Below are 72089 nucleotides of genomic sequence, written 5' to 3'. Positions count from 1 at the left end.
GGCGGTGCTGGTACGGGGGTGGTGGCTGTACCTGTAGTTGGGCTGGACAGAGAGGTGTGCGCCACTGCCAGGGAGCTTCCATCGGAGGAGATGTCGCTGTCAGAACTGTCCCCCTCCTGTCTTTGTCGTGGTGCTCCCCTCGCCCTCCGTCCCAATGGTGCCCTCACCATCTGTGGATTCAGCCTCCAGGCCCATGTGGGATGCAGCTCCCTCCGTCGCTGGTGCCTCTGCTCCTCCGCCAGATGATGCTAATGCACACAAGGACAGGGTGAAAAAACAAAAGGGGGGGGAGAGACAGAGGATACACTTTGTCAGTGCCAGCAACAACACTAGCATTGGCATACACAACTCACAGGGAATAGCCCTATGCACTAGGCCATGCACTACCAGTTACAATGCTAGTCACCAGGGCATGGGGTACAATACCTAACGCCATTAGTTGCACACCTGGAATCCACAGGACCCTGCCCAGTAGTATTATTGGGGTTGGAGTGCATCTGAGCTTGCCCATCATGGAACTTACCCTGCCTTGTTCACCCTGGCTTAGGGGCACCCACAGACCCACATCCCCCACTCACGTAACACCTTAACGCACGCAAAGTCATGATTCTGTACTCACCCCCTTGTGGCTGCTGTGATGCCTTCAAGCACCCATCCAACTCCTGATAGGCCACCGCCAGGATGCGAACATCAGGGGGGTCAGGGTACGATGGGCACCCCTTCCTCGTTGGGAGGCCAGCCCCAGCTGGTCCTCCACCGTCTTCCTTGCCCAGCGGCGCAGGTCCTCCAACCGTTTGCGACAGTGGGTGCTCTGCCGGTCAAAGACCCCCAGGGTCCGCACCTCCTTGGTGATGGCACACCATATACCCTTTTTCTGATGGGCACTGACCTGCAGAAAAAGATACAACAGGAAAGGTATTATTCATACCGTCCGGACTGTTATACTCATGGCCCACCATATCCCTCCCATTCCCTTACACACAGACATTGCCCACTGGACATGCAGCACTCTGCCCAGGACCCATTAGCCCCCCCCCCCCCCACATGAGGCTTACACACACAGCACTCCATACATTCATGCCCCATGCATCGTGCTCACAGTGTACTCCCTGTTTGTCTGGAAGAGCATAAAGTAATTGGGACTGGGGTAGGACCCCATCCACTAGTCTCTCCAACTCCTCGGAAGTGAAGGCAGGGCCCTTTCCCCAGACACTCGAGCCATGGTCAGTTCCAGACACAGGTCACAGCAGCACTTGCAGTGTAGGTCCTCTCCTGTTGAAGGTCAGGTATCGAGTGATTGAACAGATAGAAAATGGCAGTCATGTCCGCGGCGGTGCGTTCCGTCACCGCAGGCGTACATCACCATTGGCTCCTGGAACCCGTAGGCCCCAATGAATAACCAATGATGTGTTGCACGGCGGTCGTCGCCTGCCTCCCGCAATGGCGTACAACGCCAGCGGAATTACCTCATTTCCACTTGCCCTCCTCACAGGTCAGGCGGCCGCCATTTCAGGGGGGCACAGGCCATGGCACCTAACTACGTCACAGCAGACATAGGCACATCAACGGACCTACATGTTCACATACTGTTTCTGTAAAAAAAGAAAGGCATATTAATCAGAGTATATGTTTGAAAATGACCATCTGCTCACCGTTATTCACCCTAGAGTTCAACCGCTGAGGGTGAATAGGCGATGGAGACATACCCCGTGTACAGACCCCTGGTGGACCTGGCGACAATGGAGGACAGGCACATTATCCTAACCTACAGACTTGATAGGGCCACAATCCAAGAGCTGTGTGCCCAGTTGGAGCCAGACCTGATTTCAGCTATCCGCCACCCCACAGGTATCCCCCCCTTTAGTGCAGGTCTTGTCAGTGCTGCGTTTCTTGGAAAGTGGTTCCTTCCAAGCGCCAGTGGCCTAGCCTTCAGGGATGTCACAGCCTATGTTCTCAAAAGGGCTGACCAGAGTGTTGTCTGCCCTGATGAAACACATGCGCAGCTACATCGTATTCCCCCAGGTGGAGGATTTGGCCACAGTGAAGGCTGACTTCTATGCAATGGGACATATCCCCAACATCATTGGTTCTATTGATTGTACTCATATTGCCTTTGTCCCACCCCGGAGAAATGAATAGGTGTTCAGAAATCGAAAGAGCTTTCACTGTCTGAATGTGCAGATGCTGTGTTTGGCGGGCAATGTCAATGCCAGAGTATCCTGGCTCTGTGCATGATGTCTTTATCTTAAGGAATAGCAGCATCCCATATGTGATGTCTAAACTTGTGGCTAATAGGTGAGCCCATGGTCCCCACCCAGTTGATGTAGGTATATGGGTGTGGGGTTGTCTCTAAGGGTGAGTTTCTGGCTAACAGGTATCCCTTGATATTTTCAGGTGACTCTGGTTACTCCAACCTCTCATGGCTACTGACCCCAGTGAGGAATCCCAGGACAATAGCAGAGAAACGTTACAATGAGGCACATGGGCGTACAAGGAGGATCATTGAGCGCATCTTTGGCCTCCTGTAGGCAGATTCCGGTCCCTCCATCTGACAGGTGGATCCCTGTACTACTCACCCAAGAAGGTGTGCCAGATCATCGTTGCATGTTGCACAACCTGGCCTTGAGACGTCAGGTGCCTTTTCTGCAGGAGGATGAGGCTGGAGATGGTCGTGTGGCAGCGGTGGAGCCTGTGGACAGTGACGAAGAGGATGTGGACAACAGAACTACTATAATTCAACAGTACTTCCAGTGACACACAGGTAAGACAATGTAACTTCAACTTCCTTTGCAGTTTTGTGTTGGACATTGTACATGGCAGCCTGATTTTCCTATTTCTATGGCCACTTACTTTACCTTTTGGCATCTCTATTTTCAGATATCTGTGCCCCACTGTGGCTCCTGATGTGTTTACTGCTGCCCACTACAGGTCATACCTATGTATATATGACTGTACATTTGAATTTCAATGTTTACAGCTTGTTAAACTAATGCATATTTCAATCAATTGACAGACTCCATACTTGTATTTGTTCCAAGGGTGTTTATTTCTGTGATAATAAGTGTAGGGGGTATTGCAATGGTCTGGGCTGATGGTGGAGGAATGTCCAGGATAGAGTCCAGTCTATTGGTATCACAGATGCATTGTCCAAGGGGGCATAGGGAGTGGGGCAATGGCAGTTCAAGGTGGACAGGGTGACAGAGTGGGACACAAGGGTGACATTCAGGGGAGTCTTATTTCCTGGCGGGGTCTTGGAAATGTTCTCTGGCTTCTTCCTGGATCGCAGGGACCGTTTGTGTGGTGGTTCTCTTTCTGCAGGGGGAGGAGTGCTGGTGGCCTGTAGTTCCAGTGGCGGGGCCTCCTGTCCACTAGCGTCAGCAGAGGTTGGCGGCTGTCCATCGGTGTGGCTAGTGTCAGGGGCCCATTGGTGTGCCACTGCCTCCCTCATGGTGTTGGCCATGTCTGCCAGCACCCCTGCAATGGTGACCAGGGTGGTGTGGATGTCTCTCAGGTCCTCCCTGATCCCCAGGTACTGTCCTTCCTGCAGCCGCTGGGTCTCCTGCAGCTTGGCCAGTATCTGGCCCATGGTCTCCTGGGAATGGTGGTATGCTCCCAGGATGTTGGTGAGTGCCTCGTGGAGAGTCGGTTCCCTTGGCCTGCCCTCCCCCTGTCGCACAGCCGTCCTCCCAGCATCCTTGTTGTCCTGTGCCTCTGTCCCCTGAACCGTGTGCCCACTGCTACTGACCCCAGGTCCCTGATCGTCCTGTGTTTGTGGGGTTGCCTGGGGTCCCTGTAGTGGTGGACACACTGCTGATTGATGTGTCCTGGAGACAGAGGGATGGGCTCGCTGGGTGGGTGCTGTGGTGGTGTTTCCTGAGGGGGAGGCTCTGTGGTGGTTTGGGACTGTGGCTGGGTCACTGACTGTCCAGAGGTCCCTGATGGGCCAGGTTGGTCATCCTGATCCAGGCGTGCAGAGCTGCTGTCATCACTGTGGGCCTCTTCTGGGGGGGTGGGGACTGGATGTTGCTGGCACCTCCTCTCCGGTGATGTTGTGTGGGGGTCCTGTGGGGATGTAAATGCAGTGTTATTGTTAGTGCCTGTGACATCTTGTGCATGGGTATGTTCCCCTCTATAATTGTTATTACCAAGGCAGCTTTGGCTTGTGTGAGTTGTGATATGGTTGGCTAAGTGATTGCCACTAGTGTGCATGCTGTGGTGATGGGGGTCCTTGCATTGGTGTTGCATGCAGGGATTGGTATTGGGATGGGTGGGTTGTGATGGTGGGGTATACGTGAGGTGGTGGAGTGAAGGGGGTGAGGGTAGGGGTAGGAGTTTGTGATGGCATGCAGGTGGGGGGGGGTGAAAGTAGTAAAGATTTGACTTACCAGAGTCCAGTCCTCCTTCTACTCCTGCCAGGCCCTCAGGATGCATGATCGCCAAGACTTGCTCCTCCCATGTTGTTAGTTGTGGGGGAGGAGGTGGGAGTATACCGCCAGTCCTCTGTACAGCTATCTGGTGTCTTGCTACCATGGAATGCACCTTCCACCGTAGGTCGTTCCACCTCTTCCTGATGTCATCCCTTGTTCTGGGATGCTGTCCCACGGCATTGACCCTGTCCACAACTCTCCGCCATAGCTCCATCTTCCTAGCAATGGAAGTCTGCTGCACCTGTGATCCGAATAGCTGTGGCTCTACCCGGATGATTTCTTCCACCATGACCCTTAGCTCCTCCTCTGAGAACCTGGGGTGTCTTCGTGGTGCCATGGGTGTAGTGTGTGTGGTGTGTGTGAGTGTGTGTGGGATGATGTGTTGGGGTGTGTGCTGTGAGGTGCGTGGATGTTGTATGGGTGATGGTGTTCTGTGGCTCTGATTCAGTGGGTGCTCCTGGCGTGTCTCTCTCAGTTGTCAATTTATTTTTTCATAAAGGGTTGTGGGTAGTGTGTGTGTTTTATAGTGATGTGGGTGTGTGGGTGTGGTGTGTGTATGTGTGTCAGGTGTATGTAGATTGAATTGTCCAATGTGGTGTTATTTTGTATGTGTGTGTGTATTTTGAGCGCCAATGGTTTACCGCTGTTGAATGACCGCCGCGGTGATTCGTGGGTCATAATGCTGTGGGCATATTTCTGTTGGCGTAACGGTGTGTTTATCACTGACCTTTGGGCTGGCGGACTTGTGTGTGTCTGTATAGTGGCAGATTTCTAATTTTGGGTCATAATACGCATAGAGGTATACTGCCGCGGTCGCTGTATGTTGGCGGCAGTCAGCTTGGCGGTAAGAGGCACTTACCACCAATGTCATAATGAGGGCCTAAATCTAGTATAGCTCTTAGAAATACAATAGATCCAACTGGGGCTATTAAAACGGCTTGATGGAGTTGTTTCCAACAGTCCGGGACCACCTACGAGGGAGTTCTGCCGGCCACGGAGTCGTGTAGACCCCGGTTATAGTACCTTGGAAAACAATGAGGAAGTGCACGGAGTCGGGAGGTGAGGCGTTGCAGGAGCTGGTGCAGCATTGATTCCTTACTGCCACCAGAGAGGTGAGGCGCCAGTTCCTTACTGTTGCAAAGGTGGTGTCAATGTCAGTTTAAAACCGGACACACAGAAACTGCAGTGGCAGGTCCGAGATCTGTTTAGAGGGCTAATGGTGTGGGTGGCACCATCAGTTCCGCAGACCCACTAGTAGCATTTGATTTACAGGCCCGGGGCACATATAGTGCACTTTACTAGGAACTTACTAGTAAATCAAATATGCTAATCATGGATAAACCAATCACCAATACAATTTAGACTGGGAGCACTTGCTCTTTTGCACTGGTCAGCAGTGGTAAAGTGCCCGGAGTCCTAAGGCAAGCAAAAATGAAATTCAGCACAGGATCAAAAATAGGAGGTTAGAAGCAAAAAGACAGGGGAAACCATGCCAAGAGCTGACAGATCTAATACACACACACATAATGCTCTAATAAAAGACACTTTGGTGGTCATTACAACCCTGGCGGACGGTGTTAAAGCGGCGGTAAGACCGCCAACAGGACGGCGGTAAATAAATTTGAATTACGACCGTGGCGGAAACCGCCAGCAAAGACAGCCACTTTAACACTCCGACCGCCACGGCGGTACAGACAAACAGCTTGGCGGTCACCGCCAACAGACAGGCGGAAGACAAAGTACCGCCCACAGTATCACAACCTACCAATCCGCCACATTTTCCAGGGTGGATTCACCGCAGACAAAAACACGGCGGAAACAGGATCTCGAAGGGAAAACGCTCACCTCTACACACCCCACGAGGAATCCGGACACAATGAAACCAGAGCTGCACATCCTGCCAGCCCTTATCTTCTTGCTCCTCTACCAGGAGCACGAACGCCGGCGGCGAAGACAACAGTGAGTACTGCACCTACGACACAGGGGAGGGGGGAGGGAAAAAACAGGGACACACACACGCAACACCCCCACCCTCACCCACGACAACACACACACAAATACAGCATGATACATTACAGTTACACCCACCAACCCCACGGAAGAATGCAAAGACAAAAGGAAATGAGTGTAACCATTGTAATATATTAAAATCAAGTACGCAAAAAAATATATATACACCATAAACAAAATATACACCAAGCTTAGTAGTCCAGGTAGTGCTCCAATGAAGTACGTGGAACACTGAGCCCACACGGTATGGGCGAGGCCCACACAAGATCCCCGACCCTGACGGAGAGAACACTGCAGGGGCATCAGAGAGCAAGAAAACAGGCACCTCAGGGAGAGGGAAAGGGGGGGCACCTCAGCCGGTTGAGAGCATGATGCCAAATCCACGAGAGAGCCACATGCCCACTGTTCAATCCTGGGGAGTGCAAAGCCACAGTCTCTCAAGTCTATACAGTGGGTGGGTTGCCCACTGTTCCATCCTGGGGAGTGCAAAACCATAGTCTCTCAAGTCTATACAGTGGGTGGGTTGCCCACTGTTCAATCCTGGGGAGTGCAAAGCCACAGTCTCTCAAGTGGATAACAGTCTCCACTGGTTCTGGAGGGGGCATGGTGCCCAGAGTGCTTCATCCTGCAAAGGACAGAGGTAGTGAATGACAGTCTCCACTGGTTCTGGAGGGGGCATGGTGCCCAGAGTGCTTCATCCTGCTAAGGACAGAGGTAGTGGATGACAGTCTCCACTGGTTCTGGAGGGGGCATGGTGCCCAGAGTGCTTCATCCTGCTAAGGACAGAGGTAGTGGATGGCAGTCTCCGCTGGTTCTGGAGGGGGCTCTGTGCCCAGAGTGCTTCATCCTGCTCGTGACGGACTCATGGGCCAGCGGTGCTTGTAGCGGCGGTGCCCTGTTCAGCGGTGCCCTGTTCAGCGGTGCTTGAGGCGGCGGTGCCCTGTTCAGCGGTGCTTGTGGCGGCAGTGCCCTGTTCAGCGGTGCTTGTAGTGGTGGTGCCCTGTTCAGCGGTGCTTGTAGTGGTGGTGCCCTGTTCAGCGGTGCTTGAGGCAGCGGTGCTCTGTTCAGCGGTGCTTGAGGCGACGGTGCCCTGTTCAGTGGTGCTTGTAGCGGCGGTGCCCTGTTCAGCGGTGCTTGAGGCGGCGGTGCCCTGTTCAGCGGTGCTTGTAGCGGCCTTGTAGCGGCGGTGCCCTGTTCAGCGGTGCTTGTAGCGTCGGTGCCCTGTTCAGCGGTGCTTGAGGCAGCGGTGTCCTGTTCAGCGGTGCTTGAGGCTGTGCTTGAGGCTGCGGTGCCCTGTTCAGCGGTGCTTGAGGCGGTGGTGCCCTGTTCAGTGGTGCTTGAGGCGGCGGTGCCCTGTTCAGCGGTGCTTGAGGCGGCGGTGCCCTGTTCAGCGGTGCTTGTAGCGGCGGTGCCCTGTTCAGCGGTGCTTGAGGCGGCGGGCTCCTGGGCAGCAGGGATGATGGCGGTGGCCTCCTGGGCAGCGGGGATGATGGCGGTGGCCTCTTGGGCAGCAGGGCAGGTGCTGGCGGTGGCCTCCTGGGCAGCGGGGATGATGGCGGTGGCCTCCTGGGCAGCAGGGCAGGTGCTGGCGGTGGCCTCTTGGGCAGCAGGGCAGGTGCTGGCGGTGGCCTCCTGGGCAGCGGGGATGATGGCGGTGGCCTCCTGGGCAGCAGGGCAGGTGCTGGCGGTGGCCTCCTGGGCAGCGGGGATGACGGTGGTGGCCTCCTGGGCAGCAGGGCAGGTGCTGGCGGTGGTCTCTTGGGCAGCAGGGCAGGTGCTGGCGGTGGCCTCTTGGGCAGCAGGGCAGGTGCTGGCGGTGGCTTCCTGGGCAGCGGGGATGATGGCTGTCTTCTCCGCCGTGCTGCTCTGCCCAGACGTGCCGGGTTTCTTGTGGCCCTTCCCCACCTTGGAAGGGCCACACTCCCACCGGGACCCCTGGGAGCGGCTTTGGTGGCTGGAATCTTCCCCTCTCCCGCTGGGCACTGGCCAACTTTTGATGCTTGACAGGTGGGGGACTGTCCGTGCTGTGGCTCCGTGACACACTGGCTGCCCTGGTGGCCGGTGCACTCCAGATTCCGGTGACTACAGGCACCACTGGTCCCGGAGATGTTGTGGCTGAGGTGCTAGGTTAGGACCTGGAGAGTCGGGCCCTAGGAGACGGACGGGGTGGGGGAGGTGTGGGAAAGAGGTCAAGGGTGGACAGGAAAGGTTTTTGGGAGACACTGGGACGGGTAGCTGGAGGGGGTTTGGGAGTGGAGGAAGAGGTTGTGGTTGCAGGAGGTGTTCGTTTGGTGACTTTGGGTGAAGGTGCATGCGCTGGAGGCTGTCGTGAGGTGGATGGCTGTTGGGTGGGTTTGTGCCTGCATTTGTGTATCTTGGGAGGTGGCATCACAGACACACTGGGAGAGGACACAGGGGACGTGTGAATGGTAGTGGGGGTGGTGACTGCACGTGAGCGGGGTGTGGTGGTGTGTGTGCTGGTGATGGCAGTAGTGGCTGTAGATGTAATGCATGCAGGTGTGAGTGTAGATGAGACTGGGAGGGAGGAGGGAGATGATGAGGAGGGGGACACAGTGGAGGCAGTGGATGTTGGTGTGTCTGCATGTGTGTGATGTTTGCATGAGTGCCTGTGGGATGTGTGGTGCTTATGTTTGCCTGAGCTTCCCTTGTGTGTTGACGTGTGAGCATGCTGGTCTGAAGGTGTGCTTGGGATAGGCTGGGGTACAGGGGATTGGGTCTGGGTGGAGGAAGTTGGAGGGGGAGGCTAGAAACGGGGACAATGGCTGCCATCAGTGCTGAGGCCAGAGTCTGAAAAGCTTGCTGAATGGCCGCCTGACCAGAATGAATGCCCTCCAGGAATGCATTTGTTTGTTGCAACTGCCTTTCTACACCCTGGATGGCATTCAAAATGGTAGACTGCCCCACAGTGAGGGACCTGAGGAGGTCAATGGCCTCCTCACTGAGGGCAGCAGGGGTGACTGGGGCAGGGCCTGAGGTGCCTGGGGCGAAGGTGATGCCCACCCTCCTGGGTGAGCGGGCACGGGGCAAAGGCTGAGGGGCTGCTGGTAGGGGGCATGGTGGCTGTACCTGTAGATGCGGGGGGCACAGATGTTGCCACCACCACAAGGGAGCTCCCATCAGAGGACGAGTCCGTGTCGCTGGTGTCAGCTCCTGTGCCCCGTGGAGCTCCCCTCGCCCTCCGTCCCACTGGTGAACTCCGAGTCCGTAATGTCGCCCTCCAGGGCCATGTGGGATGCAGCTCCCTCGTGCTCCGGTGCCACTGCTCCTCCACCTGATGATGCTAATGCACACAAGAACAGGGAGACCACAAGAAGGGGGGGACGGGACGACAGAAGAAAGACATGTTGAGTGCATGCATTACCGCTACGGTTGGCGGACACGACAGACACAGAAGCCCCCTGCACTACGCCGCGCTCTTGGGCTCCACTGTTCAATCCCTGGGAAATGGCCTACAAGGCTATGGACGACATCTGCACACATGAATGACACAGGGGCATGACTAGGTGTACTTGGCACAGAGGTGGGGTGGGGTGCCACATGGCCTGCCTTACGGAGGGACCTTGCCTACTAAACTCGCCCTGGCCTAGGGAAACCCACAGCCCACCTCCCCCACCCAGACACCTCCACTGCGCGCAAAATCAGCAGGATTAAAGTGTACTCACCCCCTTGTGGCTGCTGTGATGCCCTCAAGCGCCCATCCAACTCCAGGTACGCCACGGCCAGGATCCTGAACAACAGGGGGGTCATGGTGCGACAGGCACTCCTCCCACGTTGGGAGGCCATCCCCAGCTGAGCCTCCGCTGTCTTCTTGCTCCAGCGGCGAATGTCCTCCCATCTTTTCCGGCAGTGGGTGCTCCGTCTGTGGTAGACCCCCAGGGTCCGGACTTCCTTGGCGATGGCACGCCAAATATATTTTTTCTGGTGGGTGCTGACCTACATGAATTGTACAGGGGGAAGAGAAACTTTATTACCAACTGCACCGTCACAGTCATTGGCCCCCATCCCTACCCTTGCCATGTGGCACATGCATTCATCGTCGTTTCATGCACGCCTCAATCTCCCCCCCCCATCTTTCATCCACCCCACTCCACTCAGGTATAGCCTATACAGCATGCTCCCAGGGTACTTACCTGTTTGTCTGGAGGACCGTAGAGTAGCGTGTACTGGGGAGGACCCCATTCACAAGTTTCTTCAGCTCCTCTGATGTGAAGGCAGGGGCCCTTTCCCCAGACACTCGAGCCATTGTCTCTTCAAGACCGAGGTCACAGCAGCACTTGCAGTGTAGGTCCTCTCCTGTCGAAGATCAGGTATCGAGTGATTGAACAGATAGAAAATGGCGGTCATGTCCGCGGCGGTGTGTACCGTCACCGCCGGCGTACATCGTCATTGGCTCCTGGGACCCATAGGGTCCAATGTTAACCAATGCAGCATTGCGCCGCGGTCTTCAACCGCCTACCGCAACGGTGTACAACGCCAGCGCAGTTACCTCACATCCCATTGTCCCACTTTATGTGCATCACACATACCTAGGCCTAGACTCAACACACATACAAGCCACTTTTCAGATTAGGATCCGTGTTCTGTGTAAGCTGTGGGTAGTACCTCTGAGTTGGTTGACTCTGTGCTCGCTTTTGTCCTTCATAGGCACCGTCCACTGGGACATGTGAGGAGATGGCGGCATCCTCCGGTGTACAGACCGCTGGTGGACCTGTCGACAATGGAGGAAAGACATGTGATCATCACCTACAGGCTTGACCGTGCCACAATCCATGAACTGTGTACCCAGCTGGAGCCAGACTTGATGTCAGCTATCCGCCATCCCACAGGAATCACCCCTCAAGTGCAGTTGCTGTCAGTGCTCCATTTCCTTGCAAGTGGGTCATTTCAAACAACAGTGGCCATAGCATCAGGGATGTCCCAGCCTATATTTTCCAACGTGTTGTCCAGAGTGTTGTCTGCCCTGCTGAAACACATGCGTAGCTACATCGTTTTCCCTCAGGTGGAGGATTTGCCTACAGTGAAAGGTGATTTCTATGCCCTGGGACATACCCCCAACATCATAGGTGCCATTGATGGGACATATGTGGCTTTGGTCCCCCCCGCAGGAGTGAACAGGTGTACAGAAACCAGAAGAGTTATCATTCCATGAATGTGCAGATGGTGTGCTCGGCAGACCAGTACATCTCCCATGTGAAGCCCAAGTTTCCTGGCTCAGTGCATGACGCCTACATCCTGCGGAATAGCAGCATCCCTTATGTGATGGGGCAACTCCAGAGGCACTGTGTGTGGCTATTAGGTGAGCACCTGGAAGCAAGACAGTGGGAATGGTTGTCTGGGTCTGGGGATATCCCTACAGGTTAGTGTGTGTCTAACAGTTGTCCCTCGCCATTTGCAGGTAACTCTGGTTACCCCAACCTGTCATGGCTACTGACCCCAGTGAGGAATCCCAGGACAAAGGCAGAGGAACGCTACAATGAGGCCCATGGGCGAACTCGGCAGATTATCGAACGGACCTTCGGCCTCCTGAAGGCAAGGTTCAGGTGCCTCCATATGACAAGTGGATCCCTATTCTACTCACCAAAGAAGGTGTGCCAGATCATCGTGGCCTGCTGTATGCTTCACAACTTAGCTTTGCGACGACAGGTGCCTTTTCTGCAGGAGGATGGTCCAGATGGCGGTGTTGTTGCAGCTGTGGAGCCTGTGGACAGTGAAGATGAGGAAGCAGAAGAAGAGGACATGGACAACAGGAACTCGGTGATCCTGCAATATTTCCAGTGAGACACAGGTAAGCGTATAGACCTTCCTACTACATGTACTTTAACACTACTACCTCTCTACTGTCTGTCATTTTCACCCAGTGTATGGTCACTGAGTTGTCACTTTCCCTTACGATTACACAGATGTGGGTCCCACTGTGTGACATCTGCTTTGTTTCCTCATGGACTTGAGCTGTGTGACATAGGTATGTTGACATTACAATTGCAAGAGCATTTTGTCACTGTAATTGCTAATACACTATTTCGAAATCACAGACTGACTCCAGATTGTTTTTTGCTTCAAGGGTGTTTATTTAAGTGCTAAATATTGGAGGGGGTTGTAAAATGGTCAGGGGTGATGGTGCAGGAATGTCCATGGCAGAGTCCAGTCTATTAGTCTCACAGGTGCATTGCCCAAATGGGCATAGGAAGTGGAGCTGGAGCAGTTTGAGGATGGATAGGGTGACAAAGTGGGACAGAAAGATGACATTCAGGGTGGTCTCATTTCTTGGCGGGGGTCTTGGCATTGTTCTCTGTCTTTGTCCTGGATCTCAGGGACCGTTTACGGGGTGGTTCTCCCTCTGCAGGGGGTGGGGTGCTGGTGAAGTGGTCCTGTGGCAGGGCATCCTGTCCACTAGCGCCGGCGGAGGTGGTGGGCAGTTCATAGTCCATGCTAGTGTCAGGGGCCCCTTGTTGTGCCACAGTGTCCCTCTTGGTGTTGAGTAATTACTTCAGCACCCCTATGATGGTGCCCAGGGTGGAATTGATGGTTCTGAGTTCCTCCCTTAAGCCCAAATACTGTTCCTCCTGCAGGCGCTGGGTCTCCTGAAACTTGGCCAGTACTGTTGCCATTGTCTCCTGGGAGTGGTGGTAGGCTCCCATGATGGAGGAGAGGGCCTCGTAGAGAGTGGGTTCCCTTGGCCTGTCCTCCCCCTGTCGCACAGCAGCCCTCCCAGTTCCCCTGTGTTCCTGGGCCTCCGTCCCCTGGACCGTGTGCCCACTACCACTGCCCCCAGGTCCCTGTTGTTGTTGTGGTGGTGGGTTAGCCTGGGTTCCCTGTAGTGGTGAACACACTGCTGCTTGATGTGTCCTGGGGACAGAGGTATGGGCCCTCTGGGTGGGTGCTGTGCTGGTGTTTCCAGAGGGTGGAAGCTCTGTAGTGGCCTGTGACTGTGTGATGGGAACTGACTGTCCCGAGGTCCCCGATGGGCCGGGCTGGTCATCTAGATCCAGTTGGACAGAGCTGCTGTCATCACTGTGGGCCTCTTCTGTTGGTGGTGTGGACATGTGTGGACCCTCCTGTCCGGTGACGTTGGGCAGGGGTCCTGCAGGGGTATAAAAGGATGTTTATTACATCTGTGTGTGCCATGGTGTGCAATGGGTGGGTGACCGTGTACCCCAGTGCTTGCATTCCTGTGTGGGACCTTGTGTGATGATTGTTTATGGGGGTGTATGGGTATGTGCAGTGGGCATGCTTTGGTGATGGGTGTCCATGCTTTGGTGTTGCATGCAGGGCTTGGTGTTGGGATGGGTGGTTTGTGAAATTGGGACATTTGTGAGGAGTTGGAGTGATGAGGGTGAGGGTGGGGGTATGTGATGGCATGCAGGTAGGGTGGGGGATGTAATAGTTAAGATTTGACTTACCAGAGTCCATTCCTCCATCTACTCCTGCGAGGCCCTCAGGATGCAGAATCGCCAAGACCTGCTCCTCCCATGTTGTTAGTTGTGGGGGAGGAGGCGGGGGTCCGCCGCCAGTCCGCTGAACCGCAAGGTGGTGTCTTGAAACCACAGAACACACCTTCCCCCGTAGGTCGTTCCACCTCTTCCTGATGTCATCCCGATTTCTTGGGTGCTGTCCCACTGCGTTGACCCTGTCCACTATTCTTCGCCATAGCTCCATCTTCCTAGCTGTGGAGGTGTGCTGCACCTGTGCTCCGAATAGCTGTGGCTCTACCCAGACGATTTCCTCCACCATGACCCTTGAGCTCCTCCTCCGAGAACCTGGGGTGTCTTTGCCGTGCCATGGGGTGGTGTGGGTGATGTGTGGGGTGGTGTGTGTGGTGATAAGTGTGCTGATACGTAGTGGTGTGTTGTGTGAGGTGCGTGGAAGTTATGTGGGTGAAGGTCTGGTGTGCCTGTGGATGCTTGGTAGTAGTTTGTAGTGTCTCTCTCTGGCCTTCTTTCGGTATTTTTGTCGTAGGGGTTTGTGGGTGATGTGGGTGATGTGGGTGGGTGTTTTATATTGTATTGGGTGTGTGGGAGTGGTGTGTGTATGTGTATCAGGTGTGTGTATTTTGAATTGTCCAATGTGGCTGTGTTTTGTATATGTGTGTGTATTTTGAGCGCAGCGGTATGTACCGCCAATGGAATACCGCGGTTGAAAGACCGCCGCGTGGATTCGTGTGTCGTGATAGTGTGGGCGTATTTCTGTTGGCGTGACGGTGGAGGATTTGTTTTCGCCAGTTTATCACTGACCTTTGGTGTGGCGGACTTGTGTGGGTGTCTGAATTTTGGCGGATTGCGTGCTGTGGGTCATAATAGCTGCGGCGGATTTCCGTGGCGGTGTGTTGGCGGCCTTCTGCACGGCGGTAAGCGGCTTTTACCGCCAATGTTGTAATGAGGGCCTTTATGCTTATAAGTATTTATTTCAGCAGGTTCACCTTGTTGCTGAGCGCATCTAAAATAGCCACACAGAATATTATTAAACCAACACTAAAACATGTTGCGAACAATGTAAACAATATGATTGTTTCTACCATTAAGAAAATATCATCTAGCAACCTAACACCCTAAAACCTAAATCTATGCTGTATACTTTGAGAGCATGGAGTAGCATAACTTGAATCCAGAGTTTCTCAGGGAGAATCAACACACTGTATACCTGTTTACAGCAAGGAGCTATGGTTATCAGTAGCCAGGAGGGAGTATTTCCTTGAAAGGAAAACACACAGCACCTTTGGCTCCTCTCCTCTGGAACTTGGCTCGATATCAGCTTTTCAGCACAGAAAGTGATGCTGCGGCATCACAGCAGTCTGATTATTTTGTGTGATAATCTGGGGCGAAGGACCTCTCCTGCTAAGTGGTCACTTGACTGGCCTTTTATACAGTGACTGATCTGACATGGGAATTTCTGACATAACCTTAGGAATGTCTGACATAAGCTGTGTGCATCAAGATGCTAGTCTTAGACACATTCTTATAAACAAATAAGGTAAAACACATCAATTCTACATTGTTTAAGCTATTATTATTGTCTGACCTGGAAATAGAGGTAGCAAGGCACTTGGCCCAGATTGGTGTCACATCAGGTATCCTATTAATGTAATTGTCTGCACACCAGGTATCTTATGTATGACATTGTCTGAATGAATTGACACTTTCACAGTTTCATGGAAGATAAGGACAGGCGCCCTCTGCATCAAACACAGCCGTGCCAATGATTAGGTGAAAATAGAGAAAATGAAGTCTCGGCCTGCTCAAGATGGCGTCTGCTCTTAGGGAATTTATGTCAAAATATAAACTGATCAAAAAACTACAGAGGCAGAAGGGAGCACACTGAGGTTACTCCAGTACTGCTGCTTGCCTGATAAAAATGGCCACAATAGTTTGAGAGATTTTGAAATTACCTACATTAGTGCAAAAAATGATTTCATAGTTCATTAACTAATTATTGTTTATGCGTTTCTTGCAGATTTCTGGTTGGGAAATCCTGACATAAACAGAAACATTCTCACCAAAAGGTCATCCAACCTTTTTTTTAATCATTGCTTTTAACATGCCACTCAAAGCATGCCCAAATGCATCTATCTAAACTTTCCATCCCATACTCTGCCCCAGAATCACAGATTTAGTGAACTGTTCCAGTGCTATGTTTAGTAGTTTTTCTTCTCTCCTTTGCACTCAGTGCATTATGGTCTAAAAAGCTGCATACATTTATTCATTAATTTCACAAACATTCACCATCTTTCATCAATTAAATGAATTATGTGCCTCTATTAAAGTGTGGCTATAGTAGTCTTAAAAGTCTTTCATTATTAAGCAATTTTTAAGAGTTATTGTCATTCTCTTGTTCACCTTTTAGCGGGATTGAGCAACTACAACAGCACCACTTCAGTTTATTTTTTAAATGCATTTCTTCCTTTTTACTATGTCACTGCAGGCCTGAATAGGCTTTCAAAGAGACACAGAAAATAGACTGAATTTCAAACCTTCATTGCCTCGCTAAAGCCATGAACATGGGGATAACTAGGCAAATCAGGGACAAAGTCATTACCTCTATTTCCCTTCTCCCGGTCCCAGTTATTACCTCTTGCGTGCGGCAGATGGGGGCCATCCGACGCTGTGGTGGGTGTATGCAGCAGATGATGGCCCTGGTCATCCTAGCACCCTCCTACCAGGGATGGCAGTGGAAGCGCTTACATTGCCACACCTGACAACCCCGAGGCGATCTTATGATGTCAGCGAGCACCCCGCTTGCTTGCGTCATTAGAGCAGGCAGGCGGCACAGGTAGCCATTCTCTTCTCATTCTCAGTGCTGGGACGAGAAGGAGCTAAGTTTTTCATCCTGGGAGCGGTGGGAGCGTTTCAAAGAGTCACCGGTGGGAAAGGAAAGGGTTTTCCCTCTGTGTCTCTTTGATATCTATTCCTGCTGCACAATTGTGCATGGCGTAGTGATCGTGCAGCAGAAATACCACTGGGTCACTTGGGATTTTTGTTTGTGTGTGTGTTTTTGATGGATGGGGAGCGGCCCCTTGGGCAATGGTCACTCACATCTAGGGGGCACATATTTTGTGCACCTCTGCCCCCTTTGGGGGCAGATCGACCATTTATTTAATCCGATCTGCCCCCAAGGGGGGCAGAAACCACTAGGCCACCAGGAATTTAATTTCTTTTAGCGATTTTGAGGAGCGATCGCTTAGGCAAGGGTCGCTCCTTTAGGAGGCATATATTTTGGCCATGGGGGCAAATCGGCCATTTCGTTAGACCAAAATGCCCCCAAGGGGAGCAGAAATCACTAGGCCATCAGGGATGTATTATTTTAGTGATTTTGGGTGCGGCCCTTTGGGCAAGGGTCACTCCCTTTAGGGAGCACATATTTTTGCTGTTTCTGCCCCCTTTAGGGGCAGATCAGCCCTTTTTTTAAAGACCTATCAGGGATGTTTTATTCACTATGTTGCTGCTGTTGTTGTGGGGAGCGGCCCTTGGGCAAGGGTAGCTCCCCTCTAGAGGGTGAATGTATGGCCATATGTTTAGCCCATCTGCTCCCCAGCTTGGTGTGTGTGGACTGGCACATTATTTGCATTGGTAATTTTAATGTTTATTTCTGATTTTTATTCTTGTGCAAAGCTTTTGATTCCTTTGCTGTGACTCTTGCTTGCTGTTTTAGCAGTGGCAGATCTGCAGTTTGGGTATGCTTGTGTTTGGAAAGAAAACCTTTTTTGTACTGTTTACTTCAATGAGTATCATTGTCATGCATGAATGAGTTTTTTGTAAATAGTGTAATAATAGCAGCATATTTAGCTTCTGTTTTATTGTGTGTGAAATTCTCCTTGGATTTGTGTACTATGTGTATTGTGTTGTCTTATGTGTAACTTTATTTTGTTTTCCTTTTTAGTGGGACATCATTGATGCTTGCTGTATCTGTGCAGAGTAGGTGCTGGTGAGTCTAGCTGTCTCTGGTAAGTGAGTGGTATTGTTTTTGAGTATATAGGTCTTTGTGATAAAGCCACACTTCATTCATTACTTATTTTATACAGTGTTGGTTGTTGTTGACGTATTTGTGAAGTTACTTTTATTTGGTAGGATCATGGCTAGCCACAGGATGACTGCTCAGCAAGTTGTTGATATGCTTTTTGAATCTTCCTCTGACCATGATTATGGTACTGACTTGGCATCTGAGGGAGAAGAGGAAATGAAAGATTCTGGCAGTGAATTCTCTGTCTGAGAGGAATCATCTGATGATGAAGCCACTTGCAGTGCAGATGAAGTACCTGTTTCAGAGGAGGACACTGATGTGCCGATAGTGCAGCAGCCTCTGAAAGGCTTCCAATTGGAAGATCTGAACTCTGGGTTGCCCCAAACATGCTGCAGCCGGCGCTGCCTGTCTTTACTGGTGTTGCAGGGTGAAGAGTGAATACTGAATTTTTTTTTGCCTATAAATTACTTTGAGTTGTTTATGGACGATGTATGTTTGGGTGAGATTGTTAAGCAGACTAATTTGTATGCTGAATAGTATTTGAGGGAAAACAGTGCCAGACTTAGGCCCTGTTTTAGAGCTACCCGGTGGACTACCACAAATCTGGAAGAGTTGAAGAATTTCTTAGGTTTAGCTTTTTTGATGGGCTTGATAAGGAAGCTGTCGCTGTCTTCATATTGGTCTACCAGTCCTTTGATGGCAACGGCCATATTTACTGTAATCATGAGTCGTGATCGGTATTTGCTTCTGCTTCGGATACTTCATTTTGTCAATAATGAGATCACCCTCATTGTGAGCGTCTTTTTAAGCTTCGGCCTGTCCTTGATCACTTTGTAGATCGATTTTCAGAGATCTATGTTCCAGAGAAAGAAATAGCTGTGGATTAGTCTTCTGTGCTGTTCAAGGCAGTACATTCCTAGCAAGAGGGCACATTATGGAATTAAGATGTATATGCTGTCTGAGAGTAATACAGGATGTCTACACTGGTAGAGTTTCCACTATTCCCCCCCTCCTCACCCATTCTCCCCCCCCTCTTGGTTGTCATTCCACTTTTGGAGTTAGTGATAAAATTGTGTGGGAACTTGGTAAAGGACTTTTTAACAAGGGTCACAATTTGTACCTAGATTACTTCTACACTGGTGTGCAATTGCTCAGGGAATTGTTCAAAGTGGACACTGTTGCTGGTGGTACAATCTGATCTAACCATAAAACCATAAAGGTTATTCAAAGTAGCTTGTGAGTAAAAAAAAAACTTAAGAGAGGCAGTGCAGTGCCTTGCTTAATGATGAACTGCTAGCTGTGAAATTTGCAGACAGGAGAGATGTCTACATGCTAACTTCCATCCATGATGAAAGTACTTCACCTGTGACTGTTTGGGGTCAGGCTGCTGAAGTGCACAAACCTGTGTGCATTTTAGACTACAATAAGCACATGGGTGGTGTAGAAAGAGTAGATCACAGGTTGGAACCTTACACTGCTGTTCGTAAGGCTTACATTTAGTATAAGAAGTTGGCTATCCATCTCTTTCATTTGGCAGCCTTTAATGCTTTTGTTCTCCAGAGTCAAAGATGATGTTTGTTCAGTTTCAGGAATCAGTGATAAGCAGCCTTGTTATAGTGGAACAGGCAAGTGTTCCTAGAGTTTGAGTGGTGGAGGATGTCACTAGATTGAAAGATCATCACTTTCCTGATTGCTTTCCTCCCATGCCCCAAAAAAACAATCCCTGTAAGCTATGTAGAGTCTGTATGCAAAGAAGCATGCGGAAGGAGAGTCGTATGCACTGCCCTGATTGTCCTTCTAAACCTGGGATGTGTAGCTGCTTGTTTTCACATGTTACACACAAAAAAGTCTTTTTGGGAGCAACCTTGAGCGTTATTTGATCTCAATCGTTTGATATTTTTTGCTCAGTTTCACGGTTGGCATTAGTGTGATGTATTTATTTAGAGCTGTAGTGTGTTTTATTTTTTGCTAAAAAAATATGTGATGACGGTGTGGGTGGACTGGCGCTTGGCTGATGGTGTGGGTGGACTGACGCATGGCTGGCGGTGTGCTTGGGCTGGCAGTGTGAGTGAGCTGGCGCTTAGCTGGCAGTGTGAGTGAGCTGGTGCTTGGCTGGAGGTATGTGAGAGCTGATGCGTTGGCTGGGGGGGTGTGAGCTGGCGCTTGGCTGGCAGTGTGAGTAGTGACTTGCTGCAGGTCACTACACACATTCTATCCAAACACCAGTCCACACACTCCTTCATCTGGTGTGATTGCTGTGTGAGGCATGTGGGCGTATGAATGTGATTGGCCCTCGAATGGCGCTGTCTGTTGATTTGAGTGTTGTAATGTGCTGGGCCTGCTGGCGGTGTGAATGGTCTTGAGTGTGTGTTATGTACGGGAGGCGTGAGTCATTGGTTCCGTTTTTTTACCTTTCAATTATTAACAGTAGATTTCAGTTTTGTGAAATCTCTTGTTAATAAGATTTAACCTGTTGAACCATCACTCACCCTCATGCCAAATCCAACCAGTATATGTGTGTGTGTGTACTTGATGAATATATGGTTATGCATGTCTTTCTCTGCCGGGGTACACTGTCTCTACATTGTCTCTTCTGGTGAATGTTGTAATGCAGTGGTTCCCAACCTTTTGACTTCTGTGGACCCCCACTTTATCATTACTGTAACCCGGGGATCCCCACTGAATCATTATTGGAATCCGGGGACCCCCCCCACTGAGATATTACTGAAAGCTGGGGACCTAATATGGGTAGTATTAATTAATTTTCTAAGCAGTTGCGGACCTCCAGGGGTCCACAGACCACAAGTTGGGAAAAACTGTTGTAATGTGCTTGGCCCCCAGCTCTGGGGTATTTCCTGACGTGGGTACTAGCAATGGAAACATGTTATATGTCCACGTTGCGTTTTGGGGCATTTCCTGCTGCGGGAACTAGGCCTACCCACACAAGTAAGGTACCATATTTATCGGGAGACTTGGGGAAATACTGGGTGGAAGGCGGTGTGTGTCTTCCCTCAGATGGCAGAACTATGCATCATAGAAATTTGAGCAAAATGTGTACTTTAGTCCAGTTTTAAGGTTTGCAAAGGTTCTGGGTGACAGAACCTGGTGGGAGCCCCACAAGTCCCCCCATCCTGGATTCCCGTAGGTGTCTAGTTTTCATAAATGTACAGGTTTGCTAGGCTTCCCTAGGTGCCAGCTGAGCACAAGTCTAAAATGCACAGCTAAGCACCTTTGTCAGTTTTCAGTAGAAACATGTGATTTGTCCACATTGCATTCTGGGGCGTATTCTGTCACGGGCACTAGGCCTACCCACACAATGGAGGTACCATTGTTATCAGGAATGCCGGGTGGGAGGAAGATTGTGGCTCTCCTCAGGTTGCAGAACTTTGCATCACAGAAATGTGCGTAAATATATTTTATAGACAACTTTTGAGGTTTGCAAAGGATTCTGGATAACTGAACCTGGTGAGAACCCCACAAGTCACCCATCCTGGATTCCCCTGGGTGTCTAGTTTTCTAAAATGTACAGGTTCGCTGGGTTTCTGTAGGTGCCGGCTGAGCTACAGCCTAAAATCCACATCTAGGCACTTTGCAAAAAACTAATCAGTTTTCAGTGGAAAAATTTGATGTGTCCACATTGCGTTTTGGGGTGTTTCCTGTTGCGGGCACTAGACCTACCCACCCAAGTGAGGTACCATTTCTATCAGGAGACTTGAGGGACTGCTGGATGGAAGGTTTGTGGCTCCCCTCAGATTCCAAAACTTTGCATCACAGAAATGTGAGGAAAATGTGTTTTTTTTAAACATATTTTGAGGTTTGCAAAAGATTCTGGGTGACAGACGCTGGTGAGAGCCCCACAAGTCACCCCATCCTGGATTCCCTTAGGTGCAATGGCGTCCACTAATTTTAAGGGGTTGGGGGAGGGAGTATGTTCACATGCACACATACACCTCACTCACACTCGTTCATTCACATACACACTCAGACATCCCTTCACAGCATCCACTAACAAATACACATACATTCATACAAGCACGCACGCACCAAATATTAAACAATATATAAAACTTACCTCAGCAGCTCCGACACGGAAGCCCCGGAGGTCCGAGGAGGGTTGGGACTGCTGCCTTTACTCATTGGCTGACCAGGCACCTTGCAAAAAACAAGTTGGTTTTCAGTGGAAAAATATGAAGTGTCTATGTTGTGTTTTGGGACGTTTCATGTCGAGGACACTTGGTCAAACACAGAATAGCAGAACAAGTTTTGTTACCAGGTGCCTTTCTCTGCATTTATGCCTTCCAAATGTAAGACAGTGTGTAAGAAAGAGGACATCTTGAGAAATGCCCTCTAATTCACATGTTACCATAGGTACCCACAGATTCAGAGATGTGCAAATAACCACTGCTTCTAAACTCCATATGTGTGTCCATTTTGGAAATTCTCAGATTTCCTTGATATTTTTCACTCTTTATATTTTACAAATGAATTGCTGTATACCCAGTACACAATGAAAACCCATTGCAAGGTGCAGCTGAGTTATTGTCTCTGGATAGCTTGGGTTCTTGGGGAACGTACAAACCCTATATATCTCCGCAACCAGAAGAGTCCAGGGGATGTAACAATATATTGCTTTTGAAAATCTGCCTTAGTTAGAAAAAGTTACAGATGAAAACAGAGACAAAAATGGCTGTTTTTTTTCAACTCAGTTTCCAGATTTTTTCATTTTAACTGTTATAGGAAAATCTTGAAGGATCTACACAAATGATCCCTTTCTGAATTCAGAATTTTGTCTACTTTTCAGAAATGTATAGCTTTCTGGGATCCATCACTGGTTTCGTACCCATTTCTGTCGCTAACTGGAAGGAGGTTGAAAGCACAAAAAAATTGGAAAAATGGGGTATGTCCCAGTAAAATGCCAAAACTGTGTTAAATAATTTGGTTTTCTGATTCTAGTCTGCCTGTTCCTGAAAGGTGGGGAGATGGTGATTTTAGCACTGCAAACCCTTTGTTGATGCCATTTGGAGGGAAAAAAACAGATGTATTCTTCTGCAGCACTTTTTTCTAATTTTTCCTAAAAAACACATTTTAGCTGTATTTTGGCCAGTTTCTCGGTTCCCACCAAGGGAATCTACAAACCCTTGGAATACCCACCCAGGATGTTGGGAAGAAAGGATGCAAATTTAGCGTGGATAGCTTATGTGGACCAAAGGTTAGGGGGCCTAAGCGCAAACTACCTCAAATAGCCAAAAAAGGCTTAGCATTGGAGGGGGAAAACACTTAGCAGCAAAGAGCTTAATGAGAAATGAAACAAAACAGATGCTAACTGTAACCTCACCCGCCCTCAGCTGGGTACCATAAACAGATTAGCATCCCACAGCACCTCCTGTTTTGTTTCCTGTCAGAACGAGGATGCTGGGCTATTGCCCCCAGGGTTGTCAGGATTCTGCCATCCGACCACTAGATGTCACTCAAGAGTAGGGCCCTTTACAAACCTGCCTTTACATTGGTATAGCACAATATACACATCGAGACTTATCACAATTAGTTTTGCTTCACTTTTTGGTCCAGGCTTCTGTTCCACTTCCCTGATGCATTATGGTACTTGTAGTTCTCTCTGTCTTCAGCCTCTTCCTAGATGCTGTCCTGGTGGCGGTTTCCTATTCACTCGATTGGTTCTTGGATCACTTTCGCACCTTTATATTTGCCTTCTGGACCCTTCTCTATATTTGTTCAAATCTATACTCTGTTCCAGGTTTTCCTATTCATTGTCTTGTGTCTCCTGGTTCCCCTGGTCTTCCCTTTTCCACGTCCCAGTTGAGCCATTCATCCATTGGTGGTTCCCTAATTGCCTTTACCTGGGTAACTCCTTGCACCTGGCTTGCTCCCTGCACCTGTGCTCCACCCCTGGTCTTGAGCCCTGTCAGTGCAGAGTGCAGCGGCTTGCAGCTGACTTCTGTTGAGTCTTCTTGTGTTCCTGCTGCTGCTATTAGAGGCGTGTTCTATTGTTCTGTTTCCCATTATCCCTGTAAACATTTTCCTGCTTCTGTCCATTCTTTTCTTGCATCTCTGTTCCTGTGTTAGCCATTTACCATAGTCTTCCGTCTGCACACTTCCTGCACTGCTCTGTTACATACAGACTCCTTGGCTTGTGTTCTGTGTTCCTGTATGTCTCAATATTCATCCCTTGCCTTGTTTGAGTGTAGATCTTCCATAGCCTTGTTTTCAGTATTTAACCTCTGTGTATTCCAGTCCTGTTCCTGACCCTGATTCAAGTCTTTCTTTTCCCTGAGCCCAGTTTCTGTTTTGGTGTTCCTTGTTCTGTTCCCCTGTTGTTCTGTCTTGTGGTTATTGTAATTCTGATTGTCTTAGCTTCCAAGGGTGCCAGTCAGACTTCAAGGCTTGGCCCTTTGGCTCCATAGGAGCTGCCTGGTGTCTCCCAGAACTCTGTGAGCTTAATCTTCTCCTTGCTTTAGTATAAGATCTTTTTAATTTGGAGAGATATCTTTTCTAAGGAGCAGACAACTGTCCTTTATAATAGTTTGTCTATTGTTTTCTTTCTTTAACTTTCTGCTGTTAGTACTCATGTTTTCCCTAAAGACCAACCTGATTCAGTCTTCTGCTTCTGTCGTACTTCCCTTCTAGCCTTTAGGTATTTACTTACTTATATTACACTTCAGGTATCCAGATTTGTCCCATTCTAACCCAGCTAGTCCCCTGGCAGATCACCCTGCTAGTCCCCTGACAACGTTTGTGGAAAGGTTTCTCTCCCTGCAGGGCTTTGGGGGCGGTCTTGTGTGTACTGAGGAGCAATAGGTGAGTGGGTGGTGCAATAGATCTCCAAAGCCTTTAATAAATTATGTCGCTGAGCTGCATGCACATCTTCCCCAGATTAAGGTGTGGCTGACAGCATTTTTTATAGTATGTGGAATTAGGATGCCTTGTGTTCAATATTCAGAGGGTTAGAATATTTGAGAACAGCATCACTGGCTCAAAAGCATCGCACATTTGGAGTAGCGTATGATTGTCTGACTCATGGGTGTTTTTTCGTTTCCAGCATGCAAAGTGGAATGTGTTCACTTTTGAGGGATCCACTTACGACATCCTCTTTAAGAGGTAAGATTTGGGCCTAATTCAGAATTTTCAGTTTAATTGTAGACAGTCATAGAATTAGTTTGCTATACTGTGTCGTAATGAGGAAACATTCAGAAAAGAGGAAGCACCGTTCCCCATAGTCTCCCAACTTTAGTGCATCTGCTCCTTCTTATACACCGGTTAAAACAAGCATTTGCGATGCAATAGGTCTCGCATTTTCTTGAGTTAGAGCTATTGGCATTATCAATTCACAGCTGGACTTTTCTTGCCACATAAATTGGTCCACCCTGCCTCATAATTTCATCTTTTCCTACCATATAATTCCAGTGGCCCAGCATTTAACTAAAGCACTTCCATTTACCTTCTTCTTCTATCTTAAAACATATACAATTATCAAATATACATTTATCAGAAAAAAACTTTTGGCATTAGAGTGTAATGCTCAAAACACCATAGCAAAAATATCACTTCGGATGGATTGGAGGGAAGAGGGAGTCAGTAGTAAAGATGGAGAGGACAAATGGCATAGTAACTGTGTTGTGGGCCCTGGAGTAAAAGAGGGAAATTGTTTACTGCAATTATGGTAGGAAAATGCAACAGTATTTAGAGTTGAGTGAGGTCCATAGGTCTCTGGGCCCCGGTGCCACTGCACCTATTGCTCCATTGATAACTAGGCCTCAGAAGAGAAAGCATATGGGGCAGAAAAAGAGAAGGGAAAGGAATACAACAGACAAAAGGAAGAAAGAGAAGGGATAGCAAAAAAATAAAAGAAAGAAGGGAAAGAAAGAACAAGAAAATGAAAACACAACTAAGAGAAGAAATTGAGCAAACGTGTGGGACAAAAGAAAAAAGGGAAGGAAGCTAGCAAACGAAAGATAGAGCAAAAATAATGAAGGAAGTGTGAAAAGAAAGAGAAAATTAATATTTGAGAAACAAAGAGAGATGGTGAGAGAAACACGCAGCGAAAGAACCAGGGCATGTATGTACCAACACATTTCCCATAGACACAGAATGGGAAAACCACTGTGACACTTCGGGTCCTGACAAGTAACTTGTAGCTTCCACATACAGACAGAATTGACAGAAAAAGATAAGAAAAACTACAGAGAAAGGAAGGAAGAAAGAGTTCAAGAAAAAAAGTAAAAGGACGCATACCGAGTCAAAGGAAAGAGCAAACGTAAAAGAAAGAAAAAATGAAGGGAAGAGAAAAGAAATAGTGAAAGAATGAACGCCTGATCAAGAAAAAAGAGAGGAACGAAACAAGGAAAGAAATAACCAAGTTTTTGCAAGTTTCTTATAGGAGGTAGCAAGAGGAAGATGGAAATATAAAAAAAAGGGAGCAGAGTAGAAATAAACAGTTAAAAGAAAGAGCAAAACTGTTAATGTGTGGATTTAAAGAGCTAGAAAGAGAAAAAGGGAAGAAAGAAATCATTGAGAGTAAACAGAGTAAAGTAAAGAACGGATTGAGATTGGTGAAACAGACCCTCCCAACTAAAGGTGGCAGCTAAGAATAGATTTAATTGGCTCCCCCACATCCTCAAACAGAAGTCAGAGTGTGGAACAGCATGGGGCACTGCAGAACAGCAGGAGATGCATTAGCAGAGTTGTATGTGAACCCAAATACAGCAATATCGGGGCTCTTCAGATCAGGATTGGGGGTATAAACAGAGCTGTGTCCCGGTCCAGTGCTGGAATAACAGAAAGGTAGCGGGTGAGGAATGAGAAACGGAGCACTGTGTAATTCCTAGTATTGGAATAATGAGGCACTGCAGGTTAGGGTTGAGGTGCACTGACAGTTGTATGTGGGCTGCAGTACTGGAATAGGAACGCGCGCACAAGGTCAGAAGTGAGGTATGTTAATGGAGCTATGTGTGGAAAATAGCATTGGCGTGCCAGTGTTGCCGAGTGTTAGCCTGTAGGTGCCCTGGTGAAGCTGCGAGTGGGGCCCAGTATGGGAGTGGCATTGCCTCTGAACCACTGAAGCAGGAGTCCTGAAGGGCGTGTGTGTGAACCTTTGTACTGAGAAGAAATGTGCACTGAATGTTAGAATTGATGTATTCTGGCAGAGCTGTGGTGGCTCCCATCAACAGTGGCGTTGAATGTTAGACTTGAGGTGCACTGGCTGAGCTTTGTTTTGCTCCTTTGGGTCCAGTATTGGCTTGGCAGTGGGATTGAATATTAGAATTGACCTGCTGTAATGGAACTGTATGTGAGCGGGGCCCCAGTATAGGAAAGGAAGTGACCTTGTGGGGGTAGAACTGAGGTGCACTGATGGAGCTGTGCCCAAGGTCCCAGTACTCGAGCAGCAGAGTGTACTGACTACAAGAAATGAGGTGCTCTGGCAGACAGCGTGTGTGGGGTTCCTGGCACTGGCACGGCTGAGGGCATGGAGTGTGTGAACTGAGGTGCACTGATGGAGCTGCGCCCAAGGCCCTATTACTGGTGCAGCATAGTGTACTGACTGCAAGAACTGAGGTTCTCTGGCAGACAGTGTGGGGGGTTCTTTGCACTGGCATGGCTGAGGGCTTGGAGTGTGTGAACTGCAGTGTACTGATGGAACTGAGCCTGAGGTCCCAGTACTGGAGCAGCAAAGTGTACTGACTGCAGGAACTGAGGTGCTTTGGCAGACAGCGTGTGCGGGGTTCTGGGCACTTGCACAGCTGAGGGCTTGGAGTGAGTGAACTGCAGTGCACTGATGTTGCTACGCCCAAGGTCCCTGTACTGGAGCAGCAGAGTGTACTGACTGCAAGAACTGAGGTGCTGTGGCAGACAGCGTGTGTGGGGTTCCGGGCACTGGCACAGCTGAGGGCTTGGAGTGTGTGAACTGAGGTTCACTGGTGGATCTGTGAGTGGGATCCCAGTATGGAGCAGAAGTAGGCACTGTCTCTAAGGGTTGCGGAGCCCTGGTAGAGCAGGGTGCCTAGGCTATAAGCAATTACAAGTGATCCTCCGCCCTTGCTCTCAGCACACCAGCAGGCTCACTTGGTAAAGAAAATCCAAGTCAAGGAAGGGCAGTAGCCAGGCAGCTGAGAGAGGGTGCAGAGAGCCCACAAAGACCAAATGTTCCCAATATAACAGCCTGATCTATAGCCTTGTTTACAGCTAGGCTCAGAGGAAGAATGCTCTGCAAATGAAAAGGGAAGCTTCCATGGACAGGAGCAGGAAACAAAGTAAACATAAGTCCCCTACAGTCCAGATAAACAAGACAAAGCATAATTATACAGTAGTTGGTCCCTGCTCTCACACAAAAGAAGAGGGGACAAAGAAGCATAACTGACCACTAGCAAGCAAGGATTTTTGAATGACACTGAAACTAACAAATGAAATAGCTGGAAGCCCACAGATGTATACTTAAAAGTATACAAGAGGTCATACGTGTACGCTCGACCTAAAAAGCAGAGGAGCACTAAAGGAAGAAGATAGGATTAAGAAGATAATTTTGGAGACATTAGCCTCATTAAAGATTAAGGCGGTCATTATGAACATGGCGGCGGTGAACAGAATCCCACAGGCGGCAGCAATTGGAAACCCGCCATATAATGAACAAAAAAACCAACCCCGCCAAACATTACGCCAGGACCCTGTCGGCGGGAATCCCGGCCCACCCCACCCCGCCACCCCCAAGCACACCCACAACCCGCCCTCCAAATAATGATGCACAAATCACCTCAGCGGACAGTGGAGGCCGGACGACCACTGGCGGCTGCGACCGCCACTGGCAGCAAGTGGGCCCAACAGCAACCAGTGCACACATTTGGCTAGGCTTAGCACCCACACACCTGACACACATCCTGAACACCAGAAAACACCATAAAACACCCCCAGACACACCCCACAATCCCTTGCAAGGAAACCACGACCAGAAGACGGAGAGCACCAGAGCCAGACAGAGAACGCCAGCTGACAGGACACGCATAGCGACCCACACAGGAGCACCCAAACACCGTACCCATTCCCGACGCCATCCACCACCCTCACCACGTTCCCCCAAAAAAGTCCACGCTTCACCGAAAGGGAGCTAAGGACCATGGTGGATGAGATCCTAAAAGTGGAGCCACAAATATTCGGCTCCGAGGTGCAGCACACACCCATCGCCCGGAAAATTGAGCTGTGGCAGACCATTGTCAACAGGGTGAATGCAGTGGGACACCATCCACGCACCAGGGACGACATCCGCAAGAGATGGAACGACCTGCGGGGGAAGGTCCGGGCCATGGCATCCAGGCACCACATCGCAGTGCAGAAGACTGGGGAAGGAACGCCACCCACACCACCCGACTAAACAGACTGGGAGGAGAAGGTACTCGCCATCCTACACCCAGAGGGACTCACTGGAGGAATGGACTCGGGTAAGTCATCTACATCTACCCCATATACACCATACCTGTAATGCATGCACCACCCCACCATACCCACACCCACCTAGACCCACACCCCACCCAGCCATTACCCACCACATCCACCACCCTGCATCCCCCACAACTCACTACCAGGCCCACATCACTCCCGCTGTGCACAGCCACCCACCCCTGCACGTACCCACATTGGAATAATAACTCCCACCACAATGTAACCCCGCCACTGCCACTAAATGCAATGCCCAACTCACAAAGGCACCCTGGCAGGCCACTGAAAGGCACACCAGCATAAAATAGCACAGTTCTATACACCTCAAACCCTCATGCCTATGTAACGTACATTTCTATGTCCCCCAACAGGCACCGCCACCCATGCAACCCTAATGGAGGGGACAAGGAGTGCCACAGGACTCCAGGGAGACAGAGGCACATCACAGGACACTGGTGAAAGATACCTGGACACTGATGAGCAGGCAGGCCCCTCACACAGTCATGGATGTTCACCAAGCAGCAGCCCTACCCAGGAAAACACTGTCACCCCTCACACCCAGTCAAGAACAGCAGGCCAGGGGAGGCATACCCACCCCAGTGGACCCAGGGCACAAACAGGTGTGACACAGCAACAGAGGCCACAGTCTCCCACCCCCAACATGCAGGAAGACAAGGGCCCCAGTACTAGTGGCACGGCAAGACCTGCGCAGGGGACAAAGGCAGAGGGGGCCAGGGCAAGGTCAAGTGCCCTAGTGGGTCAGGGGGCAGGGCACTGGATAGATACAGCAGCCCAGGACGTCATTGCAGAGGTATTGGGGCATACCAACATACCCAAGACAGGTTGGCACAGATTGTAACCACCCTAGAGAAAAGTCAGAGGATGCAGCTGGAACAACACCAACAGGCCATGGAGCAGTGGAAAGAACACAATGCCACAATGGCCACCATTGCTGGAGCACTGCTGCAGTTGGTCAACAAACCCTCAGACACCCACACCGGACAAGAGGCCCCCACAACAGCCCTGGACAACCAGCAACAGAGGACCCAAGCAGCAGAAACAGCACAGGAAATACCCTCCCAGGAATCACAAGGCCCAACCATGCCACCCCAAGAAGCTCCACAGCAGGCTCCGAAACGGAGTCTCAGGCCAAGATATGTCACTGGAAACCCAGCAAAGAACAAGCCCCCCTCCAACAATTGACACTGCTACTACTGCCAAGCAACCATCCCACCCATGCACCAACTGCAGTTAGCTGAGGGCTAAATAAAGTAGTAAACTACAAATAGGACCCACCTATGACAACAAACAGGGCTGCCACCAAGTCGGTTTTGAGGACACCCAACCATTACGAATTCCATCACTGTACATAGCACATTCCACTGTATTCCACCAATAAACAACTTATCTCACCTGTAACACTGTCACCTGTCTTCAATGTTGAATAAAGTGGAGTAAGGATGCAACAGGCAGGGATAAACTTTATTGTCAAATTGTGCATGGTGGTGGTAAAGTGTATTTCAAAATAGTCAAGAAGGAAAAGCATTTATTGGCTGTCTGTACCATGCTGAAGAGGTCCATGTCTCGCATATCATGACCAATTCCCCTTAGATGACATGGTACACTCACAATATCATTCACTAACCACATAGACAGACTGAAGTCCCACACAGATATTGGAAGTAGAGTTGTATCAGTTGGTTTCTGGAATTTACATCTTCCCCTTCCTCATCATCACCATCACTCTCCTCTCCTCTCTGAGGTAACAGATCAGGACCTATAGCACCCTCTGAATCTAGCCTTCAGGAGACCTATAGTACGCTCTATCACCCTCCTAGTACATCCATGGGCCTCATTTTATTTCCTCTCTGCATCCATCCTGGGATTCCTCACTGGTGTCAGAAGCCAGCGCAAGTTTGGATAGCCAGAATCATCTAGAGAATGGTCAATACAGAGTCGTCATTGGAATGTAATTAGTCAGACAGGCTGGTTTTCTGCAATGTGTCAGTTAGTGACAGGCACACTTACCTATGATCCACCCTCTGTCCTCTTGTAGTTGTTCCATCTTTTGTGGCACACTACTGTTCCTCAACACAAACGAATCATGGACAGAACCCGGAAACATGGCATTCACATGTGAGATGTACTGGTCTGCAGTACCTACCAATTGGATGTTCATGGAGTGAAAGTTCTTCCTGTTACTGTCCACCTGTTCACTCACTCTTGGGGGGATGATGGGAATGTGGGTTCCATCGATGGCACCAATAACATGTGGAATGTTTGCAAAGGCATAGAAGTCAGACTTCATGGCAGGGAGGTCAACACTTTGGGGGAATCGTACATAGGATTGCAGATGTTGTACAAAAGCATTCAGAAATCTGGTCAGTACCTGGCTGAACGTTGGCTGTGAGAAACCAGCACCCATGCCCACTGTCACTTGAAAAGAGCCTGTGGCCAGGAAATGGAGTGCGGAGAGCACCTGCACCTCAGTTCGAATGGCATGCTGATTACGATTTCCTGGAGTCAGTGCAGGATCCAGTAATGCACATAGGTCCTGAATAGTTGCACGTGTGAGTCTGTGGGTGAATATCATCTGACGCTCCACCATGGTCCCCATATCCACAAGTAGTCTGTACACTGATGGTGCCCTTCCTCGCCACAAGGGTCGGTACCTGTGAGGGCTAAGAAAAAGGAGTCATGTGCACACATAAACTGGCATAGTTGCTGAAAACATTCACTGCATTCTTCATAGTAGTGTCTACAAAAACTGCAATCTGACAGATGTACATTTACATCACTACGAGGTAACGTAGTAAATCAATTGTGATTTTTTACTCTATGGATTGAGCCATAGGTGCATCATATGGCTAGTAGGCCCAGCATTGTGAGTAAAAAGATTTTCAAGATGCGTAGGTGATGGCAAAATGTCTGCCCAATGTAGTTCTGCCCCTTCGTTGTGGAAGTGACCTAAGACCGCTAGCGGTTGACGTCACAGCGTACGGTGGTGTTGACCGCTGTTCGCACCCTCATTGGTTAACATGGATGCCAATGGGGAATCCTGGCGTATCATGATCGCCGCCGGCGGTGACGGTGCATACCGCCACGGAACATAGGCGCGTTCGTCATTGTTTGATCACTTGACTCCCTGATCCTGTGCAGACAAGTACTCCACTCTGTGTACTGCTGTGGCCTGCCTCTGGCTATGGATGTTCCACGTGGTGCAGGGGAAAGGGCCCCGGCCTTCACCCAGGAGGAACTGGAGAAACTGGTGGAAGGGGTCCTGCCCCTGTACAGCAGACTCTACGGCCGGCAAGAGGTACAGGTGAGTCCGGGTTTGGGGGGCACTGTGTGTGTAATGGATGGAGTGGATTGCTCAGATGTGCGTCCCTGTAAGCCAGTATGGGGCTTGGTGCATGGAATGCTGCGAGCCACTGTCCAGCCTATCTGGGAGTACTGTCTGTCCTATGTCTGACAATCTGCCAGCTGTTGCAATTGTGCAGGTGCCTGCCCCCTGTGTTTCATTTCTGTGTCTCCCTACTAGGTCAGGGCCCACCAGAAGAGGGCACATTGGCATGCCATCGCCAAGGAGGTAGGGACCCTGGGGGTCTACAACCGGCGGATCACCCACTGTCAAAAGAGGTGGGAGGACCTGCGGTGCTGGGCGCGGAAGATCAGTGAGGCCCAGCTGGGGAAGTCCTCCCAACGTGGAAGGGGTGCCCGTCGGGCACTGACCCCCCCCCTCATGCGAAGGATCCTGGCGGTGACGTACCCAGACCTGGATGGGCGCTTGAAGGCTGCACAGCAGTCACAAGGGGGTGAGTGCTCACAGCCCATAATTCAGCCTGGAAGGATGAGTGTGTGTGCAATAGGGCTCATGGTGCTTAGAGCAGGGTTTTTAACTGGTGTCCAGCTACTGTCTGCTCCCCGAAGAGTGTAGGGCTGTCCCTGTCAGGTTTCACTTGCCTCAGCTCAAATACAATTTCAGGATATGGGTGTGGGTCAGTATACTGCTCAGTAGTGAGGGGCAAGGTCATGGGTCTAGTGCACGGTGCTGCCTGTTGTGTGTGTCTGCTGGGTAGGTGTATGTCTGGCCATTGTGTATCAGCATTCAGCTATTTACAAGTTTCTCTCCTGTTTTGTTTCCCCATCGCTGTCCTCTTGTGTTTGTCTGGTACAGCATCAACATCAGGCGAGGGAGCTGAGGCACCGGAAAGTGAGGAGGCAGCGGCCCACGGATCCTCCAAGGCAGAGACAACGGACACCCAGGGGACCAGTAGGTGGGAGGGCGAGGGGACTTCCACGGGGGAGGCTACTACCACAGGGGGTAGTGACTCTGAAACCTCCTCCGATGGGGGTCCTCCGGCGGTGATGGACACTAGTAGACAAACCAAGACCGTGAGATCTTCCGCCACCCCTCATACCATCAGCGCCCTCCCTTCTGCTCCCCACCGAGTTGCCCGTGCCCGCCCACCCTCGAAGGTGGGCGTCGCCTTCGCCCCAGGCACCTCCTCCCCTGCCCCAGTCAGCCCTGCTGCCCTCACAGAGGAGGCTATTGACCTCCTGGGAACCATCTCTGTAGGGCAGACAACCATCGTTAATGCCATCCAGGGGCTAGCATCAGAGGTGCAGCAGACAAATGCCTATCTGGATGGCATTCATGGTGCCGTGTCTGGCCTACAGAGATCTTTTCAGGCTCTGGCCTCCTCTTTGACGGCAGCCAGTTTCCCTGGCCATTCCGTCCCACCTCCAACCTCCTCTACCCCTTCCAGCACCCCACTCCCTTTATCCGTCCAAGGCACACATTCAGACACGCAGTCAAGCACGTCAACACACAAGAAACACACTTCCAAACACAAGCACCACACATCCCACCACAAGCATTCACACAGCCAACAGTCACCTGCACACACAACAACGTCCACTTCCCCCAGTGTGCCCGCCTCTTCTGCCTCCCTGTCTGTCCCCTCTACATGCACACCCTCATGCACTGCACCTTCACTCACTGTTATTGCTCCTCTACCTGCACTCACCACAATAGCAGACAGCTATACATGCACCCCATACACCACACCTGCACTAACCACCTCCACTGTAGTTGACACATGCAGCACACTCACCCGACTTGCAGACACCCACCCAACATACATCCACACTAGCTGTCTGTCTTCTCACACTGTGTCCACCCCTCACCTCCCAAAACACTCAAACGCAGCAAGACACCCACCCATCAGACATCCACCACACCGCAGCATACTGAGCAGTCACCAGCACCCACTACACGCACACCTACACCCCATACATCAACTCCCTCTGCCTCCACTCCCACGCCCTCATCCACGTCCACCACCAATTGCTCCAAAAAAACGTTTCCTCTCCCATGCAGACCTGTTCGAACCCACTGGCCCACCCTGTCTTGTCCCAAAATATGCCCACCTCGTTGCCCTTTCCGCACCTTCCACATCGCAGCCCACCCCGGTCCAGCCTTCACATTCCTGTGCCCCTTCTCCAGTGAAGAAGAAGGCCCGCTCGGAGCCTAAGGCATCCAGCACCACCCGAGCCAAAAAGCCCCCACCCCCTTCAAAGGAGAAGCCCACCCCTCTCCAACCTCCTCCCGCAAGTCTAAGTCCCACCCCCGTCGTAAATCCCCACCCCCATCCCCCCACCCCCATTTCGTGAGGTACCTGGATCCCCCTATGGTGCCCCGTTTTGTGGAGTACCCAACACTTGTGCGAGTCAGGTGCGACCAGTTGTGGCCAGGGACAATTGAATCTTGTTGGACTGGCCATTGGCCCTGTTTGCTTCATCTAGCTCACTGAGCGAGTTAATAAAGTTTCTGTGTGGCCTGTGTTTGGGTGCACGTAGTTCCACCCTGGTGTTTGTTTAAATAATTTATGTGTATGGGGCTATTGTATGTCCTATGGCCACGTTGCAGTGGCCTCCGGTCGGGTACGTCCCTCTTGGTGTGGGGTGTCTGACTACTGCTGCTGGGAATGGTTGGGGGGCTTTGCGGGGTGGGTGTAGTGGGTGGGTATGTAAGTTTGCCCTTTCCTCCCTTGCGTCGTAGGTTGCGGTACTTACCGTTGTCGTCTTCGTCGGCGGTCTCTGTCGTGTAGATATATGGCAAGGAGCAAGGCTGGCATGATCTGCAGCTCTCTGTCTATGGCTGCTACTGCACGTTTTGTGGTACTCCGGTGAGTGTTTCCTTCTATTTGTTTCATTTCCGCCTGGCTTTGTGTGGCGGTGGTTTCCGCCCCGGAACTGGCGGAGGAATGGTGGTTAATAATTTGATGGGCGGGTTGGGCTTTTCCGACGGCCTGTGGGCGGACTCTGCCGTCATCAGCGGGGCTACTTTCCTGGCTGTGGGTGGTGCGCGGGATGCAAGAGTTTCATTTGGTTCATTATTTGGTGGTCTGGACCGCTCCTCTGTTGGCGGTGGCTACCGCCACCGCCAGAGGTGCGGAACGAACCGCCATGTTCATAATGAGGGCCTAAATGTGGTGGAAGCAAAGGCATTTCAAAGCAGGAATTGATGCTCTGATCTATCAGCATCAGAATTGACAGATGAGACAACAGGTATAATATAGATTTCCCTATAGAAGAAGTAGCTTGTTCTTCAAATGACACTGTGTTAACATTAGTTCAAGAAACGTCAGTGCTTGGGCCTACCCATTCATCATTATGTGATGGATGTTGTACTTAACAAATGGAAGGATTCAGATCAGATTAACTTCCGCAGGTTTATGGTAAAACTTTATCCCTTAGAATCTATGGATGTGAAGCTGATTGACACCATCCATGTACAATATTCACTGGCGGCAAGTCTAGATGGTAGATCCTCAATGGCAGAGGAAAGCATTGTCAAGGATGTGGCAGACAAAAAGGTGAATGCAGTCCTCAGGCAAATCTACTCCGGTTCACACCTAGCTCTTTATTCTGGTGTATCTGGAGCTTACACCTCTCAACCTCTACTTTCTGATTTAAAGGAACCTCTTAAGAGGATACAAAAGGGGCAAGAATGTGCCATCCTGTTAAAAAACATAGAGAAACAAGTTGAGTTCCTCTTAGACATTTCTTTTGATTCCTTTGGAGTGTCAGCAATAGCATGTGGAGCATCAGTAGTGACAACACTAAATCCATTCCTGAAGGGCTGGAAAAGTGACTGTGCCTAGAGATCTGCAGCTTTGAGGATTTCTTTTGAAGGGACCAGGTGGTTTGGGGCCCAGTTGGAGGATGTTTCATAAAATGTTTAACAAGAGAAAACATTATTCTTCCTTTAGAAAATAACAACGAAAAACATCAGTTTTTTCAAGCATAAATCATCTTTCAGACACCTGTCCAGGAGACAGCACCATTTGAGGTTTCAGCCAAGATCATTTCCACAGAAGTTTCATAAGAAACAAAAACAAGATCCTTGAAATCAGGAGCAGCACTCCTGAGTATGCCGGGTGTCAGGAGGCCGGTTGTCTGAAGTTACATTTTGGTGGTAGGGTCCATCACTTCCTTGAGAATTTAGAGGGATCCCATTCAGAAAAATGGGTTCTCGAGATTGTGAGAAGAGGATATCAGATAGAGTTCACCTTTCTACCAAGGGATCTTACCTACTATCTTTCTACAATGCCAGTGGAAACAGAAACCCATAGAGCAAGGAATCACTACGCTTGAAAAAGGCAATCATTCCAGTACCGGAGAAAGGGAAGGGGGTATATTTGATTGTGGTTCTGGTGCCAAAAGTAATGGAGGGTATTGGATGGTCTGAAAACTGTGTACAAGTTAGAGAAGGAAATGGCACTCAAAGTAGAAATGTCACAACTGATATTTCCATTAAAACAGAAAAGTCCCTTCCTTAAAAGCCTGGATCGGATGGATGCATATTTGCATGTGCGCATGACAAAATCTTATCAACAGTATTTGAGGATTTCCATGAGGAATAAACATTGGTAGTTCACAGTCCTCCCCTTTGGGTTGAGTCATCTCTGAGTTTTCACGAAGATGAGGGAGATGAGGACTAGGGAGGTACAGGTTTTGATCACAGGAACTGTTATTTGATGCTAACTTATTTACAGTACCTAGTTGAGGGTGGATGGGATTAAAGTTAGCACTTCCTATTTTGTTTCCTGTTCTTAGAAATGGTTACATTCCTCGTGGCAGTAATTACTGGGTCTCCATTGGGCCAGTATGCCGAAGATCAATAAATCCAATGTCCTACACACAAGTATGAACACCAGAAATCTGTAAAAAAAAATGAATAACAAATACATGCCGTTTCACAACTTCATACCTTTGGAAACTTTTATCGTTGTTCTCAAGGGGTGAACTGTTGCCGTATTTTCATTTTCTTCCAAAATGCATTAAACTATAAAAAATGAGAGAAACAGGCACGTGTTTATTGAACAATGCCTGTGTGTTGCAAGGATGGCCAGGTACACCTCTTTAATTGTAGTAACCTTCGAAATGGAACCAAGCCAAGGGCCTGGAGTATCTATTAGTTATCAAATGAAAACTGAGGATTGGAAACTAAAGGTGGTGCCCTCGCGACGCGATCCAATACCGCGGCTTGGGAAATGACGTCTCATTATATGTGATCGTATGTCTTATGCCATATTAAGCGGTTTCTTATGGCGCAGCGTTTGCAGTGTCCAAAAGTGCTTTAGAACAGACAGTGCTCTGATCAGTGCTTAATTTGTAAATAAAAAGGTGCCGGTGCTCAAAGCCCTCCTCTTAAACACGCGGCTGCTGTAATTAAACCTGCCAGCAGTGAATACTGAGGCAGCGTAATCCTGAATCCATCTCGGGCCTCTTTAATCTATTTACGGCGACCCCCTGCCCCTTCAGCTCATCCTGCAGCTTTCTACTTTTTCCCTTTATGACGCTTTTTCGTTTTTCCTTCTTCCGTCTTTCCTATATGTGTCTTTTGCTCCAAAAAATGCTTCAGGCAGAAGAATAAGCCCCCGCCCTAAAAAATAAGTGCTGGTGCTCAGCACCGGAAACAACAAGCACAAATTAAGCACTGGTTCTGATGCTGAAAAATACAGGCTTCATTGAGACACCTTCATGACTAACAAATAAGAGCGATTTGAAAACGCCTCGTGAAATACAAAGCCTGATCACCTGTTTCAGTGAAAATGCTTTTATTAACAGCACATAGAAAGGACGCATTCAACGAGCGTCATTTCTAAAGAGTGAAACTCGTGCACACTTCATGTGTGGTTTCATTCACTTTGTGTTATATATCCCCTAAGGCGAGCATGTGTAACGTGGCAGGAATTAGGTGGTTTATCGCAAATATGTGCCGGTTGCCTGGAACAAGACACCTGTTATTGAATGAAACTACCATGCCTTGAACGATTAGCATAGAGTGCAAATATTTACTTGGTTTCCTTGGGGAATAAACAGTGTCCCCTTGTGTTCAGATGCTTAGCATTGGGGCCCCACCAGTGGTTTTATCTTGCATAATGTAACACGTTTTTAGGTAAGCCTACCAGACAGCCAACTGTCTGGTTTGCTTATGACTTTTTGTGGCCGTTTTGAAAGCTTCTGTGGAAATGCATTCCACCCATTGCTTACTATTGGCTTTGTAACTCACAGTTGCATGCTTTCTATTTGCTGGCTTTGTTTGCTTTAGGCTGTCCAGCTGAGTTTGCCCCTCCTGAGAGCAAACCCGATTTACTCCTAGCCTTCTGAGTACTCACTTTCTGTAAACAGACCTTTAAATCTTGTTCTTATCTTGTCACATTTGCTGTGCATTGAAAGATAGAGGTCATATGTCAGGCTCTGCCTTCTGAGGGAGCTCTTTGTTTGCTTTTCTTTTTCTGATTTCAAAGTGAGAGAATTTAAGTGACAATCCTACTGAGTAACCATGTACGAGGAGAGAATGTAGAATGTTATTTTTTTCTAGTACACAACAAAAGTGAACTGTACTGATGTTTCAGAATGTATCAGAACTAGTAAAGGACAAATAAAACACATTGTTTGTGTGCAGTAAAACTGTGTTTGTGAAAATGTAATGGTTATTTCAGTTGAAAATGTATTATCTTTAATGGCAGTGTGCTACCACACCACTCATACACAACACAACACCACATTACACTACTCCACTCTACCTTGCTCTACTGGACTCTGTGCCCTGCCACTCTACGCCACTCACTACAACACTTCACTCCTCTCTATGACATGCCACTCCACTCTACGACACTCCATGTCAAGCTACTCCATGTCATTCTACTCTACACCACTCAATCAATGACACAACATAACACTCTACTTTACGTCACTCTATTGTGCGCCCCCACTCCACACCACTCACCCCACTATACTCCAGTCTACCCCAATCTATCTCACTCCACTAAATCTATCCCACTCCACTCCAGTCTACCCCAATCTATCCCATTCCACTCTACCCCACTGCACTCTACCCCAATCTACCCCATTCCGTCTTACTCCAATCTGCCCCCTCCACTCCAATCTACCCCGCTCCACTCCAATCTACCCCAGTCCAGTATTCCCCACTACATTCCAATTTGCCCCACTCCACTACAATCACCACTCCACTACAATATATCCCACTCTTTTCTAATCTACTCAACTCTACCCCACTCCAGTTGACCTTAGTCTACCCACTACAGTCCACCACAGTCTACCTCCCTCCACTAAAGTCTACCCGGCCATACTCCAATCTCCATTCCACTCCACTCCATTCTATCCAGCTCTGATCTATACCACTCCACTCTACCCCACTCCAGTGTACCACATTTTGCCCCACTCCACTCTACTACAGTCTACCACAATCCACTCCAAACCACCCAATCTACTCCACTCTGCCCTACTCCCCAATCTGCCCCACTCAACTTCACTCCAATCTACCCCACTCCAATGTACTCCACTCCATTCCAGTCCTTCACGTCACCCCATTCCCCCACTCCAGTCTACCCCTCCCACACCACTTTAATCTATCCCACCCCAATCTAACCCACTCCAATCTACCCCACTCTACCACAATCTTCCCCACTCCATCCTACTCCAATGTACACCAACTCATCCCACTCTACCGCACTCCACTATACCCCACTCCACTCTAAACCACTCCATTCGACCTCACTACACTCCAGTCTACCCCACTCCAATGTGCCACATTCTGCCCCAATCTAATCTACCACAATCTACACCACCCCACTGCAATCCACTCAGTATACTGCACTCTACCCCTCTGCACCCTACCCCAATCTACCCCACTCCACTTCACTCCAATCTACCCCACTCCAATCTAGTCCATCCCACACCACCCCAATCTACCCCACTCCAGTCTACCCCAACCCAACCCACACCACTCCAATCTATCCTACTCTAATCTATGCCACCCCAATCTAACCCACTCAAACCTACCCCACTCTTCTACAATCTTCTCCACTCACCCTACTCCAATGTACACCACCCCATCCCACTCTACCACATCCCACTCTACCCCACTCCATTCTACCACACTCCAATCTACCTCACTACATTCCAGTCTACACCACTCCACTCCAGTCTACACCAGTCTAGCCCACTCCACTCTACCAACTCCAATCTAATCTACCCCAATCTACACCACTCCACTGCAATCCACTCAATATACTGCACTCTACCCCTCTGCACCCTACCCCAGTCTACCCCACTCCACTTCACTCCAATCTACCCCACTCCATTCTAGTCCATTCCACACCACCCCAATCTACCCCACTCCAGTCTACCCCAACCCGACCCACACCACTCCAATCTGTCCTACTCCAATCTATGCCACCCCAATCTAACCCACTCAAACCTACCCCACTCTTTTACAATCTTCTCCACTCACCCTACTCCAATGTACACCACCCCATCCCACTCTACCACATCCCACTCTACCCCACTCCATTCTACCACACTCCAATCTACCTCACTACATTCCAGTCTACACCACTCCACTCCAGTCTACACCAATCTGTCCCACTCCACTCCACCAACTCCACGTCAATCTACTGCAGTCTTTCCCACTATACTTCAGTCTACTTCAATCCATTCCACTCCAGTCTTCCCCACCCCACTACACTACAATCTACCCCAGGCTTCCACACTCCACTCCACCTAATCTACCGCACACCACTGAAATCTACTTTACTCCACTCCAATCTACCCCCAAACCATTCTACCACACTCCACTCTGCTCACCTAAGTCTACCCCAATCCAGTCTACACCACTCGAATCTACTCCACTCCACTCTACCCCACTCCATTCCAGTCTACTCAACTCCAGTTCAATCCACCCCACTGCACTCCAGTGTACCCAAGTCAATCTATCCCACTACATTCCAATATACCCCACTCTACTACAGTCTCCTCTGCACTACAATCTATCCCAATCCTCTGCTCTTTACCCCACTCCAATCTACCTCAGTCTACTACACTCCAATCCACTGCAGCCTACCCCACTCCACTCCAATCTACCCCATTCCACTTGAGTCTCCACTCTGTCCAGCTCTACTCCACTCCAATCTATCGCACTCCACTTCACCCGACTCCAAACCACCCAGTCAACACCACTTCACTGTACCCCAAACTACCCTACTCCAATCTACCCCTCTCCACTCAAATCTACCCCACTCCTGTCGAACCCATCCCACTGCACCTCAAATCCACCTCACTCCAATGTCCCCCACCCTGCACCACCTAAGTCTACCCTACTCCATTCTACCCCTCCCCAATCTATCCCACTCCAAAATACCCCATTCTAACCCACTCTACCAGTCTGCTCCACTCAATCTAACTCCAGTGTACATCACCTCATCCCACTCTACCCCACCCCACTCTGCCCCACTCCACTGTACTCACTCCAGTCTACCACACTCCATTCCAAACAACCCCACTCCAATCATCTCCACTCCAATCTACCACACTCCATTCCAATGTACACTATACTAATCCATCCAATCTACCCCTCTCCTTTCTAAACCACCCCACTCAAAATCTAACCACCTCCACTTCAATCTACCTTGATCCACTACACTCTTCCCCAGTCTATCCCACTCCACCCCAACCTTCACTCTACTCCAACCTATCCAACTCCACTCCAATCTACCTCACTCCACCCAGTCTATGCCACTCCACCCCAATCTACCCCATTCCAATCTGCCCCATTACATTCCAGTTTAACCCACTAAACTACAATTTCTCCCACTCCATTGTAATCTGCTCAACCCTACCCCACTCCAATCTACCTTAGTCTACATCACTCCAATCCACCACAATTGACCTCGCTCCAGTCCAATCTATCCCACTTTACTCCAATCTCCACTCCAACCTCCATTCCACTCCAGTCTATCCAACTCCACTCCACACCAGTCCATCCCACTCCACTGTACCCCAATCTACCCCACTCCAATGTACCACATTCTACCCCACTCCAATCTACCAGTCTACCCGACTCCACTCCAGGCCACCCAATCTACCCCACTCTACCACAATCTACCTCACTCCACCCTGCTTCAACATACACCACCCCATCCCACTCTATCGCACCCCACTCTACCCCACTCCACTCTACCTCACTCCACTCTACCTCACTCCACTCTACCCCATCCCAATCTACCCTAATCTCCACTACTCTACTACAGTGTGCACCAATCTATCCCACTGCACTCCAATCTACCCACTCCACTCCAGTCTATTCCACTCCAGTCTACTCCAATCCATTCCACTGCAATCAACCCCACTCCACTTCACTCCAATCTACCCCAGTCTACTCCACTTAATTTACCGGACACCACTCAAATCTACCCCACTCCACTCCAGTCTGGTCCACTCAGTGTACCCCAATCCAACCCACCCCGCCCCAGTCTACCCCACTCTATTCCAGTCTACCCCACTCCACTGCACCCCACTCTATTCCAGTGTACTTGACCCCACTCCAATCCACCCCACTGCACCCCAGTCTACCCCAGTCCTGTCTACCCCACTACATTCCAATTTACCCCACTCTACTATAATCTCCACTCCACTACATTCTATCCCACTCTATTCCAGTCTACCCCACTCCTCTACACTTTACCTCACTCCACTCTAAGTTACTCCACTCCAATCTATTCAGCTCTACACCACTCCACCCCACCCCAAACCACCCAATCCACCCCACTCCACTGTACCCCAATCTCTACCCTACTCCACTTCACTCCAGTCTACCCCACTCAACCCCAAATCTACCCTACTCCAGTCCAGTCCATCCCACCCCACTCCAATTTACCACACTCCACTCAAATCTACCCAACTCAACTCTAGTCTAACCCACTCCACCCCAATCAACTCAACTCTAGCCTACCTAACCCACTCTACCCAAATCTACCCTACTCCACTCTACCCCACCCCAATCTATCCCACTAAAATCTACCCCAATCTACTCCACTCCAGTCTTCTCCACTCCACTCCAATCTACCTCACTCAACCCCACTCCACCCCACTCTATCCCAATATACCCCACTTCAGCCTACTCCATTCCATCCCAACCTACCCCAAACCACTTTCCCCCACTCCAATCTACCCTATTTACCCCACTCCAATCTACCACACTCCATTCCGGTCTACCCTACTCTGGTCCACCTATTCTACCCCACTCCAATCTACGTCTCTGCACACCAAACTCAACCTACTACACTCCATCCTAATCTACCCCACTGCACTCCAGTCCACCTCATGCCACACCAATCTATCCCAATCCACTCTTCCCCAACCTACTCCACTCTAATCTATCCCAATACACTCCACTCTACCCCAATCTACCCCGCTCCTATCTACACCATCCCATTCCACTTCAATCTACCCCAGTCTACCCCACTCCAGTTTACCCCACTCCAGCACAGTCTACCTCAGTCCCCCCCAGCCCACCCCAGTTCAATCAGTCTAACACACTAATCCACTGTTTCCCACACTTCAATATATCCCACTCCAAGCTACCCCACTTCAATTTACCCCAAGCCAATCCACTCCACTCCAGTCTCCCCCAGTCCACTCTACCCCACTCCGGTTTGCAACAATGTGCCCTACTCAACTCCACTCCTGGTTGCCACACTCCTATCTATCCAACTCCAATCTACCACACTCTAATCCCACTTCAGTCTACCTCAATTTACCCCAGTCTACCCCACTACAGTCTACCCCATTCTACCCCACTCTTCCACACTCCACTCCAACCTGCTCCACTCAGGATATCCAGCCCACCCCACCCCACACCACTCCAATCTACCATCTCCACTCCACTCTACCCCACTCCTTTCCAGTCTACTCAACTCCACTCCAATCCACACCACTGCACCCCAGTCGACCCCAGTCCAATCTACCCCACTACATTCCATTTTTCCCCACTCTACCACAATCTCCACTCCACTACAATCAATCCCACTCCACTCCAGTTTACCCCACTCTACTCTACCCCACTCCACTCCAGTCTACCCCATTCCAATCTAATCTTCCCCACTCCACTCCAGTCTCCACTCTAGTCTCCACTCCAATCAATCCAGCTCTACACCACTCCAATTTATCCCACTCCACTCCACCCCGCTCCAAACCACCAAATCTACCCAACTTCAATGAACCCCAATCTCTGCCCTACTCCACTTCACTCCAATCTACCTTACTCCACTCTACCACACGCCACTCAAATCTACCCTACTCGAGTCCAGTCCATGCCACCCGACCCAGTATACCACACTACACTCAAATCAACCCTACTTAACTCCAGTGCAACTCACTACACCCCAATCCACCCAACGCTAGTTTACCCAACTCCACTCTACCCAAATCTACCCTACTCCACTCTACCCCACCAAATGTATCCTACTAAAATCTACCCCAGTCTACTCCACTCCAATCTACTCCACTCCACTCTACCTCACTCCACCCCACTCCACCCCACTCTATCCCAATATAACCCACTTAAGTCTACCCCACTCCAATCTACTCCACTCCACTCTACCTCACTCCACCCCACTCTATCCCAATATAACCCACTTCAGTCTACGCCACCCCATCCCAGCCTACCCCACACCACTCTCCCCATTCCAATTTACCCCACTCCAATCTACCCCCTCGCTCCACCTACCCCACTCCAATCCAGTTTACCCTACTCTAGTCCACCCATTATACCCCACTCCATTCTACCTTTCTGCACACCAACCTCCCCTACTACAACCTCCCCTAATCTACTGCACTTCAATCTACCCCACTCCACTCCAGTCTTCCCCACTTCACACCAATCTATCCCAATCCACTCCACTCCTCTCTTCCCCAATCTACCCCACTCCACTCCAATCTACCCCAATATACCCCACTCCACTCTACCCCAATCTACACCGGTCTACCCCACTCCATCTACCCCAATCCACCCCACTTCAGTCTACCCCAGTCTACCCCACACCACTCCAATTTACCCCACTTCATCACCATCCACATCAGTCCTCCCCAGTCTACCCCAATTCAATCTACCCCACTCCAGTCTACCACACCAATCCACCTGCCACCCGCACTCCATTCTATTCCACTCAAGTCTACCCTGCTTCATTCTACCCCAATTCAATCCACCCCACTCCAGTCTACTCCAGTCCAATCTACCCCACTCCAATCTGCCCTACTCAACTCCACTCCAGTCTGCCACACTCCTGTCTACTCCACTCCAATCTGCCACACTCTTATCCCACTCCAGTCTACCTCACTTTACCTCAATCTACCCCACTACAGTCTACCCCCATTGTACCCCACTCTTCCCCACTTCATTCCAAACTTCCCCACTTAGTATACCCCAATCCAACCCACCCCACTCCAATCTACCTCACTCCACTCCAATCTACCCCTAACCACTCCACTCTACCCCACTACATTCCAGTCTACTCAACACCACTCCAATACAACCACACTGCACCCCAGTCTACCCCAGTCCAATCTACCCCACTACATTCCAATTTACCCAGCTCTACTATAGTCTCCACTTCAGTCGATCCCACTCCACTTCAGTCTACCCCAATCCACTTTACCCCACTCCACTCCAGTCTACCACACTCCACTCTAATCTACCCCACTCCAATCTCCACTCCAATCTATCCAGCTCTACACCGCTACAATCTATCCCACTCTGCTCCACCCACCTCCAAACCACCCAATCTACCCCACTCCTCTCCACTCTACCTCACTCCACCCTAATCTACCCCACTCTACCCCGCTCCACTCAAAATGTAACCCACCCCACTTCAATCTACTTTAATCTACTCCCCTCCACTTTTTCCCAGTCTTCCCTAATCTAGCCCACTCCACTCCAATGTCCACTCCAATCCAATCTATTCAGCTCCACTTCAGTCTACCCCACTCCACTCCACTGTACCACAAGCTACCTCACTTCTGTCTACCACCATCTACCCCACTCCAATCTACCACAATCTACTCCACTCTACCCAATCTACCTCATTCCAGTACACCTCACTCTACCCAGTATACCCAACTCCACTCTACCCCACTCTATACCAGTCTACTACACCCTGATCCACTCTACCCTAGTCTACTCCACTCCACCTCACTCCAGTCTACCACACCCCACTCAGATCTACCCTACTCAACTCCAATCAAGCTCACTCCACCCAACTCTAGTCTACCTAGCCCCACTCTACCCAGATCTACCCTACTCCACTCTACACCATCCCAATCTATCCCACTCAAATCTACCCCAATCTACTACACTCCACTCCAATCTACAACACTCCACCCCACCCTATCACAATATACTCCACTCCAATCTACCTCATCCCACCCCAACCTCCCCCACACCACTCTCCCCACTCCAATCTAATTTACCACACTCCAATCTACCCATATACACCACCCAGTCTACCCGAATCCAATCTATCCCATTCCATACCCTACTCTTGTCCACCCATTCTACGCCATTCCAATCTACCCCACTGCACTCCAACCTCCCGTACTACACTCCACCCTAATCTTCCCCACTCCACTCTAATCTACCTTACTCCGCTCTATCCCAATTCACCCACTTGTCTCTTCCCCAATCTACCCACTCCATTCCAATCTAACCCCAATATACCCCACTACACCCCAATCTACACCAATCTACCCCACTCCTGTGTACCCCACTCTAAATCTACCCTATCCCACTCCACTTCAATCTACGTCAGTCAACTCCACTCCAATTTACTCCACTCGATCACAGTCTACCTCAGTCTACCCCAATTAAATCTACCCCACTCCGGTCTACCACACCAATCCACCTAACACCCACACTCCATTCTATCCCACTCTAATCTACCCCACTACAATCTACCCTAATCTAATCCACCCCATTCCAATCTACCCCACTCCAGTCTGCCTGACTCCACCCCACTGCACTCCAATCTGCCCTACTCAACCCCACTCCAATCTGCCCCACTCATATCTACCCCATTCCAATCTACCTCACTCTCATCCCCACTCCTCCCCTCCTTGCTTTACCCCAATCTACCCCACTACAGTCTACTGCATTCTACCCCACCCTTCCCCACTCCAATCTATCCATTCTCCCCCACTCTTCCCCACTACCTCAGAATACCCCACTTCACTCTAACCTAAAGTACCCTACTCTACTCTACTCCAGTCTATCCCATTCTACTCCACCGTAGTCTAACCCACTCCACTCTACTGCAATCTACCCTATTCCAATCTACGCCAATCTTCCCCACTCCAATATACCTCATTACCCCACCCACTCCACACCACTAACATTTAACCATGCTGAGCCGAAGCCACACTGGGGTACAACATGGGTAAAACACATTGCCAAAGCCAAGAGGTCTTGCATAGGCCAGACCTTTGGATTTGCCAATGCTTGTTGCATTTAATTATTTCTGTAACCATTCAGTTCTGTTAGGCCTCTTGTAGTTCATCATATTGGCTTTTGATTTGTAGTTTATTCTATAGAGAAGGCTACTTGGGGAGCGGGGTATTTGGACCTTTCACCCTCTTCCAATCTCCTGTCTGTTCTTACTGCCTTTTTACAGCTTAGTTTAAGCGAAGCCCAAAGACAACCGTTGGTCCACGAAAATTCACAGTCTGTCATCTGTCTTTATGCTATATGAGGACCCATAATCCATCCAGCATATTTTTGGGTTAGAGTGAGAATTCTATGTCAGGACCGGAGGCAAGGATTATGCATTTCTTTCTTCACTCTTTATTACACAGCAGGATCAAAGATTAAAGAAAAACACATAAACACTACATAACCCATGAACCAACGAGAGAATCTATCCATGACAAACAATAATCAATCCCTTCACAGTCCCAATGTCTGTATATAATCCTGCCACCTGTTGTTCTTCATCTTTCTTCACTCTTGTCAGGTAAGTCCCTTGCCTTATATCTCGCTTCTATGGGGTATTGTTTGTGGGCTTCATATGCTTTATTTGGGGAAAGTTACTCCTACAAGTAATTTCTGTGACTGTGATTGACCTTTGGTGTTTTTTCAAACATGATTTTTACACGTGCAGGAGGCTTTGGCTCGAGAGTACTCTGAAAATAATCTAGGTCGGGTCCTCTAGGTGGCTCTCTTTTGCACTCGCGACTATCAGGGCAGCGGGTATGTGCTTGATCAGTTCCAGAGCGCATACAGGGCTCACTGTATTACACGGGTACTCTCTGTGGCTCCCTCTTTCACTGCTTGCCCTAACAACGCTTGCTGATACTGCTGCAGCGGTAAGTCTACGGCACCTTTACGTGCCATTTTTTTCTGTGATTTTGAGGTCGATTCTACTCACCTTGCGCACCTGCGAGGGGGCTGCCTGTATTACAACCACTGGGCGATTTTTTCAATAGGTGCTCTCACTCTAAATTATGTAATCTTTTACAGATCACGAACACACCCGACAATTATGTCCTCGGAAGAGGAATGCCCCCCAACGGTGTTTACTGCAGGGGTGGATAAGCTCCTGTCACGGGCTATTTTTCAGGTGCTTGCACCCCTGCAGGAACAGGTCAACAAACTCATGACCCAAGTCTCTAGAGGAGCAGAGATTTTTGGGAATGGGGGCAGAGCCTAGTGGGACTTCTAGCACTACCTCCGCCAAGTCCCAGAAATGTGTCACAGGGCACCTAGAGGCCTTTGATCGCCTGAGAGAAGCCGTCCGTAATAGTGGGCGCATGTTGAGGAGCATACCCTACCAGGAGAAAGTCTCACCCGGAGATCCTGGTGATGTTGTCGCACCTGACAGTGACCCGGTTGATGAGTGCCCTAAACAAAGGGAGAGTGAATCAGATGAGGACGGATACTCTGATGAAGGCCAAGGTTGCAGAATATGTGGCCAGTAAAATATGCCAATCTCTGGACAAGGAGGTGCATGCCCGCCTGCGGGTTGAATGTCCTAGGCCCTCTTTAGGAGATAAAGTCGTATCCACTCCTGAGATGGAGCCTAAGATGTGCAAATGTTTTGCCAAGTACATGAAGGATCCCAAAAAGGGCATTGACCTCTCGAGGAGGGCATTTCAGAATAAGTTATTAGATGTCTTTGGTCCCCTGACGAAGATAATAGAGCTGGTTGAGCATTCAAAACAGTCTAGCACCTCTGTACCTTTTGAGATTTTAATGGGCTAGACTCAGAGTGCGATGTGCCTTCTCAGCAACCCCGACTGCACACTATTGGCAGAAAGGCACGATTTTGTCCAATTCAGAGGCTGGAGCAGTCGCACAGGGCAATCTGTTCGGTGAAGGCGTACTGATCGTCAAGAAGCTTGGGAAGTTTGTTACCACCTTCTCTGCGCTGGCTAAGACGCAGACCTCAATAAAGAAAATATTCCCAGGAAAGGTTTTTGGTGGGGCTGGAAGAAGTAGGAGTCGCTCCTCTGGCCGTTCCTTCCAACAAAGCCCTAACAAAGCCAAACAAACATGCCAAATCAACGAATGGCGGGATGGCAGACAAGGAGCCTTTTTTCCCAACAGGGGTGGTGGAAAGGGAAGAGCCAACCGCAATGGCCACAGCGGAACTAATGTTCCAGAAAGATTCAACAGTCAGCAATATCCTTTCTTTCCCTCAAGAGCTGCGGGGGAGATTGATGTTTTTCATTCACAAGTGTGGGCAGATCATGGCAGATCCTTGGGTCCTAGAAATGGTAAGGGGGTTCCAAATAGAGGTTGACGGTTCCCCAAGGCAAGCGGTAAGATTGACTCCGCTGTTCTTTTCGGAGCAGGAGATGGCCTGATTGATTTGGAGGTGCAGGAGCTCCTCTGCAAAGGGGCTATTTAAGGTCAGTATTACACCCTTGGTGGTTCCTAAGCAACCTCTTTATAGTATAAAAGAAAGACACGTCTTCCGCCCGTGATCAATCTGCGAAGCTTCAACGAGTGGCTGAGCTACCGCCACTTCAAAATGGAGGAGATTCACCTCCTCAGGGATCTTCTGTGGCAGGGGGACTGGATGGTTTGACTGGACCTGAAGGACACGTACCTTACAGTCCAACTTTTCCACCGCATTGGCGTTTTCTTCAAGTCAAGTGGAGGGGCCAAATCTTTGAGTTCCAATCTTGTCCCCATTTTGCCTGTCATCAGCACCGTGGTGATTCACAAACTCCTGAAACTTGTGGTAGAAATACTCAGGACAAAGGGAGTAAGACTGATCATCTACCTAGACGATATTCTTCTCATGGATCAGTCTTGCCCGCAGCTAGTGGCTCACTTGACCATGACTTTGGTGCTCCTACAGGACCTGGGCTTCGTCATCTAAAGTCAGAAGTTAGAAATAATTCCAGCCCAAGTTATGACTTTTTTGAGATTCCAGATAGACTCCAGGTCATCCACCCTGAGCATCCTGGGGCAGAAGATAACCAAGATAAAGAAAGATATGTGGACTGTCTGAGGCTGCCTGAATTTAACTTCCCACAGTGAAGAAGAGGAAAGATTACGGGCAGCAGGATTATATACAGACTGTGAAGGGATGTTATTGGTTGTCATGGACACATTCCCCCTTTGGTTCATGGGATCTGTAGTGTTTACATGGTTTTCTTTAATCTTTGAACCTGCTGTGTAACAGAGTGAAGAAAGAAATGTATAATCCTCGCCTCTGTGTCCTTAATAAAATCCAAACTTTTCTTCTCAATAGCTAGGAAAGTTCTAATTTTTCATTCACTTTTGAAATGGGATAAATTAAAACACAATAGCAAATTATGGATTCCTGCATGTTTTTAGCCTGAGTCTATATGGTACAGTGAGCTAACAAACCTATATGGGTGTATAACTGTACCACATCAGGTGGCCTACTGAAAAACATAAAACACACGATAGATGGAATGCTTGGTTTAGTGTTAAAAACTGGTAAATACTTAGGTTTGACTTTATTCTATTGTTCTTTCTCAATATGGCATTACATAAAGAGGCCATTCATATTAAAATCAATCAAATCGGTCTAGGTCCCAACTCAAAAGAGACAGTAGAACTGCTAGGGTACTTCCCCTTTGAACAAGAACACAAACAATCCCAGGAGCATTTTGGCTTCATTGGTGAAATTACCCTAAAGTCTTTGTGGCACACTGAGGTAGCAAACCTATGCCTGGGCATACTCATGCCATAGTTATTTTGCTGAGTGTGCCATTGTAATCAGGGACCATCAAAAGCAAATTAGACTTGCCCATCCCCAAAAAGTGACACCACTGCCTAAAGAAGTCCTCTGTGGATGGCAGAATATGGAGCCACAGAAGTATCTTGATCTAATTAGGCTTCATCAGAAAAACTCAGTTTTGATACTGTGAGCCATGGAACCAATGCCTATTTCTGTGCCACTTGGGGTGACTTAGTGAGAAAAAGAAAGAATTTATGTTAAATAGGTCTGGTAAAGAGTGTTAAGTAAACTCACATACTGTAGTTGTGTGGTGAAGAGTTACCCACAACAGAACAAATGACTTACTCTGATCCAGGGCTGAGAAGGCAGTTACAAGACTAAATATCGATGAGGATACCTGTGCCAAGGAGCAAGAGACTGCCCCAAAAGCATGAGACGATGGTAAGATAAGCAACAGCCAAACAAACAAGGGAAAAAAACCTAAGTAATGTTCTATAGACAAGTCTAACCAAAAAGAGAACCAACAAGGGAGAAAATAAGAAAGGTGGAGGAACGCAACAAAGACTGAACCAAATCTAAGAGGGAGCAGAGAGCCAATACAACTGTAATTGTTTGGCACGCGAGGTGCTGTGTGTGCGGTGAAGGTAGGTATGTGCTTCACCCCTTATTGACCCAGAAGTGGATTCTTGGTCTAAGAAGTTTCACTCATGCGGTAGTTAGTAGTTAGCGGCTAGACTGTTTTAAAATGCCACTGCAAAGCCTTCCATTGTTTCTAGTCCCTTGCCTGAGTGAAATGGGTGATTCTGTGATTTATGTGAGGCCTGATGCAGCAATAGAAGAACTGCTTATTAAGGGGGAAAAGTAGCCTTAGCTTGACTGAATATCTTTGCATCCCTTTTGCTGATGGATCTTGGGCTTAAATCCCGATAACTTGAACCAATTTTAATGATTGATTATTACTTTGGGTACACTGTATTGCAGTTCGTTTCTTTGCTCAATGTAATACATCAGAAAGGAGCAAACCATGCATACATCAGTCCAAATCAGTCTTGACCCCACCCCAAAAGGGGCTGTAGAGCCCCAAGCCTGTGCACAAGAAACTCCAGACATTTTGGTCTTATTGGTGAAAAGCTGCTTGAGCCCTTATGGCACAGCAAACTCACACCTTAGATACTCATGAAACTTAAAGCGAATTAGTGGGAATACAGAAAAAGATTACTATTACTACTTTTACATGTTACTGGTAACTACTCTGGATGTATTCCAACTCACCGTGTGTTTGCTTATCGCTCACTGTGCCGTTGCAGGAAGCAGCTTTATGTAAATCACTCTACTACTAATCACTGTTGTACATTTCTGTGTTGGCCGCAGTGCCTCAGATACGGATCAGAAGGAACGCTAGGCTCGTTTCAGTCTTATCAATGAGCTGCAACTTGAATCTCTGTGTGAGAGTAAGCTTAGGGCCCCTCATCTGTTGATACCTAGGGTAACCTACTGAGAAAAACAATGAACAATTAGTGGGATGCTTAAATTAATTTTAGCCACTTTTAATTACTCTTAGTGCCTCCCATTATGTTGCCTTTTGCTCACTGCAGCCTTACAAATATGGACGAGCCACATGTATATCAGTATTGGCCTCTACTTAAAAACGACAGTGTGGCCAGAACTGATAGAGCACCTTAGTTTAGTTTAGCTTAGTTTAGTTTAGTTTAGTTTGGCTTAGTTTAGTTTATTTTAGTGTATTTTAGAGCACACTGTCATCTCAAGGTTTCCTGGAGGCAAAGGTAGAGAGCAGAAGTCTCAATTTAACCAAAAAGCAGGGTTCTAATGGCCTTTCTGAACATAAAATGTTTTGGGCAAAGTGCAAGCTTCCTAAGAGAACTGTGCCGTCTTTTCGGCACCTGACACTCTGTAAAAGCATCAGGTTGGAGGATTGATGGATTCTTTTGGGATGACACCCTGCAAATAGTTTTGCATAAAATGTGTTGCCCTGCAATGTAAGGCACAGTTACCTACACAGGGAATTTTAAAAATAATTCACTAGTGTATTAGAAGCCATTGTAAGGATTTCCAGATGGCAGTAGTGGCGATAGAATGAGGAGCTCAGGCAACACATCAAGCTGCTTCATTCTGAATGATTTTCAAATACATGCTGTTGCAGTAGCCCAGTCTCGATCCTATTATTTCTGAGGTTGCAGTACATCCGGTCTCTATCGTTAATTAGAGCAGGATCGGATGACTGCATCTAAGATGGAACATGCACAAGGAAGGTCTAACCTCTACAAGACAATCCATTTGAAGTGAGGTGTCAGTTTTTCCCCTAAGCTTTTAACCACTGTGGAGGGTTGAGGGCAAGAAGCAAAGGTCGGAGGCCAAGATGTAGGTTGCTACACTGGCTGCGCAGAGCCATAGTTGATAATTTCAGACTTGTCCGTGATGAGATTGAGACATTGAGGGCTCGTTCATATTTGGGCAGCAGCAAAACAGTTTTGAAAGGTGGTGTATTTCTGAAGTGAGAACTTAATTTAAACAATAACTGAGTATCGTCCACATAGGTATAAAGAGTCAATCCATAAAATCCAACTCCAGCAGTTAGTGTTCTTATGTATATGCTAAACAGATAAGGGGAAATAGACTTGCCCTGAAGGACCCCACATGTAATATTCTCAGATGAGGAATAAGAATCCCCCAGTATCATCTACTGAGTCCTGTTAAGATTGAGGTGAACCAATTTAGAACTGAGCCTATATGTCTACAATAAGGAGCTAGTTGATAAGGGTGGTATGATCAACAGTATCAAATGTTGCGGACAAGTGAAGTAGAATAAGAGTGATTGTGCAGTTCTCATCCACTATGAGGTGAACGTCTTCCAACACTGCCATGGAGCCAGTTCAGTGCTTGGCAGAAATATACTTAAAAGTCATCAAGAATGTTAGTCATTTGATGTAAATTGCTGAGTTGTGATGCAACATGAGCCTTCATAATCTTTACTACCGCTGGAAGCAAAGTAATAGGATGGTAAAGGGCAAGAGGGGGTCTAACATGTATGAAGCTAAAAAATTATGAGTCAAAAATAGCGACTCGCGAAACAGGATGTAATAAAAAATCGCAATTCCATTTTGCGATTCGGTGCCAAGTCGCATTGCAATTTGCGAAATGGCAAATTGGGATTTCCTAAATTGCACATAGGTGTGTCACAGGATCGCAAATTGCGACTGTGTCGCAATTAGTGAACAGGTGCAAAAGAAAAGAGAAAACACACTTCCTGGTGCTGGATGATAACCTCCGAACCAGGAAGTAACCCCCCCCATGGAAGTGGGAGGATTGTATCCAGCACATACAGCAGAGGCACACCCAGCTGAGAGGAGCAACTGCAGCCACGGCAAGTCAAACTAAGGAGGCAACCACAGCAGGGAGGAAGGGAAAGCTGAAATTCTCTGATAAAGAGTTGGAGGTCCTGTTTGGCAAGGCAGCAATGAGTGTCCCTGATGCACAAAAAAAGAAGATTTGGCTGGACATACAGAGCGAGATTGATGCCATAGGAGTCAGCCATTGCACCATCAAGGAGGTGCACAAAATATGGTATGACCTCGGGTCCAGAACCAAGGAAAGGGTGGCAGAGCGGTTGAAGGACTGCATCCTCCTCAACACCCGCTCCACTCGCAAGCACGCCATCGAACTCTGGGACCTCCTAGACTCCACCGCCCCCGACGTCGCCTTCCTGACGGAGACCAGGCTGAACGCCACCTCAGCACCAGACATCGCCATAGCCATCCCACAGGGCTACAAGATCTCCCGCAGAGACCGCACCAACGGAGTGGGAGGAGGAATCGCCATCATCCACCAAGACTCCATCAAAATCTCAACGAACACCAATGACACCCTCACCACCGCCGAGCACATGCACTTCCAGATCCACACGACCCCAACACCACCCTCAGAGGAACTCTCATCTACAGACCTCCCGGACCCCCCCCACAGTTCAGTGACACCATCGCCGACCTCATCAGCACCCACGCCCTTGCTTCCACGGACTACATCCTCCTCGGGGACCTGAACTTCCACCTCGAGAACAACAACGACGCCAACTCCACCGCCCTGATCGACAACCTCGACAACCTCGGACTCAAACAGCTCGTAACAACACCTACTCACGCCGCTGGACACACGCTCGACCCCATCTTCTCCGCAATCCCCCACGTCTCTGTCAACCACACCACCGAACCACACTGGACCGACCACAGATGCGTCCACTTCACCTTCAGAAAACCCACCACACACCACCGTACCCAACAGCTACGACGCCGCTTCTGGGGCAAGGTCACCGAGGACCAACTGACTACCGCCCTCGCCCTGAGACCACCCACCGACCCCACCGACCCAGACACCGCCGCGACCAACCTCACACAGTGGATCAACGACTGCGCCAACACCCTCGCCCCTCTCAAGACCTCTACAACCAACCACAAAGCCGCCTGGTTAACAGAGTACCTCCGGATCTCCAAGCACACCTGTCGGAAGCTGGAGAAGAAATGGCTCCACGACCGAACACCAGACAACCACACAGCCCTCAAGAGCGCCACCCGCAGACACCACCAACTCATCAGGACCGCCAAGAAGACCGCCTTCAAGGACCGCCTAGACAACAACGCACACAACACCAAAGAGCTCTTCAGCATCGTGAAAGAACTCTCCAACCCCAGCTCCAACACCAACGACATCCCGCCATCTCAAGACCTGTGCGACTCCCTGGCCACCTTCTTCCACCGCAAGATCACCGACATCCACGACAGCTTCAACTCCGACCCCCCCGCACCCACCACCGAGTCCACCACCCCTGCGACTACCACTCGCACCAGTTGCCTGACCGTCTGGTCCAGCGTCAGCCACGAAGACACCATCAAAACCATGAACTCCATCCACTCCGGATCCCCATCGGACCCCTGCCCTCACCACGTCTTCAACAAAGCCAGCGCAACCATCGCGCCCCACCTCCGGAAAACAATCAACTGTTCCTTCGAGACAGCAACCTTCCCATAAGGCTGGAAGCACGCCGAGATCAACGCCCTTCTGAAGAAGCCCAAGGCGGACCCCAAGGACCTCAAGAACTTCCGGCCCATCTCCCTGCTCCCTTTCCCGGCAAAAGTGACCGAGAAGATTGTCAACAAACAGCTGACCCGCTACCTTGAAGTTTCCCAATCCGGTTTTCGCAGTAACCACAGCACCGAGACCACCCTCATCGCCGCCACTGACGACATCCGGACCCTGATGGACAAAGGAGAAACAGCCGCCCTCATCCTCCTGGACCTATCAGCAGCCTTTGACACGGTCTGCCACCGCACCCCATCAGCACGCCTCCATGACGCCGGTATCCAAGAGAAGACCCTGGCCTGTACTACATCCTTCCTCTCCGGCAGAACCCAGAGCGTCCACCTCCCACCCTTCCGCTCCAAAACCACTGAGATCATCTGCGGCGTCACACAGGGATCCTCCCTCAGCCTGACACTGTTCAATATCTACATGGCCCACGTCGCACGATAACACAACCTCAACATCATCTCCTATGCCGACGACACCCAGTTGATCATATCCCTCACCGAAGACCACCACACCGCCAAAGCTAACCTCCACCGAGGAATGAAGGCCATAGCCGACTGGATGAAGGACAGCAGACTGAAGCTGAACTCAGACAAGACGGAGGTCCTCATTCTCGGACCCACCCCATCAGCCTGGGACGACTCTTGTGGCCCACGTCACTAGGCACAGCCCCGGAACCCACGGACCACGCACGCAACCTGGGGGTCATCCTCGACTCCACTCTCTCCATGACCAGGCAAGTCAACGCCGTCTCCGCGTCCTGCTTCAACACCCTCCGTATGCTCTGCAGGATCTTCAAATGGATCCCCCTCGACACGAGAAAAACCATTACCCTGGCCCTCATCACCAACAGACTCGACTACGGGAACGCCCTCTACTCAGGAACTACAAACAAGCTCCTGAGACGACTCCAACGCATCCAGAATACCTCAGCCCGACTCATCCTCGATGTCCCCCGCCGCAGCCACATCACACTCCACCTGAGAGGCCTGCACTGGCTCCCCATCAACAAAAGGATCACCTTCAAGCTCCTGATCCACGCCCACAAAGCACTGCACAACACCGGACCCACCTACCTCAACAACCGACTCAGCTTCCCCACCCCCACCCGAAGCCTCCGCTCAGCCAACCTCGCCCTCGCCACAGACCCCTGCATCCGAAAAACCACCGCCGGCGGCAGATCCTTCTCCTACCTCGCCGCCAAGACCTGGAACACTCTCCCCACCATCCTACGACAGACCCAGGACCTGCTGGCCTTCAGAAGACTCCTCAAGACCTGGCTCTTCGACCAGTAGCACCCCACCCCCCTCCACAGCGGCTTGAGACCCTCGCGGGTATGTAGAGCACTTTACAAATGCAGTGATTGATTGATTGATTGAAGGAGGTGCACGGAACAGGTGGAGGACTATCCACAGTACCACCACCCACAGCTATAGAGAGCATGGTGGAGACCACTCTGGAGCCAGAGGCTGTCGTAGGAATTGGGGACCTGGACAGTTCAGCACCTGGGACCTCCCAAAGTAAGTAGCAAATCTCACTTATTTACACTATTCAAGGCACCATGAACACAACCACAGTCCACAAAAGCATGCATCATCCAAATTTGTTCCATGCCCATATGCCAACCTCAAGGACAGTGCATTATGGGTAGCACAGTAGTCCAACTGTTTAGGAATATTTATTTTGATACGCCACATATCTTAGAGGCAATGACAGTGTATCCCCTGTGTCCCACAGGTCTCCCTCAAGTATCCACTGATGACCCTAGTGTGGAGGGAGATGACAATGCCACCATGTCAGCAGACGAGGCTGTCAACATTTCTTCAGGGGAGTGCAGAACCACACCGATTGTCCACCATGCACGTGAGACCACAGAAGAGACAGATGTGGACAAAGAGGCAGGAAACCTGACACCGGGGCCACAGATGGGTGTGAGTCGGCCACTGTGAACAGCTGGGTCTGGGCATAGAAGGCGTAGTCGAACACATGATGCAGATGAGGAAGATGTCACAACAGAAAAATTCCTTGGACTGGAGGCATCCCTACTGAGCAGTCACCGTCTGCAAAACAAACAACACGGATGATGAACCGGAACCTGTACAGAATGCAACAGACCCTCACACAGGGCTTTGGAAATGTTGAGAACCAATTATCCACCATGAGCAGCAACATGGTAAACCTCACCACCGCCATCAATGACCTGTGTAGGGAAATGGTTGCGGATCGGGCCCATGCAAGGCGCAGAGAGCGCAACACAGCTGCACGTTTGGACCGGCTCAGTTTGTCCATTGGCCGCCTAGCCACCATAACTACCTGCCTGTCAAGGCGCACTGTCACGCTCCAGGTGGAACTAGGCCATTTTCCCAGAGATGTGGCAAGGGGACTAGGGCGCATTACTGCTGCAGATGACCTCATACATACCTCCCAGGCAGCAAGGGGTATTGGTGACACCCCTCAGGACAGTGAGGACATATCAAGCATAAGCAGCGTTTCTGCCTCAGATGCCCGCATCCTTCATAGTAGCTGTGCCCGCCAGATATCAGGGGACCAACCAGGCACAGGCCATGGTGAACGTAGGAGGGTGTGATGTTGTCTCCCTGGGTTTAGCCTGAGGCACATGACATTAATGTGTCAGACTTTGTTACATTTTACTTCTTTACTGCGAGCTAAACGCCAACATTTCCATAATACACTGGACATTAAAGGAAAGTTTTGTTTTGCACAACCTGGCTATGTGTGTCTTACATTTGTGAGTGCTGTAACGGTTGCCACATACCTGCCAAAGTAGTGAGTTGCTATGTGGTCCCGTCTCCGTCTGCCCTCCATTGTGATGCTACCATCCCCAGGCTGTCGTTGTGGTGGCTCTTGCTCCTCATCCTCCGAATCTGTGTCATCTAGGGTGAGATGTAGCCCACATCTGGTTGCTATGTTGTGTAGGATGGCACATGTCGCCACAATTTTGCATGCAGTCTCTGGGGCATACTGGAGTGCACCTCCACTTTTGTGCAGGCATCTAAAACGTGACTTTAACATGCCAAAGGTCCTCTCAATTATGGTTCTGGTTCACCAAACTCCCCACGTTCTAGGCATTGGTGTATCCCACTGTACGCATCATGTGTGATCCCTGGAAATGTTGCCACTATATCACTTATGACATTATGGGCATCACACACCACCTGGATGTTGAGTGAGTGAGTATATTTCCCATTGCTGAACACATATTCCAGATTTGCTGGTGGACATAGGGGTATATGTGTCCCGTCCACACACCCTATTACATGGGGAAAGTTTGAAATTCTGTAGAAGTCCAATTTGGTGTTGTGTATTTCCTCCTCATTCCTAGGTACGTATATGTATCTGGACATGTGTGTGAGTATGGCATCTAAGAACCATCTAAAAAATCATGACAGGGCACTTTGGGACACAAATGAAAATAATATACACACAGTTCCAAAACACGGGAGGGTTTCTTTCAGACTGATAGTTCTATATTTGATGGGAAATCAATTTATTCGAAGCAAGTGCCCTCACTCACCTTCCGGTGACATGCTTCATCATAGGGCTATGCTCCTCGTCAGGCTGGCGCTGCAAAGCCTGACGGGCCCCACAGGGGGGCTCTTTGCCGGAGATCTTTTGTGAATAGTGAACAACCGGTCAAAATAATTTTTTAAGGATTGGTATAGAGGTAGTTAAAAATGCCTAGAGGGAAAAAATGCTATTTATTATGATACTAATACCTCTGACATGAGTAAAAACGACATATGGGGATATAGTAAAATAATGTCTACACTCCCCAAATGACAGAAAGTAATGTAATCGCTAAATCTCTCAATGGAGATTAGTGAAGGTAAACACAGGATCCCATGTGTTACTCTGTATAATAGGTCAACATGTTTCTCGCTGTTTAGTCAATAAATAATCTAGTGCGATTCGTCAGGATCTTAACACGTACCTAATCCTTTAAGCAATTAGGGACCCATAATAGGGAAATCAGAAACCCTCCATATACTAAAGGTAGGGCCTCATCAGGGAAAACATCAGGCTTGAAAAGTTCACTATGGTTCGGTGTGGATCCGCAAACACTGGCAAACCTACATGCACTGGAAATCCCCGGAACTTTGGGACACCCCACCAGCAACTGCAATCACCCCATCGTAGCTACCCAATGCCAAGAGGTGCAGTGAGCACAGCACTTGCACATGTGTGGGGATGGAGCAGCTGCGCAAGGTTTGGCGTTCTAGCTGAGGTTTCAGCAGTTCAATAATCTCTAAGATAACTGCGCTGCTCAGTCTGTATTTGTCACATATTTCTTCCTCAGTTTGTTGAAATATGGTCTGCCTGGTTCTGTATATCCCCTCCTGTCTCTGCCTCCTCCTCCTCTGCTGGGCAGCCTGGACTCTCCTCCTCCATGCAATCATGTAGAGTGCAGCCATTTTGAAAAACCCTTATGTCTTCTGGGTCTGCTTTTATACTTTGGTTCTGGTTACCGTCTGTTTGGAATCAGTGCTAATCTGGGTGTGCAAAACAGACTTTTTGGGACTATTCGCAGTTTCGCGACTGCCTTGTACATTTGGTTTGCGACTCGCAAATTGCGATTTCTTAAAGCATCGATATTTGTGACTACGAAATGGCATTGGAACATACCATTTTGCGTTTTGCATGGCGACCAATTTGCGAGTCGCAAAACGTACATACATGTAGCCCTAAGTGTCCAGGAATCATGAAAGCTAGCCTAAGATATTGAACATACTTCAACTTCAAATGCTAATAAAAGCAGGTTATGAGTGATATCTCTGGAATGGCATATCCAATTCAAGGAGGCCACTGAGCAGACAGGGAATACTCAGCCCCAGCAGTGGTGGTTGAAGTGGTTTGTTACTGGTGTCCTGGGGTTCATCCTGCTTTGCCTCTGAAAACTGGGCCAAGTACGACCCATTCTGTATTTGACTGTCTGATTAGCCAGAGCGAGCAGTCACAGGTTTCTCAGGGAGATAGTGTGGGGGCAATAGCTCGGAAATCTACAATCAACTAACAGATACAATAAATTAAAGTAAAGTGCTTATTGTATTGAAAAAGAAAATACCTTTAATTTCATAGCAAAACTAATACGGTACACATCAATGGGTGAGGCATACAGGGTTGTAGAATACTCTATTCTTTCAGCAAGGTCCTACAAACCCTTCTCTTCCCAGTAATCATCCTCCTTCCAGTGATCGTCCTCAATGGGACCATGTGCTGAAAAATCAAAAAGCCTAGTTTGAGGCATTGAGACCAGTGCTGAAGTAGTAGGAGGCCAGAATTCTTGAATGAACTAGACAGGCAAAGGCTCTGCACTCCCCGTTCAGATGTGAGATGCAATATACAGCACACTCAATTAACACTTTGCTGGCTAGAGTTGCCCAGAAAAGGGAAGGACACCTGCTGGCAGTGCAGCTTTATGTCAGGTCACGGTACTGGACACTGTATTAAACAGTGACAAATAGCTCTGGCCCGGAACCTCCGAGACCCATACACGCTGCTACACTTTGGAAGGCATTTGACTCCATAGACTGGACCTTCCTTGACTGAGTGTTTGACCACCTGGGCTTTGAGTTGTGCGCCCATGCATACATACGGATCCTCTCCGCTCACCCTATGGCACAAGTGCAGGTCAATGGAGCTGTGTCTGAGCCTTTCCCAGTGTGTTGGGGAACTCACCATTTATGCCCCCCTCTCCACTCCTTTTTGACCTCATCGTTGAACCTTTGGCTAGACCAGGATTCTGCAAAGTCGGTCCTGGAGAGCCGGGTCCATGCCAGATTTTTAGCATATCCACATTTAGAAAACTTTAGATTTCTGAAACATCTTTTTTCTAAATGTGGATATGCTAAAAATCTGGCATGGACCCGGCTCTCCAGGACCGACTTTGCAGAACCCTGGGCTAGACTGATCCAATACATTGCCCAATTATGGGCTGGGGTTGGGGGGATGGGTTCAAAGATGTGATCACCCTATATGGCTATCATGTCCTGTTGTATTTAACAAACCGCCACCAACAGGGGACTTGAACTCAAGCTCATATGAAGCCTGAACACCACTTCCCTAGTCATCATGATGAAAACGGATCTTTCACGCTGGGCCCTTCAACCGATCAATGTCCAGGACGGGCCGCAATATTTAAAATGATGACCCTCCCCGATATCTGTAACCCCTCAAAATTTCCATGTATGGATCCCCAACACCTCCTTTACGAAACTGCCCACAGATATCCGTTCCTTCCTATGGTCCAAAAAACCTCCCCACGTATCCATGGCTAAATGCCGACTCTTGACATACAATGGTGGAACTGGAATGACCGACGTACAGCTGCATTACCAGGCCCCCCACATCCCAGTACTTAATACGTGATTGTGTGGAGGCTGGAATGATCTGGCAAACCACTAAGACATCTCTATGATGGGAATAGGAAGAGTGATGAGATTGCTATATGGAGATCCAATTCCCAAACCCTCCTTGACATGACGCAACTGGTGTTCTTAATTTGGAGAGTGGTGTTGTGATCCACATGAGGACAGGGCAAATTGACCCTCTAGATTTACCTACGGCAGGAACACCTCCTCAGCCACAAGTCACACATAGAGGGGATATCCAAATGCAACAGACTTGGGATTTCCATCCTTGGACACGTGTGGAGGAGGAAAGGTTTAAGCTTCTTTCAGGAACACTACAGACACAGGTACAACTCTCTAAAACCCAATTTCATAAATACCGATATGCACTCCTGTAATACAACGCTGAACTGGTAGACCTACCCAAATACAACCCCCCTGGAAGCTAAACTCCTCAGGGGATCTCTGGAAGGTAAAGGGGGTTCCCAAATGTGCCCAACCGTGTTAGTCAACCACCCCAACCCTTTAGGCCCCCTTAGAGGCAAGTGGGAAGATAGGGTGGGCCCCCTCAAAGACACTGACTGGCATGAGGCCTGCATGCCCCTCTGCAAACTGGCGATCTCCTCTGGATGATTCAGCTTAACTACCTCCACACTACATACCTTATACCTCAACAACTATGGCTAGATGGGTCAGACAACGACCTCGGCCTGCTCACGCTGCCACCAAACCGATGCAGACTTCTACTACATAACACGGTTGTGTCCCCTTATGGCTCACTATTGGAACAGGATTGGCGATACTCTGTCTCGAGTCCTGGAATACCAAATCACATGACTCAAAAGAGTATTTTACTAGGAATCCTAGATGACCTGTGTGACACCAGAGGGGATAAAAAGATGGTGGGCATGGCCACCTTTGGCGGGAAAAAGAGAGCTAGCCTGATTATGGAACCACCCCCATTCACCTACATTGACCATGTAGTGTAAGGGCATCGGCTGGTGTGCCAAACAGGAAGCTCCCACATGCCCAGCGAAGGGCTCCCCACCAAAACACATCGAGGTCTGGGGTAAATGATGGGAATACTATGGCTCAGATCTGGAAATGCCGACTGTTTCTTGATACCTAGCATTAATGGCTGTAATTGGATTACTGTATGCTGCTCGGGGTGGCTGGTCCCTTCTCTGTTTTATTTTGTTTACTCAGCTTACTGACCGTACTTGTATGAAAAACCCAATAAAATTGGTTATCAAAAACAGTTGTTTCCGTGAGTAAGACAATGGACTCTTTGTAAGCGGTACCTATGTCTAGAAAGTCAGTGCCTCGGGAGCAACATAGGAAGAATGTGTCTCCAACAGAGATGGCAACAGGTGTTTCTGATTCCCTTTTCTCTTCCTGCTTCACCCGGAGAAGCAGTGCTACTATGTCATGAACAGAAGCATCTCTATAGAGCTGCACTTATTTTCTTCACTGTCCTGTGTCAGACAGCTGCAACATGGTGTGTTGTTTCCTGCTTGACTCCTCTCAAACAACCTTATTGTTTTCTAGGGTTTCCCCTTGCAGTTACCATATCTAAAATACACTGCTTGCTACTTTGTGATATCCACCAGCTAATGGCTGGCATATTTTGTGTGCCTACAACTTACACCTCTTCCTACATCAAACAATAACCCATGCTTTGTGCCCCCAGTCAGGATAATAGAACTCTGATCACTCACACATGGCACCAAAACGTTCCAGACATAGGATCACAACAAATACAGCCAAAACAAGCCATATAAAAAGTGGGAGCACATCTACTACTACTAATTTCATTTGCCAGAAGAAAAGAGGTGTGCTTCAGTCATGATGGGACTTGTGCTATCTAAGGCCCGTACTTATACTTACAGTTGTATTTTGTAAGTTTGCGCCGCTTTTGCGTAAAAAAATGACGCAAATGCGGCGCTACAAAAAGTATAAATACGGGCCTAAATCTTTGCCCTCCCTCCAGGATGTCATGGTGTGCTTATGACTTAGGGTGTGCTTCATGGACCTGTGGAATGAATAGTTCCAGATTTCCATTAGGCAGGCCCACAGACAGCTGATAAGGTTTACCATGGGGAATCTGCAATGTCAGTGATATTAGCCTGAATGAATCACCACAAGATCTAACCAGAACTCTAGTCCCACTAAAAGCTTTTCTGTGTCTGTAGAAGTTTCACCAATAACAGTATTTAGATGGCTTGGAAGCGCATGCCTCGAGCCGTAACTGCAAAGTACTTGACCCTTCATGTAAAGACCCTTGCACAATCTTAGGTTTTCAGTTAACTATCAAAAAAAGTGGCTGCCACAATTTTGGTGGATAAAATTCGTTAATTCAATGGAATGATTCAAGATACTGGGCTGTCAAAGGCTTTCAAGCTTCTGCCTAACCCCTCAGAAGAACTGTCTTACATGAAATAAACATGATCCTTAATCACACTGCGAAGGAGGCCTGCTGGTTCCAGTGACTACAGGCAGTTCCACATTGGGAAAGTCTCCCAAGCCCACCCCCACCCTGCAGATTTGCCTTGCACTGCTTTTAAACAGGCAGTTTAAGTTAAAACCAGCCATTCCTGTGCAGTGATCCAAGGTTACAATGGTGAACACAGACCATGTGTACCCTGTAATGCCGATGGCCCTAGCTTGGCCCTGACTTGCCTGATTCTTAAATACCCTTCCCCCATTTTTATAAGTACAACATTCTTTTTTTCTTTGATATGTGACTTCTGATCAAGGATGAAGGATTAAGTGCCTACTTCCTCTGAACATTTTACTTAGACTGGTGGAATGCCAATTACTTCAACCTTTTTAGGTTTGAGCACGCAAGTGCTCTGGCCCCTGTTGTAATCTCTCTGAGGGCTTTTATTCACGCCAATGTCACGCCCATCACTTTCGTTGGTTAGTGGGCTTGCCTTTTAAAATTTGTTTGATTTAATTAGTGAAAGGCATGCGTATGTCATGCCTTTTCTGGTGTTTAGCCCTGTTCGGCCTACTACTGAAAACATACGTGGGCTCCGTGTTTACCACATGGTTTTTGGACTACTTTTTCTTTTTATTTCGTACCCAGCGCGATCTCGCTGGGCAGTAATCGAGCGCTTTGCCTGACTACCAGTTTAATTCTATTCTATTGTTTATCCTAGTGATCCTTCGTGAATTCAAGGTTTAACACAACGCAATCGCGCCCGTTTTTTAAAATTATTTTTTTGTAATTCAGTGCATTCTTTTGTGGCCTTTTTGACCCTGTCTCTTATATTATTTTTATCTTGTGGTTGATTTTTCAGGGTTTGCTGTACTGTTCTTTTACTAGCAGGTTATGATCCTGCCCTTCGCCAACCTTCACCCAACTCTCTTATTGGGGGCATGTGTACCAGTTGTATGATGCGGAGGTATAATTGTGCTGCTCCGGTGTTTGCTTCTTTTGCTTGTGGGACTGGGTACCACTGTTCTTCACTCCTACAGTCAGTGCCCTCTTAACTACCCATCACTTGAAGCTAACTTATGCTTGGCTCCAATCACAGGCGCTCGGTCCAGTGCTTAATTTGTAAATAAAAAGGTGCTGGTGCCCAAAGCCCTCCTCTTAAACACCGGCTGCTGCAATTCAATGTGTGAACACAGAATACTGAGGCGGCGTACTACTGAAGCCATCTCGGGCCTCTTCAATCCATATAAAGCCACCGCTGTCCCTTCAGCTCACTCTTGCAGCTTTCTACTTTCTCCCTTTGTGACACTTTTTCGTTTTTCTCTTCCTCCCTCTTTCCCATATGTGTGTTTTGCTTGCAGCAAATGCTTGAGGCAGAGGAATAAGCCCCGGCCCTCAAAAATAAGTGCTGGTGCTCTGCACCGGAAACAACAAGCACAAATTAAGCACTGGCTTGGTCTCTACTTGTCATCAACAGCAGGTACAAACCAGCCCTGGGTTGCAGGTCGTCTTCCTGGTAGGTGACAAAATGCAAATGAGGAGTTTGCGAGACACAGTGTGTAAAATGTGCAGTTCTTACCTTTATTTTTTCCTCAGTACATCATTTCTGTGCTGTATTTTGAAAATAATTTTATGGGATACTTTGGCTACGCCATAACCTTTGAAAGACGCTCTGACGTCAGTTACACATGACTATAATGGGATGTTAAAAATACAGAACCAAAACGGCTGCTCATACATAATGTAAATGGTAAAAGTATGTTGTAACTCCCCCAAGTCAGAAATCTATGTTTATTAACGCTAATAACCTTCATTGGCTTAGGGACTCAGGACAGATCTTTAGAGTTTCTTGTTGGCTAGTAAATAGTTTGCCTCTTGGCTATAACGTGCTTGTTTTTTTAATTTATTTTCTCACTTATGAAAATTGCAGAAGTCCTAAAAGGATTGTGTTGGGAATACAACAATTTTTATGACCACCTGTTGGATTATGGTTAGATACAGTAGTTTTCTAATAATATATTGCTGTTCCTTGCCATTACTCAATAGGAGATAATTATTTATATATACCTAAATGAAAATCTGCTCGTTCTAAGCCCAGTTGACTGAGCAGTCATTGCATTTTTAGCCATCAATTGGCTACTTTGTGTCTGTTTAATGTATCTAGATGTGGATGGCAGCTAATAACCTTAGCAAATCTATGAGCCCGTATGTCGTATTACAGGAGATTTAATTTAGTCTAAAGCTCTCTGTTGCAAATGTTAAAGCACCTACCCCCCTGTTTATTTTGTATAATAACTCTTTCACTCTCTGATAGCACATGACAAATTATTACTTGGCCACTACGTAAATCAGGTAGTCTTACTGACTAACACTCTGGTACAAGCCGTAATATGAAACCACATTTTGGTTTAACTAGGTCGGTTGTTTGCAGTTTTTGTAGGAGAACATGTTTTCCCTACATATCACCATTAAAGTGCCCAGTTTTGAGGGACGTCTTAGCTAAAGGATCAGAAGAAGTATGTTGAATTTGCAATCAGGTTGTTGGTGGAAATATTACCAGTCTCATATTTAGCGTTCTGAGAATGTGCTAACATCATAGCATGTTGACTGAAAAGTTCCAACAAGAACCGTTTTGTTGTTAATCTGTTTATGGAATCATTTTGTTATGAATGCCGTTGGAAGTAAAGATTTACTTTTGGGGAATTTACTCCATTTCACTGTAGGCCACATATCGGGCTTTAAGCATCAATGTGGATAACATTTGTGGGTAAATAATTAATTTTATTTTTATTTGTTTGAGCTCCTACAACCAACGAAGAAAAAGAATAATCAAAGACAAATGCATTTACATCATTGCAGGCTACTGATTTTAAATGATTGCTTTAGAGCAGTGACACAGCGTAAATAACAATTTCTAACATAGCAGATGTACGCCCCCGAAAATCATTCAGTACATACAATTTAATATAAACCCCTTAAAGCAATGTAATGATGCAGGACAGTTTTAGCCCATTCATACATCTGGCACGGCAGAACCGTTCTTACTTAATCAATCTGAGCAGCCAGATAAAATATGAATTTCGTATTTTGGAAAAAACAAGCACTGACAGAATTGTGGAGATATGATGCAGAAGAAACAGCGGAGGAGGCCCCACTATGAAGTGCCCATAGTATATCTCGATAGCTTTCAAAGATCATGAGCTTATAATAGCTTATGTTAGGGTACACCAGACTTACGTGCACTAAAGTACTAAGAAATACAGCTGGCATCCCAAATCCTAATTAAAGTGCAATAGAACAAAGTCCAATATGCAGCTGGACACCCCCTGTTGCATGGAAACTTACTAGCCAACTTCCTAATGGAGCTAACCCACAGCCAAACTAATACTAGTAAATAGTCTAGTCAACTATACAGGATGAGAAGTAGAGCCAGGAACTTTTACATAAAAAAGTACTTAGGAGGAATTCACAGTTGGGCCAACCAGCCCTGCAATACATTGCATGGGCTTGAAATGGTACCAGATAGCGGCTAACCTATTATATCCCCCAAAATGCTTTGCATAACCTTCTTCAAATTGTTTTGTTCTTGACATTTTCTCCCACCATTTCTGCAATGTAGGGACCTGATTAGTCTGCCAATTTTGAAGGATCAGGGACCAGGCTACAGTTAATGGAATTTAAATAAAAACCTGTCCTGCCTTACTAATTCTCCAGCTCTCCTTTGACACCACAAAAGTACTGGACTAGTATTGGGGACGATAATGGTTTTCACTCCTTTACTTATTGTGGAGAATAGCCCCTCCCAAAAATAGCGTAGTTTTGGGCACACATAAAATATATAGAGCCAATCCCCCACCTCATCCCGGAGGCAGCGAAAACATTTATGAGGGAGATCCGGATATATTCTGTGCAGAGCATTAGAAGTGTAATATGCCAACCATCGACAGAGAAAGGACGTTCTCTTAAAATTTGCCACTCCAGCGACTTATCCCCCAACTCAACAATAACCTGCCAATCGTCCTCTGTAAGTCAACATTGAGTTTTTTTGATAAATCCTTTCAAGGGACCTAGGTATAACATCTTGGCTCGAAATGCTATGCAGCAACCTATATCAGCTGCCTGTACCCATAATCCTACTCTTAACCAATACAATCTGACTCTGTCACTGGAGGTGTAGATGGGGTCAAGGAGTGTGTGTCCGGCTTTGTGTGTAGGTATGGTGACCAGTTGGACGAGGCCTATGTTGCTCATGTTCTAGAGGAGAGTGGTCGAGTTGGCATCATTGGTGTCATTGATGTGGAAGTTGAGGTCTCTGAGGAGGATGTAGTGGTTGGAGTCGATGGCTTGTGGTAGGATGTTGTTGGGGATGGCATCGCAGAAGACCATGGAGGTCCTGGGGCTCTGTGTACGAGGATGCCCCTTACTATTATCATGGAATTGGTTTGTAGCTGGTAATTGAGGTGTTCCATGCATCAATGGTGTTCTTGAAGATGATGGCGATGCCCTTGTCATGTTTGCTGGTGCGGTCTTGGTGTATCATTTTATAGGCGTCGGGTGTTGCAGTGGCGATGCTGGGGTTCGAGAAGAGGTTGAGTCAGGTTTCGGTGATGAAGGCAACATCAGGGGAGAGGGACGTGATGGTGTCCCAGATTTCTGTGGCATGTTTGCAGATCGGGAGGTGAGCAGGATGCAGTGGAGAGGTTCCGGGTTGTTCGTGGTCTTCCGGGATGGTGTGAGGCAGGGTCATTTGTGGGCTGGTGGCTCTGTGTTGCAGGAGAACTGGCAGCGTCGGCAGGTACAAGGGTCCTTTGGTTGCTTGAGGGAAGGTGATGCAGCAGTTGCTGTTGTGGCGTCCAGGGCTCTGAACTCCTTGGCGGTGTGGGGGTGGGTGGCGGGAGGGCCATGGCTCCTAGCACTAGGTGCGGTCCAGGCATGGACGGGTGCGGACGGGCTTGCCTTTGGGGCATCTGCTGCACATGGCCACTGTGCGGCCGCACAGCTACCCCCATAAGTAGTGCAGGGTGAGTAAGGGGCTGGCAAGGAGGCGGGTGGTTTGGGAGCAGGAAACAGCAGGTGGAAAAACCGGCGGGAGCGGACGGGCAGAAAGCACTAAGCAAAAGTAAACAGACCGAAGCAAAAGCAAAAGTAAGCCAAAGCAAGTAACACTACAAAGCACCAATAATAGAAAGAAACTGATACTTAATCAGCTGATAGTCGGCCTAAGTCGGTACTATGGGTGAGGCGTCAGGAACGAACCGAACCTGGGAGATCTTGTGTCGCGAGACGGGGCAGCAGACACCTGCTTTAAGGCAGAGGCAGCGGGGGAGTGGAGCACAGACCAAGAGGTCAGCAACTATTATAAAATACACCATCCCTTTTTTGAGGATAGCACTTCTATCAGTAAGTAGCCAGCTCACTATATATGCTGGGGATTTTCCAGGCACCCACACCTCCCTTCAACACCTATCTGTCATCCCTAGCAATATTTTGTACATTTTTTCAAGCGTTCAATCTGTTTTTAAGCCAATAAATACAAGCCACGTCCTTAATAAGCTTGCAGAAGTTATTGATTCCTCTGTTCAGGAATGTAGCACCCCTGCTTGTGAGAGATGCAATGCTGTGTGCTCACTAACCCATGCGTCATAGACGGGGATCGCGCTTTACTAGAAAGGTGTCTAACTTAGTTGCACTTGTAAAATGTGCCTTATTTTTTATTAATTATGAATGTATTTTTATTATAATCATGCATTTTATTATTTGTGATATATTTTTAAATGAGTTTATATCTATGGAATTCTCCTGCAAGCCGATGCAATAAACTGAACATAAGTGGGAAACGCCAAGCCCCCAGCATGCTTACTGCAGTGTGTCGGGAACCAGGAAGGGCTGGAAGCCCCTCCTGACGTGAGAACGGCTACAGCCACGTCTGACGGCAAAACAATTTAATATTGAATATATTCCAAATTCAGGCTTGTAAACTTCAATTCCAAAGTGAAATACACTGCAGCAGAAGCGTTGTACGGCATGGCACCGAGCGCGCGCGTGTGGCCTGGAGATGTTAGCGAGGCGCCTGGGAATACGGATTTATTGCCCTTTTGAAAATTCTGGATGCACTTGGAAATGTAACATAAACGGCAAAGAGTTGAAGAAATGCTTTGCTGGGTTTTTGGCTGCGATAATGAGATTTTCAATGCTTTTTCCCGAATTCCCTGGGTGACGTGTTCCTTTGACAGCCCCAGCCAGCGATAAAACAGGC

The sequence above is a fragment of the Pleurodeles waltl genome, chromosome 3_1 (assembly GCF_031143425.1).
Source record: "Pleurodeles waltl isolate 20211129_DDA chromosome 3_1, aPleWal1.hap1.20221129, whole genome shotgun sequence".
NCBI lineage: Eukaryota > Metazoa > Chordata > Amphibia > Caudata > Salamandridae > Pleurodeles > Pleurodeles waltl.
This window is presented reverse-complemented; position numbering follows the sequence as displayed.